The following is a 72,089-nucleotide window of genomic DNA, read 5'->3' as shown; positions in this document are numbered from 1 at the left end:
CTTAGTCACCCGGTAAACTTGACAGTGCAGTAACAGTTTATGGTTCAATATTTAAACCAGTTAGTTCAGAAGTTGTTTATGAGTTGGGATTAAGTTTGGTGAAATTTTATTTTGTTTTCTATCTATTGATTCACCTCCCCCCTCTCAGTAGCTGATCGGATCATTATTGATTCATCATATCATCAATTGGTATCAGAGCTTTTCAGGTCCTCTTGTGTTTAAGCCTAATAGCTTGAGGTAAAGATCTAGGAGAACATGATGAAGAAAGAAGGTCCAAAATTCAATAGGGAAAACTATAGAATCTGGAGTTGATAGGATGAAGATCTATATCAAGATCTTAGGAATTCAATATTGGGAACATGTTGTTACTAAATATAACTTGCCTTGTGGGATTTTGTGAGATGATCAAAAGAAGGAGCAACGGGAGAATAATCAAGCATTGGACGCCATTATCAACTACTTTTCTGATTAAAAGTATGTTGATGTCCATGGTTTGGAGACTTCTTTTGAAGTGTGGAAGAAACTTGAGGATATCTATAGCAGTGATGAGTATGTGAATATTGCCAAAGAGGAGAATCTGAGAGGTAAATTTGATGACATGTGAATGGCTAGAGGTGAGAATATTCAACAGTATGGTCAAAGGATCAAGGAGATAGTTAGTGAGATCAAAAGTGTTGGTGGTATAGTGGAGGATACCACAGTGGTTAGCAAGGTGTTGAGAACCCTTCTACCAGTCTATGTTATCCGAGTTGTAGCTGTTCAAGAAATCAGTCTATTGATAAATCAAAGGTAACACTTGACTCCATCATTGGTAAATTAACTGTGTTTGAATTAAATGGTTATGATGGAAGTATTCAGAAATTTGAATCTGCATTTAGAGCTTTGATTTCTAACCCACCGGTAAGGAAAAGCAGAGAGTCTAGTTACAGTCATGAGTCCAGATCTAGCGGAGAGGTTGATTTATGAAGACAGTCTGATTGAGCTTGAAGCATTGTTGGCCAAGCGGTTACCCAAAGGAACCGGTAAGTACAGAGGTAAATTACCATTGAAGTGTTTTACATGTAACCAGATTGGACATATTGCAACTAACTATCCTAATTGAGACAATGAGCAAAAACAAGAGAAGTATAAGAAGTACAAAGGCAAAGGTAAATAAGATTTCCTCATCGCAATGGATGGAGGAATCACAGATGAAGAGTCTAAAGAAGATGCAAATGAGGACATTGTCTTTGTTGCTACAAAAGAAGAGACATCAGATCATAAGGCATTAGTCTCTTGCATGGATAGTTCCAATGATTGGACTATAGATAGTGGTTGTTCACACCACATGACTGGTGACCGAAGTAAGTTTCTTACTTTGAAGGAATTTGATGGAGGTGTTGTGATATTTGGAAATGATTCACCATGTATGGTAAAAGGAAAGGGAACCATCTCTTTGAATGGAAAGAGCAGTGGAGATGATGTCTATTGGGTTGAAGGATTGAAACACAATCTTTTGCGTGTTGCTCTACTCAATGATAGAGGTTATCCACTGAATTTCAAGAATGGGATGTGCAAAATCTATGGAAGCAAATGTGAATTGATTGCAACCGACAAGCGGACAAAAGGTAACTTATTTCACCTAAATTCTAAAGTCAATAGTTTCTTAATTGCAAAAATAGATGATAGTTGGCTTTGGCATCGGAGATTTTGTCATGTAAATTTTGATAACATTGTTAAAGTCAGTAAGTCCAAATCGGTAAGAGGTTTGCCATAGTTGGACAAACCGGTGAATGCTCTATGTAAGGAATGTCAATTAGGAAAGATGAAATCCTCAACTTTCAAAATCAAATCTTTCCCACCGGAACATTTGCTAGATTTGGTTCATACAGACCTTTGTGGACCAATAAGGACCAAGAGCATTCAAGGTGATCAGTTTTTTTTTATCTTCACTGATGATTGATCAAGAATAATGTGGGTCACATTCTTGAAGGGAAAAACAGAAGCCTTTAGAAATTTTAAGGCATTCAGAGCCTTAGTTGAAAAAGAAAGTGGAAGAAAGCTTAAGTTCTTAAGAACTTATCAAAGTGGTGAATTTACTTCAAAGGAATTCACTAGATATTGTGAAGACAATGGAATTAAGAGGTGACTTTCTGCACCTAGGACACCACAATAGAATGGTATTGTAGAGAGGAACAACTAGACAGTTGTTGAAGATGATAGGACTATGCTAATACAAGGAGGTGTAGCTAAGACATTATGGAGAGAAGTTGTCAGTACAACTGTCTACACTATGAACCGGATACCAGTTAAAAGAGGTAAGGATAAAACTCCTTATGAATACTGGTATGGTAGATCACCTAATGTCTATTACTTTAAGATTTTTGGTAGTAGATGTTTTATCAAGAGAGGTGACTATGTTGGTAAGTTTGATGCTAAGAGTGATGAAGGCATATTTTTTGGTTACTCCACCAAGACCAAAGCCTACAAATGTTACAACAACCGGACAAATAAGATCATTGAAAGTGATAATGTCCAAGTGGATGAGTTTCCTGAAGATTTAGGAGAAATCAGTAAGGAGAAGGAGGAAGATGAACCTTACAAACTAATATTGGAACCAGAACCGATGAAACCGGAAGTCGGTGAAATGGATATTGCAGCACCAGTTCGACCAGAATAGGTAGATTTTGCAAAGGATGAAGAAAGTGGAAAAGAAGAAGAACCGGAAGAACATGATCATGCTATTCCAAGGTATGTTAGACTCAATCATAATCCTAATCAAATTATTGGAGATAAAGATGTTGGTGTGTTAACTAGAAGAAGAATAAGAGAGAATTCTTGTATGATCTCCACTATTGAGCCTAGAATAGCAAAGGAAGCTTTTGGAGATGATCACTGGATCAAAGCGATGGAAGAAGAAATTGACCAAATTGAGAAGAACAATACTTGGTCATTGGTACCCAGATCGGTGAACAAAAATGTGATAGGTACTAAATGGGTGTTCAAAAATAAACTGAATGAAGATGGAATAGTAATCAGAAATAAAGCCAGACTGGTATGCAAAGGTTATGCACAAGAAGAAGGTGAAGATTATGGTGATACATTTGCACCAGTTGCAAGATTGGAAGGTGTTAGGACTCTACTTGCATTTGCATCATATCGATTGAAAGTGTATCAGATGGATGTGAAGTAAGCATTTCTAAATGGAATTTTGGAAGAGGAAGTCTACATTGAACAGCCAAATGGTTATGCTTTGACTGAAGCAAAGGATATGGTGTGCAAACTACACAAGGCACTATATGGACTGAAGCAAGCACCAAGAGAATGGTATGAAAGGCTATATTCTCACTTGGTGAAGATAGGTTTTCAAAGAACTAGTGAAGACAACAATATATATCTCAAGAATGAAGGAGATAAGATACTGGTCAGTGAGGTATTTCTGGATGATATTATTTTTAAAGGCAATGATGACATGTGTGATGACTTTTCTAATGAGATGAAAAGTGAATTTGAGATGTCTCTAGTAGGAGAGATAAAATTCTTTATAGGTTTGCAATTTCAATGGATGAAGAATGGTATTTTTATCACACAGTCCAAATATGTGAAAGAGGTATTGAAGACTTTGGAATGAAAGACTGTAAACTAGTTGGGACACCAATGGTTATAGGTTGTAAACTATCAAAAGAGGATGATTATGCATCAGTTGATGAAAAGGAATGCAGGTCTATGATAGAGAAACTACATTTTGTTGTTCACAACAAACCGGATATTGCTTATGCAGTTGGTTTAGTTGCCAGATTTCAGAAGAGCTCGAAGGAGACACACATGGTAGCAACTAAAAGGATATTCAGATATTTGAAAGGCACAATTGATTATGGATTATGGTATCCATATGCAAGAGACTTTTATCTAAAAGTCTATACAGATGCAGGTTGGGCAGGAAATGTTGATGATAGGAAGACTACAACCGGAGGTGCATTCTTTCTTTGAGGAAGGCTAGTATCTTGGAGCAACAAGAAGTAGAGTTTCATATCACAATCAACCGTTGAAGCTGAATATGTTGCAGAATACATGAATTGCACTCAAGCAATCTGGATGAAACACATTCTGGAAGGTTTAAGTTGAAGATTACAGAACCGGTAAGGATTTTTTGTGATAACACGAGTGCAATAAAAAATTCAAAGAACCCTGTGTTGCATGCTATAACCAAGCATATTGAGTTAAAGTATAATTTCTTAAGAGAGAAAGTGAAGAGTAAAGATGTCTCATTGGAGCATGTTTCTTCTAAACAATAGCCTGCAGATATATTTACTAAACCTCTACCTAAGGCGACATTTGAGTATCTTAGAAGTAAGTAAGGGGTTGTACCCCTACATAAAGTTCATTGAGCGGATGTGGAAGACATCAGTCCCAGAGATTATCCCAGAGATTATTGGAAATCTTGAAGAAGGATTGGTGTTGGGTAGAGATACTCCACAGGGGGAGCAGCTAGTTGCAGATTAGTGAACTGTGACACTGTATGTTTTACTTTCACTTTGGCATTGTTGTCAAAGGGGGAGAAGAACTAAATGATTGAAAAAGAAGATGAAATGTAGCTAGTTACCAGCTGAAGACATGGAGATACAGTTGAAGGAGAGTACATGGAAAAATGTAAACCAGGATTCCTATACCTGTGTATGTGCATTACTCTCAGACATCACAATCAAGTGGTATTGATATTTGTATTTCCATCAATGCCAAAGGGGGAGATTGTTGTCATTGCAATAAGATTGCACTAATGAAGTATAGTTTTGTCATTGATGTCAATAGTAACCGGTAATGGAGTTGTATTACAACCAGTAGTGATGCAGTAATGCAACCGATAGTGAAGCAGTGTTGGAAACTGGTATTGGTATTTCAAGCAGAGTGATCAATCGACAACCCTAACCGATGGAGCTTGGAGAATCGGTTGTGATGATATATGATCAAATGGTAATCGGAGATGATTATGCCACGTATGCATGTTGTACGTGATGAGTTTCAAAGTGATTTTAGCACGTAAAGATAATTTTTTATCTCAAGAATGAGCAAGTGCTTAGCATGAAGTGGAAATTGTGTGATGTGTTATAGGATTCGATGAGCGATGATCTAGGAGTGGTCGAGGTTGTCTAGAACAATGTGAAGATGATTACTATGTAATTCAACGGTCATGTTTTAATCTATATGCTTTTAATCTCTATGAGATCTTAGGTTTTGTGATGTGTTACCGACCTATTGTATTTTCTTATAAAGTCGATGAGTTGTTTTGTAATAGCGTTGGCAATTTTTGTTATGTGTGGTAGTCTGATTGTTTCTGAACCAAAAGGAGTATTTGCAAAATGTTGTGAAGGCAGATAGGAGCTTAAAAGGATCTGATCAAGCAGAGAAGTTCTATTACCAAATCAGCAAGACCCTGTTGTTCTCTAACAATTACAACAATTAAATCCCCTAACCGAGTAAGCTTTAACAGGCTTGATGCTATCTAAATCCTCTAACCAGGTGATCCATTATCTTGGATATCAAATCCTCTACTGAGGTTACTCCTAACAGGGTATTGCTCTTAACAGGGTATTGTAGTCAATCCCTTAACCGGGTGATCCTTAACCGGATTTGTTTTTAATAGGACATTTTTGTAAAGCTTCTAACAAGGCTTGGCTCCTAACAGGGCAAACTTCAGAAGAGTTTTGAATACTTGTGGGCATTCATCCCTATCATGGTTTTTCCCATTTGGGTTTCCATGTCAAAAAACATTGTGTCAAATGGTGAATGATTTTGTGTATGTTTTTTACATGGTTAATATGTTTAACAGGTAAAACCACTAAGAAATGTTTAGATGACCGAAAGTGATCTGAAATGAGATATTACTAATGTTAGTAAAGTGTATTGATGTTTTGGATAAAAGGTATCTAAGTTACAGATCTGATTACACTATTATTTTGATATCTTAGTCAACCGCTAAACTTGACAGTGCAGTAACAGTTTATGGTTTAGTGTTTAAACCAGTTAGTTCAAAAGTTGTTTATGAGTTGGGATTAAGCTTGGTGAAGGTTTATTTTGTTTTCTATCTACTGATTCACCCCCCCCACTCTTAGTAGTTGAACAGATCATTATTGATTCATCATATCATCAGGCAGAAGGTCTGGAGTATTAATGACAAATCTTCCTAATGTCATCCCATTCAACTTGAGTAATGTCTCATCCTCCCATAAGGTCAAGTGCTTCAATATAGTCCTCATTTATTCCCCTTCGAAAAATTAATTTCATGGATTCTTGACTCAATCCTCTATACTTGGACTTCTTGACACTAAACTAAAACCTCTCAAGATAATCTTCCAAGCTTTCATCTTATTTTTGTGTCATTCGGAAGATATCATCACCGTGTCAATCAATTCCTCTACAATAGTCTTTATACTTATCCAAGAACTTTTCCTTCATTTCATCCCAATTAGATATTATATCTCTTCCTTAACTCATAAACCACTAAGAGCAACTTCTTTCAGGGTAGCGGGGAATAGCTTGAGTTCATGGGCATCATTAGTATAATCATAGCTTTTACGGACAATATCAAACTAAAAGAAAAAGGTGTATTGGTCTTATGTGACCCAGCCATGGAACTTTGGAAGAGAGGAGGCTGGTATATTTTTCAAATTTACATTATCATGTTGGGCAGGAATACAGAATTCAAAAGTGGGATTAGGAGGTGGAGGACCTCCTCCACCAGGAGCCACCATTTGTGGTTGATAAAGAACCAGGGGTAAAATATTCTCTTCAAGGGGTTCGTTTAAGAAATCAAGGTCTCCCTCTGATAAATCAAAAATACCTCGGTTTCTAGCTTCCACAAAAGCTTCAGCAAAAGGATTTATATCTGGAGCTTGATAAGGACTTAGTCTAATGCACAAATATAGGCCATGGCATCCTCTAGATCTCCTCAACAGACTAGCACATATTCTGAAATAATAACTGCATCAACTGTAACTAGGAGCTCTGTCAAATTCATCAACTGTCGGCTTGACTAGTTCAACAGTCCTATTTGAGTAGGATTGTAACTCTCTGAAACAACAACTGATGTTTTTGTGTTAACTTAGTCTCTCCTCTAGCTACATATATAGAATTTAACACGTACAACACATATTCGAACAATATTACTTCTAACCAACATTTAATCAAGCTTTTCCATAGCATTTCAATATAACTCTGATAGAACTCCCAATTACAGTTGATGCAGTTATTGTTTCAAAATACGTACCAATCTGTTGAGAAGATCTAGAGGATTTCATGGCCTATATTTGTGCATTAGACTAAGTCCAATAATATTGATTCACCCTTATATGCTTTTATTTCTAATAAAATTCATCCTCTAGTTTGTTGGGGTGGATCGACTGTGTAGTTAGTTAGTTGTCAAATCTCTTATAAATCCATGAGATAAGGATGGAGTATGTAATGTAAGTTTTATCTTTTCAAGTAGTCAATGTACTTTTCTTTTAGAGTCTAATAATACAAGAGATTATAGTTATACCATCTTTGTTGTTCAGAATTTCAATGTGTATGTGATGTTGTCATAATCTTTAGATTTGGTTAAAACTTTGGAGGCTCAACCAAGTGGGCCCACTTGAAGAGCATCCATGTTCATTTACTTCCATGTTTTTTTAAGTAAGTTTATTATTATCGATCTTATGTTTACTATTTAGAATCATTTTGTTGACTGTCTTGAAGCCACAAAAACTTCATTCTGTGATTGTTCCTGCAGCCAAAGGAAAAACAGAGTTTATAGTTACCAGTCAGTTAGTTTATTTCCTGCATAGAATTAAAAGCTTCATGTTAAGTAGGTTAAATTGATGTCAGTTAAACCAATGTTAGAATATAATTATTTCCATTAATTTCTTCTTTAGTTGCTCCAAGTTTGAGTTAGTATTCCTCATGAGTCTCTTGGTGCACATATAGTGCAGACCTGTTTCAAGTATACGTTCTTGGGTTGACAATTGAATGAATTCCTTATTAATGAATTAGTAGTCCAATGATAACAGAGAGTTGAACCCCTTTGGTCGAGGAAATGAGTCTTTATTACTAGGGCATTATAAGGAACCAACAACATAGATGTGTAAGAACAAAACTGTATACACAACAAAAATAACCATATACGTGCCAATAACTATCATATATGCAACATAAATAGAAAAATATAGAAATCAGAAAAAAGAAAAAGAAAAAACAAACAAACAAACCCTAATTTAACTAGATATGATGAGCTATGTCATGGAAGACAATCAACTATCATGTGCTTCGGGGTTTTTGATAGTAAATATTTAGGAAAGTTTGACTTTTGATATGATGAAGGAATCTTTCTTGGTTACTCAACTAGGATCAAAGCTTATAGGTGCTACAATAAAATACTAAGAAAGATAGTTGAACATGCAAATGTCATATTTGATGAAGAATTACATCAAAAACACATGTGAACTAGAAGCATATGGATCATATGAACCCCTCTGCACAGAAGAAAAAGTGGAAACTAAAGAAAAGGAAGAAACACTAGAAAGGATCCCTAAAACACTTGCCAAATATGTTTAGAAAAATCATTCAGAAGACCAAATAATTGGAGATAAAAATGGACTGTAGACTAGAAGATAACTTGCAAAGACAAATGAACAAGTGAATTTCTATTTGTTTTCAAAGATATAACCAATTATTATTGATGATGCTAGCAAGGATGAAAGTTGAATACAAGTAATAGAAGAAGAATTAAATCATATTGAGAAAAATCAGACTTGGAAATTAGTCCCAAGGTCTACAGATAAGAATGTGATAGGAACAAAATGGGTGTTTAGAAACAAACTAAATGAAGATGAAGTTATTAGAAACAAAGAAAGGTTGGCATATAAAATATATTCTCAAGTGGAAGGAATTGATTTTGAAAAGACTTTTTCTCTAGTGAAAAGAGTAGAAGGAATTAGAATGTTTCTTGATTTTGTTGTTCACAAGAACTTTAAAGTATATCAGATGGATGTTAAAACTACTTTCTTGAATGGTGACTTAGAAGAAGAAGTTTACATTGAGCGAGCTGATGAATTTTAGCTAATAGAAGACCCAAATATGGTATGTAAAGTTAAGAAGGCATTATATGGTCTCAACAAAGCTCCTAGGTCTTAGTATGCAAGACTAGACAAGTACTAACACCAACAAGGATTCAAGAAAGGTACCACAAATAGAAATATTTATATCAAAAGTGAGGATGAAATAATTCTAATTGTTGTTGTATGTATTGTGTTGGAATCAGGGATCACTGAGAGGGGGGGTGAATCAATGATCTACCGGTTAGCAAGTTTTCAAAATTAACTTTAAACCAACCAGAAGCATACACATGAAACTGAAATGCAGAAACATAAAATAATCAACCACAAAATCATAAAACTTGATTTTTATGTGGAACCCCAAATGGGAAAAATAGTGCAGGAGCACCAAGTGAAACAAGTGTACCTCCTAATTCCAATGACCTATATGGGGTCAAATATGAAAATTTTGAGTTCTATATGGTTTATTGTGTCAAATAAGGTCTAATTAGACCAATAGCATTATAATAAGGTCATTTGACCATTCATGTAATCAAGTTGTCTAGATGATCCTAAGAAGGTCTTGATTTGGCCAATATTGTGCAAATGAGTCAAAATGGGTCAAATTGATGTAATAATGTAAAATTTGGTTCCAATGGTCCATTCATGTCTACTTGGACCTATTTCAATGTGTTTAAGGTCATGGTTTAGCAAAATGTTGAAATTTATCATTTTTTACAAATATTGTCATGAGCAATGTTTCTTTGTAAAGGGTAGTTTTATGTCTCCAACAGTTAGTTCAGTTTGAAAAATGGTTGGAGGAGGTTGTTTTTGTTTGGGGTGGCACCTTTAAGGACCCCAAACCCAAAAATATGTAAGTGTGATTTGATTATTTTGAGAAGGAAATTCAAGCATCAAAACTATTGGAAACGCAGGAAAACGTCTAATTTTTGTTGATTGCATACTGAAGGTGGATTGGAAAAAATGATCATCACATAGATCCTGAAACCAGATTGGTTTACATTTTTTTTTCATTTGGTCTGAAAACTTGAAGTTATTGCTGCCCCATTCTATAAACAAATCTCTACTAGGTAGCCTAAAACCCACGCCTAGGGCTTGATTGTAATAATGGGTTTTGGCCTATCAATCCTTAACTGAACACTCTGTCATTATAGGATATGATAGGCCACTATATCATATGTCAATTCCAAGAGCCATTAAGAGGAAACAATAGGGCAAAGAGGATGGAGAACTAACCCTAGGTCTGGCATCTCTATGTGACAGACTGGTTTGATGAGTGCAGTGCAAGAGAATTGAGTGGTAGAGCACTGGAAAGGGGCTTGAATGTGATAGAGGAGTATTTTGGAGGTTGACACAACATTTCATGGTTAGGTATAGTCATCTTTTAGGAGAAACAATTAATTTTATGATAGGTGTTCAATCAAATAGGCCCAATAGCCCTATTAGGTTTGTTAGTGCAGTATTGGTTGGGATATCTACAAGTTGGTCTGGTACCTGAAACTGAGATATTATTGATAACTCACAAAAGGGTATCTGAAAATATAATTTTTTTGCATAGATCCTCAGGGTGTCGAAAGTTATCACCTAATTCCTTCAAATGGAGGCCTAATTACATCTGGTTCTATTTGTGGGCAAGTGAGTCAAAATAGATGTTTCGGTGGGTCTAAACCATGAAATCCTATTTCATTTTTCTTAAGGTGTTGTGAGAACACCCCTCCAATGGTTATTGTATTGAATTGGTCAAGTGGTCCATTCAAACCCCTAAATCCTGGTAGTAGCCCATTCATGTATGCAAGGGTGTGTGTAGTCACACAAGACTTGAGAGTGTTAGTTGTTTGTAAGTGGACATATTGGAGCCCTTAAGTATCCTAAGGAATTTTTTAGTGTCATTGAGCCATTGTTTGTCTTGGTGTTGTGTAAGGATCCATTGGTAGTAGGGTTTTGGTTGAGTTTGCGAGCCTTATAGGTTGGTTGGTTCAAGGTTATTATTCTAGTCTATTGCCTCCTAATAAAAAAAACATGGTGGGATTTGAACCCACAATATTATTCCACTATGGCCAATAGAAAAACAATATTACAATATGGGGAATGCACAAGCATTCAGGCACATTGCCCAGAGCTCATTGCTCAAATACAATAAGGGCAACAACCCCAGAAGGCTCACTACCTTATTGATTAGTTCCAATTATTAATTACAGAAAAATAAACTCTAAAATAACATCTACAATGCTTGGATGAGTTTTGGTTGAGTGCTAAATATCTCGACTGGATCACCTATGTTGTTCTACTATGTTCTACCAAGTTCATTGTCTCATTCAGCTACCAGATCAAGAATGTGCACATGAAACTATGCCAAAATTGATTCTCAATCACCACTCACTCACATACAATCATACCATACATAAAAAATATCATCTACACCAAACTTATATACCGACAATCATAAAATAGATTATTTTTCATGTTGGCCTGCTAGTGTAACGTGTAGTCACATGTTGGCTCGACCGGATCACCAAAGATAAATGTGGATCACCAAGACAATAGTAAAATGATGTTTCAATGTCATCCCAATCAATCCAAACATGGTACAATGCACTGCAATCACCGGAAAGCTTCCAGACCCAAAACTACTATGTTCATCCTGAAATACCTATTAATAGGCTACCAGTTGACATATGCTTCTGGTTAAGAAGAATTGTGGTTACCAGATTGAATCTCCAAGAATATTTTCCATCAATGACAACCCTAAACCAATAATGAGCCATCAGAAGCCACCAGATGAGTGTTAATTGCCAACAATCTCCCCCTTTGACATTGATGGCAACACTCATGAAAAATGGCTAAGTGTTTAGCACTATACAATGGATCAAAAGAATTAAAGAATTTCTAAGGCTCCCCCTTAGACAAATTATTCCACTCTTCTATACTGTACATTTTTCACCGTTTCTCTCCCCCTTTGACAATAATACCAAAGATGGGTGCTGCTCAAAACTTATATACAAAGATACTTGTCGGATATATTCTACAAATACTTGAAGATGTCAAAAAAATGGTCTTCAAGGATCCTAGGTGAGTATCCCACCCGCTCTTCAAGTTATTCAAAATAGTAATAAATGCACTAAATATAGTGGCATGAATCTCTACCTCCTTCAGATAATATGATACAAGTTGTGTCATAGCCTCATGCAATCTACCTTATTGCTTAGCATGGTGTCCAACCAAGGGGAAATTAAGTTCCAGAGTTCACCTACTTTCCTCAAAATTTTGTCCTTCTCTGTATTAAGCCTTTAGATTTGATCATTTAGAACCAAAATTTGTCCTTCCACATTACTGGTTGGAGCAACATTGGGATCAAACGACTGAGAGATACTAGAAAGTTTTCCCTAGCAAACACTTATTTGTTTGTCTATATCTACAGTGAATTTAGGCAAAATTAGATAGGACTTATACAATTTTCCACCTTTTGTCAATGCATCTAAGATAACCTACAGACCTTTATTTAATCTCACCCTGTCATCCTCAATCATCTTTCGGAATGTCTACATCCTAACATCTTTAAATCTATCCAAAACTCTCATAGTAGTAGACTTCTCTAAAGAATCAAAACTAGTATTTACACTATTAACCAATTGCAAATATTTACCGAACAGGCTAGCATTGGAATCTAATTGTACATTCGGAGCCACCTTCTGCAAAACATCAACCGACATCAAAATGAGCTTCTTATCTTCAAATTCAGACTTCACCAGATCCTGGCTAGCCTGAGCTTGAGCAGAAGTTGTGAGCATGAACTTTTCAACAGGAGACATTTATCCAAGGTTGACACGACCATCAAGATTAATAGGGATCTGAGGTGGGGTCATAGTAATCAGAGGACTGACAATTTCTGGATCAACTACTCCTTTATTATTGTCTAACTCAGTGACCTTATCCTCTACACCCTCAACTTCCTTTTTCTCTTCACCATCCCCTTTATCTTTTACATCGATGTTGCCACTTGGTGCAGTATCATCCTTTTCGATCATAGGGATTTTTGAACTGTGTGTCACTGGAGGATTATCGTCAGTCTCAGAATCAATTGTTGTGTTACCTTGGTATACCGGATGTCCCTCAGTCTGAGTTTCACCCTTCTGACCACTGGAAACACCTTTTTTTTTTCCGGCTGAGAGAACTTAAATACATCTTTATACAAAGGATCGTTCACAATTATCTTTCTTCAGATGTATTTTGTCTCCTTCCTCACCTCCTCCACCTTCTCAATCATTAGCTTTTTTAACCTATTCTTGCTTCTAAACTCTTTCTTGTTGGCCTCCTCAATGAGTCTTTTGATTTCATCATGGGTGATACAGGTGCAAACATTTATTAGTTCTCTTTCTTTCACCTCCTTATCAGCTATGCTGGCAGTTAGTCTCCTTGCATCAATAAGGTTGTATAGTTCCTTAGGGATGCTCTTTTCCAACTCAATCAATATTTTGCTAAAATTGTCCAAGTATAATACAACTGCTTCTTCCACTTTTTTCTAATCAACTTCATTCAGATTTGCATAACACACTCCAAGATTCTTCATATTACCTTCTACAATTATCTCATCAATTAACTAATTTGTTGATAATGAAGGAGAAGATGCAAATTTACCTTTCTTGACACTAAACTTGGGTTGCATTTTAACCTTCCTTTCTTTCTGAGGTCTTTCGATAGGGGCAAGATCAGAATTTGTTTTCTTGCTTTGTTGGGCTCCATTGGACTTCAGCTTCCTCACCACTCTACCAAATTCAACACTTTTCTTTGCCTTGCCTGCTTCTTCCTCAGATTCTGTCTCAGAGGCCACTGGAAACACAACAACATAACTCCTCTTAGGCTTCTCCTTTTGCTTCAACACACCTTTCTCAGATGGGCTAGGTTCTGAAGTTGATACCACCGGAGCAGGAGCAGACTTGGTCTCTTTTGATTTGACCTTGGAGGGAATCGGATCAACCTTGGGCTTCTTGGTTTCCTCTTTGGCCTCTTTCTAAGCATGTTTTTCTCTTGCCTACTTCACCTCCTCTCAGGTGAACCCCATCTACACTGCTACTTACTCAGCCATCTTTGTAACTTTTATTTTCCTAGCAGGTGTAGTGAATTGTTTATGCAATTCAAGGTCTTTCTCCTTGAATGTTCTGAATCTCCCTTCTTTAGGATCCACCAGTTGACTCAAAAGGTGTTGAGCATATGCCTCGAGCGTCATAAAGTCAACTTCATACCCCATGGGCATGATCCACACTATCCTAGGCTCCACCGCTTCCATTTCACATTGATCTTTGTCTACCATGAAGCAAATGGTTTTCTCATACTTCTCCACAATCTCCTTAGGGATCCTCTCTCTATTTTTCATTGCATCTTGGAAGGATTTGAAGTATCCCCAAAGAGTAGATATTATCATTGTAGCATCACCTATTCTCCATGATCCCTCTTTGATTTGCATATCCACCAGTCTATCATAGGCCCATTGGACCTTTCCTTTCACACTGGGTATCTCATTCAAGAAATATAAGGCCAAGTAAATAAGAAGAGTTCCATATTTGAAAGTGTGCTTGTCTTGCTTAAATTTCTTCAAATTACTTATCAACTCATTCAAGAAGAATGTACACAAATCATACCTTTTGTCATCTTTCAACATCTGATTGTAGAGTAAATGGCAATTCGGGAGATGGAGTTATGTCTGCTGGACTAGAAAACTTTGTATCCGACCACCATAGATGAAAACTTCACATCATGCTCTAGAATGTTGTTTATGGTCATTGCTCTGCTGTCAAATTTGGAACTAGTAGAATCTATCACTGTGTCATTTGATACTTTTCTTAAGATAGGTACTTCACTTGATTCACTGAGGCATGTCGCGGCTCAGATTACATGTTTGGTAATCTTGTGGGGCCTGTCAAGCCATATAAATTCATCATGAACTCAACTGAAAATGTACCAGATCCACTCTGCTTCGTCGAACAATAGAAACTGGACAAATTGTGAAAAACCCTTGTCTCGAAGAACTTTGTATTCAAGTTTGTGATTTCCCAAACTATCTACAAGTGTTTGTCATATAGGTTCAACATGTCTGTGTTACCAAGCTTCTCAAGATCACAATGGATGCATGCCCTAATATCTTTGTTGTGAAGCATGCCGTAGGGTACCGAAGAAAATGCACCCTCTGGGTCATCTTCAACCAACTTGAAAGGGTGTTTCTTGAATACGGGTTTGGTCCTATCCTTAACCTCCACAACCAATGGGGTAGAAAGACCAAAATCTAAAGCCATTTTGAACTTAGGGTTTGTGAAAACAAATAGTTTGAACAGATGAATACCTTGATTCGCACCCGGGCACTAAAATTAACTTTAGAATCGTTGAAATCATTGTTGAAGTTGCCAAATCACTTTTCTTTGCTTCTCTGCACTATTCACTTGACAAATGATGTTGTGAAATGCCTTTTTATTTTTTGAAAACCTAATTTTCCTTTGCAATAAATGTTGTAGCCAGTTACCATGATTTTTATAATCTCTTAACGGAGCACCAATTCTTCTTTGAAACTTTCAGATAACATCTGCACATGTGATTTAATCCTTCTACAATCTTCTGGAATCGATTGCAAATCACCGAAGAGGGGGTTCTTAGAATCTGCATGAAAAGTTCCCCCTAAGCCATAAAGCCCTAGTTACTAGATAAAGATCCTGCACCGAATTCAGGTGCAGATCCATTTTCTTCTTTGGATTCATCTTTTCTGACCCACATCGTCTCATGTTTGTCTTTGATCTATTCTACCTTTGCCTTTCCCTTCTTATCTGGTTTGTTCTTGTCTATTGGAGCACTATTCTTGCTTCCACAGTACTTTGCAATGTGATCGGTTTTATTGCATTCATGGTAAACAATATTTCTCTGCATAGGTTTGAAGTTCATCTGATTCGGTCTTATCCCACAATGATTAGAGATATGTTCAAACATTCCACAAGCATAGAACCTCTTGTTTTGAAATTTATTCATTACTGCTCTACACATATTTGACTTGTGACCAAAATTATTGCATATGAAGCACTGACCGGTAAAGGTAGGAACATTATTCATGTTGTTCATTCCATTATTCATCCTACATCTGCATTGATTCACCATATGACCGAATTTGTTTCAAGTAAAGCATCTACCATTGAATTTATGAGCATTAGGTTGTCTTATCAGAGGATTCTTGCTCTTCTTCTGATTGGGTTTTGCATTTCCTTGTCTAGATCTGGAAGGATTCACCTTTCTCAAATCCAATTCCTCACATGTCCTTTCCATGTCTCTGACTTTCCAACATCTCATCAAGCCTTGTTGAGTTATCTTTTAATTTTTCTTTGTAGTCATTAGCAATAGCGAGTTCATCCCTTAAGGCAGCAATTTATCTTTCAAGTTCTTGACCATTATTCCTTAACTGTGTCAACTCAAGCTTCTACTAATCATTCTCATAGGTAAGCCTGAAGCATTCATCAGCTCTTTCCTTCAATGATTGTGTTAAATTCTCTTCATTTTTATTCTGGTCCTCAATCTCCTTAGTCAACCTCATCACAATGGATTGCATCTTATTCTTCAATGCAACATTCTCTCTCTCAATCTTGTCACATTCATCAACTTTACCCTGATTTTCCATGATTTGATCTTCTTTCTCCTTCAGCTTGTCCATCAATTCCCTCCTCTTGTCTCTTGAAGTTCTCACTTGATCCTTCAAGTCATTAATGAAATCATCAGCAGCATACAGGTTTTTCTTCAAAGAACTGATCTCATTTCTTGGTGCATCAAGATCCTCAAGTGTCACATTGAGTTGTCTTTGAAAACCAGAATCCATTGATTCAATCTCTCAGACCTTTCTCAAGCAATTAAGGTTCCTCAGAGGAACTAGGCTCTGATACCAATTCTTGGAATCAAGGATCACTAAGAAGGGGGGTGAATCAGTGATCTACCGGTTAGCAGGTTTTCAAACTTAGCTTTAAACCACCAAAAGCATACACATGAAACTCAAATGCAGAAACATAAAATAATCAACCACAAAATCATAACACCTAATTTTTACGTGGAAACCCAAATGGGAAAACTCGCGATGGGATTTGAACCCACAATATTATTCCACTATGGCCAATAGAAAAACAATATTACAATAAGGGGAATGCACAAGCATTCAGGCACACTACCTAAAGCTCACTGCTCAAATACAATAAGGGCTACAACCCTAGAAGGTTCACTACCTTACTGATTAGTGACAATGATGAATTACAACAAAATGAACTCTGAAATATCATCTACAATGCTTGGATGAGTTATGGTTGAGTGCTAAATATATCGACTGGATCACCTATGCTATTTTTCTTTGTTCTGCCCTGTTCACTATCTCACTCAGCAATCGGGTCAAGAATGCGCACATCAAACTGTGCCAAAATTTATTCTTGATCACTACTCGCTCGCATATAATCATACCATAGATCAAAAAGATAATCTACACCAAACTTATATACCGGCAATCACAAAATAGATTATTTACCATGTCGGCCTGCTAGTGTAACATGTAGTTACATGTCGGCTTGACCGGATCACCAAAGATAAATGTGAATCACCAAGAAAATAGTAAAATTATGTTTCAATATCGGCCCAATCAATCCAAACATGATACAATGCACCGCAATCACTGGAAAGCTTCTAAACCCAAAACTGCTATGTTCATCCTGAAATACCGGTTAACGAGCTACCAATTCACATTTGCTTCCAGTTAAGAAGAATTGTGGTTACTAGATCAAATCTCCAAGAATATTTTCCATCAATGACAACCCTAAACCAATAATGAAGCATCAGAAGTCACCGGATGAGTGTCAATTGCCAACATGTTGATGATATAATATTTGGTGGATATGATGCAATGTGTAAGAATTTTTTTGAAGAAATGAAGAAGGAATTATAAATGTCTATGCTAGGTGAGTTATCATTCTTTCTTAGACTTAAAATTGTTCAGTTAGATGGTGGTATCTTAATCTCTTGAGATAAATATGTTAAGAAGATGCTAAAGAAGTTTGGTATGAAATATTGTAAACTGGTGAGCACTCCTATGGCAATAGGTTGTCATTTGAGAAAGGATACTGAGTCACTTCATGTTGATCAAACTCAATATAGATCTATTATTGGTGGCATATTGTACCTAATTGTACCCAATCTTGATAATGCATGTGGTATGTTTGGTTGTAAGGTTTCGAGATAGTCCAAAAGAAACTCATGTGAAGGTAGTCAAAATAATTTTCAAATATTTGAAAAACACTCTGGACTATGGATTATGGTACCAAAAATGTAATGATTTTGACTTAAGTACTTATACTGATGTTAATTGGGTTTTTAGTGTTTATGATAGAAGAAGTACCAACAATGGAGTCTTCTTTTAAGGAAAAAGATTAGTGTCATGGTTCAATAAGAAGCAGGATTCAATGTCCCTATTAACAACAAAAGCAAAATATATAGCAGCAACATTTTCTACACTCAAGTGTTGTGGATGAAGAAAACCTTGAAAGATATCAAGGTAATGCATGATGAGCCCATTCCTATTCTATGTGATGATACAAGTGTCATCAATATTTCAAAGAATCCAGTAATTCACTCTAGAACCAAGCACATCTCTATCTGATATCACTTTCAAAGAGAGAAATTTGCAGAGCAAGAGGTGAAATTGGAACATGTACCCACAAAGGATCAGGTTGTAGATATCTTTACAAAAAATCTATCAAAGAACACATTTGAGTACCTCAGACTACAGTCAGTGATCATTGCTCCTCCTTCTAACTAGATGCATAGATGGTGCATTTGTCCAAGGGGAGAAATTGAAGATATATCTTTTTTCTTGGACTGGTGATGACTTCCTCTTAGGGGGAGTGGATAGTGATGATGTTTAACAATTAGTATGTTTAAGTATAAGGGGATTTTTTTTTTTTTTTAAAGAAAGATCATTTTCCCTTTTCCCTTGATGTCAAAGGGGAGACAAAATGGTTAATATGTGTAGCGTAGTAAAATTGCGACACTTGCAATTTCGACTGCATTTGGGTCTTCACGATGGCGATGCAACACTGAACCTAAATGGAGACCCCGAAACTTGTTCACGACACCAAAAACTGCATTTTTCAAGCACCCTGGCCTGATCCTCCTTGCACCCTGCTGTCCCGGGAGGTGGGACCAGAGCGCCCAGCGCCCTGGTCCTTTAGGACTAGGGTGCCCAGCGCCCTGGTCCCTGGCCCTATTTTGGGCCCGGTCTCCTATGGGACTTCGGGTCTTTTTGTTTGCAATTTGGAAAATAGCATTTCCTGGTCGGCCCAAGGTCGGAAAAATCAGTCTTTTAACCCTAATTGACAAGTATATAAACTACATTTCCTCTCCCATTTTGAGGAGGAAGGACATATGTGTACAAGAGGCGAAAACGATATTCAAACATTCAAGCATTCAAGCATTCCTTCAAGCAATTGATCATTCTAAGTCTCCATTCAAGGCTAAGTGTTGCATTCAAGACAAGGATTCAACCATTGAAGAGGAGATCACATACTACAACATACAACATACAACATACAACAACATCTATACCTTCGCATATAAGGATACAAACATCCTTACAACAAGGTATTAGTACTTGTTTTACATTACATTTACAGCATTTCTCATTTCTTGGTTAATTCCAAAACTGGGGTTTGACCTAAAGGCAAACCCCTCATCCCTAACCCCCCAATCGTCCTCTCTTTTCTATGTGTAGGTTGCAGGTACGCGGCTGAAATTGAAGATCTGGAATCCTTGTGCAGAGACGAACAGATCCCCCTTCGTTTCGCGGATTTTTCGGAGGACCGTGTGCACGCCGAGCGCCATCGTCCCGTCAACTTTTGCTCAAATTTGCAGGACAACGCCGTCTCGACATTTTACTACTAATTCCAGGTCTGCAGCTTCATATCATATCCCTATCTCTATTTATAAGTGAATCTTTCTTGCTTCTACATGCATTCCTAGTTCAATCTTTCTATCTACATTCTTTACAAAAGAGGGTATCCTTGCTATCACAACCCTTGAAACTCATATAGAATCCAATCTTGCATTGCGTGGGATTGGATCTTGTGGGTTTCGACCCCTCTTTTGAATGTAAAGTCTCTCCTAAGTGAAAACCATCAACCCTAGTGACTCTCCCTTCTCTCTCCTCGGAGTTGGGAAGGGGAGAACGACTAGGGTTCGATTTTTCCGCTTTACATTTTGGTGAACCCGACGTGAACATCCTTTCTGATTATTCATAGTTAGATCTGAAAATTGGATTCCTTGATTACATTTCCATGTTTGATCTTTTGCAAAATTTTAGAGGCTAATGGCATAAAAAAACCCTAAAATTTTCTTTTTAGTAATTAAACTTGTGAAATGTTTAATTGTTAATGCTTGTTTCAGATCTACCCTTCTATTGCAAATTGTCAATTCATATTTGTGCTTTAATTCTGAAAATTAAGTGGTTAAGTGTCAAAACCCTAATTTTTGAAACCCTCTTGATTCAACCTTTGTCCGACAATTTCACTAATCAAAACATCTCCAAATCGGCTGTAACTTTGGATTCCGCAATAAAATCACAATATCTTTCATCCTTGAAAATTTGGAAAAAAGTTGCGAGGACTGTGTGCACCCCGAGCGCCATCGTCCTCGACATTTTTTTCAAAATTTCGGGAGCTAGATCTTACTGTATTTTTCTGCTAAAATCCAGAATTTTGGCTGATTTTATCAATTTTAACACCTTCAAAATTACAGTCAAAGTTGGTCTAGCGATTGCTTGGATTGAGGCTTCTAATCATTCAAAAATTGTTGAAATCGAAATTTGTGTCAAAATTGTGTTTCTTACAGTCCTAAATCTGAAAAGTGTGTTATCATTCATTCGAAATTTCAGTGATTTATCCAAATTTTTGCAATTTGTGACTTTTGAAATTAAGTGCTTAATTACAACAACTTTGATTTCTGCTTTCAAAATTGAATTTTGCGTGAAATTGAGTCAACTTTCAAATTTCAAAACTTGCATTGCTTTTGGTATTTCCTCTAAAATCATAAAATTCAAAATTTCAGGTTCCCTCTCTTTTTCAAAATTCAAATTTTGCATTTTTCGACAATCTTGGTAGGGTTCAATTTTGAGATTGCAACTTTAATTTGTCCTATCTACAGATCGTAAAATCACTCAATTTTTTCAAGTTAGCTGTAAAATCATCATAACTTTCATCCCTGCAAATTTCAAAAAAAGTTGCGAGGACCGTGTGCACCCCGAGCGCCACGGTCCCGAACATTTTTTCCGAAATTTCGGGAGATTGTCCTGATTGTATTTAACAGCTTAAATCTAGAAGATTGGCTGGTTTTACTGAAATTTGCTACCTCTAAAATTCAAAATCTTCTCTCTCTCTTTAGTGCATGAGTTTTACAACAATAAGCCCTACTTACACTATTCCCGTTAGGCGAAGCCTTAGAATTAAGTCCTTCCAAGGTTTAATTACTGAGGAGATGGAACCTAATTTGAATGGTCTTTTTAATGAGGACATGGGTAATTCCTCTAATCCTCTTAATGATGAAGAAGCTCTCCATGAGGTTTCTGTAGAACAACTTTCAAAATTGGATAACCAATTTGATGATTTTCGACAATGGATGTCTCAAGAATACCCTGATAGTCAAGCTCTTCCTTTAATTGAGGGTCTAAAACGTATGCTTCAAAGTGATAAGAATGGAATTGATATTTTGCGTGGTATTGCACACATTGTGGATTCAAATGTGATGCCTATGAAGAGTTGTGCTGAAACCTTAGGTTATACACAACCTCCTACTCAAGACAATCATTCTATTCCTTTGACGACTCCTGTTGCTAGTATACCTACTTTTACATCAAACATAATGACTACTTCAATACAAGACATTCCGCCTATGATCACCAGTCATGGGGGCAATCCCTCTTCTTCAATCAACTCTCTTCCTTCATTCAATCCAACTTCTTCATTCATTCCTTCAGTGAGTGTTCCTCTTATATCTCCACAAATGAACATGACGCAAGGGGGCAATTCATTTAACCATTCCATTCCTCCTTGTAGTGTTCCTCCTGTCCAATCATCTCCTATGACTAACTATCATAGTGTCCCACCACCTTACTCTCTACCTTCTTTCAATAACATAACACCTCCATCACAATCTAACACGTCTAATATGAACTCTTCGACTAAAGCGACCATTAACAATCTTGCACAAACTGTCTCTTCTTTACAGCAACAAATTGCCTCTATGAATCAATCTAAGTTTAGTGTGCCCACATTTGATGTTGCGAGCCCACTTTCTCTTGATATTGTTCGAGCTATTCCCCCTAAACATGTTGAAATCCCGCATTTGGAGCTTTATAATGGTAAGGGTGATCCTCTAACACATGTTAAGACTTTTCAAACAATATGTACTGATTTTGCTTATGACCAAAGGTTGCTTGCAAAACTGTTTACTAGAACATTAAGAGATAAAGCCCTACAATGGTATTGCTCGTTGCCTTCCTATTCTATTACTTCTTTCGAACAACTTGCAAATGCTTTCATTCAACAATTTCAAAACAATATAAGTCCTAAAGTGACTTTGATTGATTTAATGCATTGCAAACAAGGTGTTAAAGAAAAAGTGATTGATTTCATTGGTAGATATAAGCATTTGTATGCTCAAATTTCCTTTCCAGTGCCTGACAATGATATTCAAAGAATCTTTATTTCTAATTTACAAAAAGACATTAGAGAAAAACTTCTGTTTTCTGAGTTTACTTCTTTCCAACAGTTGTGCGCAACTCTTCACAATTATCAACTGACTGTGAGTCAAATGGAACAAGCAAATCCTATGACTCCGAGTGATAAGGGTGATAGTAGTCAACAACCATTTGGGAAGTTTAAACTGAACAGAGAGTCCATTAAATTCAATGAAAACATCATCAACAACCATGTGAATGCGGCATCAGGTGTGCCTCCTATTTCTAAGTTTTTCAAGAAAGAAAGAAAGTTTACTCCTTTGAATGAATCATTGCATAGTATTATGAATAAGTTATTGGAACAAAATGTGCTTACTCTTCCTCCTATAAGGCAAATTGATCCTGCAAAGATTACTTCACCTTATTTTGATAACAAATCTTTTTGTCAATTTCATCGTCAACCTAGGCATGATACTAAAAAATGTTTTGCTTTAAAGGGTAAAATCCAAGATTTGATTGATAATAATACTATCTCTGTTTCTGGAGTGAATGATAAAGGCAATACATCTGTAGCTCCTCCCAACCAAAATCTTCAGATTTTCACTGATCCATTGCCTTCTCATACCTCTAATGTGATTGATACCACTGATTCCTCTGTCTCACCTGATGATCTCGTGTCTATGACTCCGAATGTGATTAACTTTGTGGAGCAACAGAAAATCCCTAAAGAACCTTCCATCACATTTGATTCTAGTGAAACTATCAGGGCACCTGACGGTCCTTTATATATAGTTGCAAAAGTCAAGAATACACCTTGCCGTGGAGTGCTTATTGATCCTTCTTGTATGGTTAATATCATTACTGAAGAATTTCTTTTTACTTTGCAATTGAATCAAGTAATCTATGATGAAACAAATGTGGTTGTGAAACTATTTGATGCATTTTCTTCTCCTGCAATTGGTTCTATTACATTACCTATTGAGGTCCATAACAAATCCCTTGATGTGGACTTTGCTATTATTCCATCATCTGAACAATTTCGTGTGAAGCTAGGCTATCCTTGGCTATCTTCCATGAAAGCTATTGCTTCTCCTATCCACAAGTGTTTGAAATTTCCCCATAATGGTGAAGTTGTTACTGTCAATCATAGTCTCTTTAAACCAGTTGAAAGAACTTCTAGTGTTCCTATTGATTACTTTTGGCCTAAACAGTTCCAATCTCTTCCTCCATGAAGTGATCATCTTTTTAAATCTTATCAAAAGTGGAAAAAAGATATGATCCTTTCTCTAAGTGAACCTAGAACACCCAAACTTGACATTCCTATCATTCTTGAGAAGGAAGTTCTTCCTTTGAAAGATAAAACTAATGTCTTTCCTCAAGAAGATTCCCAACCCATTCCTATGGATGTGACTATGCCTATGTCTAATAAACTTTCTAAAGGTAGACCTATACCTCCTCGTCATGATGGGCTTGGTCTCCTTCCTAAACCAAATATTCCTCCCTTATATGGAGCAGTTCCTCCTCCTTCCTCTTATGGAGAGAAGAGACCTTCCTCTTCTCCTATTGTTCAACCTAAGAGACCACAACCTAAACACCTAAGTGATAAGGATGAGAACATTCCTCCTCCTCAATCTCCTCAACTTCCTGCTAAGACTAGACGAAATCGTTCTGCACGTGAACGCCGACGAAAGCGTCGTCTTAGAGCTCAGGCAGCTGCCTCTCAAACTTTGCAATCCCCAAAAACACCTTCAGCCAATATTATTCCATTTTCTCCTCAGCCGACAATTGAGCCGAAATCTCCTAAACATAAGATGCATGATGGGCTTGATCCTATGCGAGTTAAAGATCCTATTTTTATAAATCTTGATGATGATATAGATGAAAATGTTATTCATGATGAAAATGCTACTTCTCCTATTCATTCTGATAGTGAATATGACCTTGTTGATATTGATAACCATTTATCTAATGAATTTTCTAAAGCACTTATCCTAGCTCCTAGACAAGAACACCGTGGCTTGGGATATGAACATAGCCCTTGTTTGGATCTTGTGATAGTTCCATCTGTTGTGTTGGATGTTCCTCCTCTAGCATGTTCCCTACCTTCCCGAAACATTGATCAGCAAGATCGGGGGGTAGATGACGTGCTAGACTAGTTTCATTAGCATAGCAGATTCTCTCCTCCTCTATTTCTTTTGTTACTTCTTCTATATGTTATTCTCATTCTTCTATTTGTTGTCCTTAGTGTTGTCTACTTGAGGACGATGCAAAACATTGAGATCTCTTTTGGTCTCTCTCATGTTGACTCAAAAGACACATGTGTTCCCTTCTTCTAGGTGACCTTCCTTGATTGGGGAATGAAGAACAATTATGCATACATACATATGATATACATGAATTATCATACAGCATACTGACCCCGAGGAAAGCGAAGTCGCCTTGTGCTTTGTGTTTTGTGTCTATTATCCTTGGGCTTATCTCATACTTGGGGGTTAAATCCTTGCGATAACGTGCTCCTTTCTCATTTCTTATATGTATCACTACCTTAAAGCAATCACCCCCGGTGAGGCGTGTGCGATCGCTTTAACGTAGGGGGGCATACATCCCGTTCATATCTTTTCAAGATACTTGAAAATTTCTTGGCGAACTTAGCTTTGCCTTGAAAATTTTTGATATCTTTCCTGCATGACTCATAGTGAGGGAACCTTACTACTGACAGTCATGGTTCTCCCTCATGATCTTCCCTTTTACTTTGTCAATCGAAGTCGTAAGATCCTTAGTCCACTGGGGGCTTGGTGTATCTTGCCTTCTTGACGTGGTGAAAGTTTTTCAATATTGTTTCCTTGTACTTTACCGGAAGTATGAGCGTACGCTTATACTCCCGCTAAAGTGGGGGCTAAATGTAGCGTCCTAAAATTGCGACACTTGCAATTTCGACTGCATTTGGGTCTTCACGATGGCGATGCAACACTGAACCTGAATGGAGACCCCGAAACTTGTTCACGACACCAAAAACTGCATTTTTCAAGCACCCTGGCCTGATCCTCCTTGCACCCTGCTGTCCTGGGAGGTGGGACCAGAGCGCCCAGCGCCCTGGTCCTTCAGGACTAGGGCGCCCAGCGCCCTGGTCCCCCAGGACCATGGCGCCCAGCGCCCTGGTCCCTAGCCCTATTTTGGGCCTGGTCTCCTATGGGACTTCGGGTCTTTTTGTTTGCAATTTGGAAAATAGCATTTCCTGGTCGGCCCAAGGTTGGAAAAATCAGTCTTTTAACCCTAATTGACAAGTATATAAACTACATTTCCTCTCCCATTTTGAGGAGGAAGGACATATGTGTACAAGAGGCGAAAACGATATTCAAACATTCAAGCATTCAAGCATTCCTTCAAGCAATTGATCATTCTAAGTCTCCATTCAAGGCTAAGTGTTGCATTCAAGACAAGGATTCAACCATTGAAGAGGAGATCACATACTACAACATACAACATACAACATACAACAACATCTATACCTTCGCATATAAGGATACAAACATCCTTACAACAAGGTATTAGTACTTGTTTTACATTACATTTACAGCATTTCTCATTTCTTGGTTAATTCCAAAACTGGGGTTTGACCTAAAGGCAAACCCTTCATCCCTAACCCCCTAATCGTCCTCTCTTTTCTGTGTGTAGGTTGCAGGTATGCGGCTGAAATTGAAGATCTGGAATCCTTGTGCAAAGACGAACATATCCCCCTTCGTTTCGCGGATTTTTCGGAGGACCATGTGCACGCCGAGCGCCATCGTCCCGTCAACTTTTGCTCAAATTTGCAGGACAGCGCCGTCTCGACATTTTACTGCTAATTCTAGGTCCGCAGCTTCATATCATATCCCTATCTCTATTTATAAGTGAATCTTTCTTGCTTCTACATGCATTCCTAGTTCAATCTTTCTATCTACATTCTTTACAAAAGAGGGTATCCTTGCTATCACAACCCTTGAAACTCATATAGAATCCAATCTTGCATTGCGTGGGATTGGATCTTGTGGGTTTCAACCCCTCTTTTGAATGTAAAGTCCCTCCTAAGTGAAAACCATCAACCCTAGTGACTCTCCCTTCTCTCTCCTTGGAGTTGGGGAGGGGAGAACGACTAGGGTTCGATTTTTCCGCTTTACAATATGGTAAGTGTGAGGTAGGAAATCTGAAAAGAGAATCAAAAGAATTAACATTAAGCAACCACAAACCTAATTGCAAATAAAATAACTTCTATTACATTCAATGAAAGAATTGAAGATAAGATATAAGCAAGAAATGCAAACCAAACAAAATCTCCTTCAATTGACCTCCATTGTATCTCTTTCTCCATCAAATGTGTTAATGTTGTGGATCTCACCTACAAAGCACAATTGCAAGTGAAAGAAAGATTTTCAAGCGAAATGGACAGAGTAAGGATACTTGAGATGTGGTCTATTGAAAAGATTGAAGAAATGCATCTAATTTATAGGCAAATTGGAGAGATGAGCAAATTAGCATGAAAAGAGTTAAAGAGGCAATTTGATTCAAAATTTGGGAAAAAGGATTGAAAGAAGAAGGTTATGCCACCTTCTATGTCATAAATCATGACACATTTCCAATGAAAATTGCAAGGACTAAATGCCAAGTTAAGTGCTATGACATGCTGCTATGGCAAGCACTATGATGCATGATAAATTCATGCCTCCACTCTATGACAAGTGAAGCACGAAAATAGGGACAACTAGAGAGGGACAAATAAGTTGGAAATTAGAATTGGAAAATTAGGAAAATAGGTGGAAGAAAGGGAATTAGAAATTAGGAAATTAATAAATGAGGGAAAATTAGGAAATTAGGAAAAAAGGTGAAATTAATTAATAAATTATCATTCACTAATTAATTCACAAAGGGGAGAATAATTAGCCAATTAAATGAATATTTAATTGTTACAAGAGGAAACTTGGGATTAAATAAATAAATTTATTTAACCTAAAATGGAAATGATGAATAGGATTAGATGAATAAATCATAAAACCCTAGGAGAAAATTAGAGATGAAAGGATGTTGATTAGGTCATGACAAGATTGGAATGATTGATGCAATTGATATAAGGTCAATTCGATCATGGTTAAATGATGAGAACTGATAATTGATAGTGTCAACATTGGTTGACAAGGATCAATGACAAATTGATCAATAGTTAACCAAGGATAAAATTGTTATGTGCTAATTGACGAGGAACAATGACTGATCAGTCAAAATTGACGAGAAATGATGATTGATTGAGATCGATGACAAATCGATCAAAGATTGATAAAAGGGTCAACTTGATGAAGGCCGAATGGAAAAAGACAATGACGAACTGGTTGTAAATTGATAAGGAGTTGACAAATTGATGATTGACAAGGATGCAAAATGATCCAAAATGACCGATAATAGATCAACAATTGGTTGAAGATGACAAAGATCAAGGACAAAACCTCAATTCGATATCAATAAGGGCTGACGATGTCTAATCGACATGATAAAATGATTGACAATGATAAATATTGAGGAAAAAAACCCTAATTCGACATGGTGAAGTGTTGACAATGTCCAATTGATACGATAAAGATTGATAACGACCAAAGATTGAAAGTCATGATGATGTCGACAAGACCTAATTGAAAATGCGAGAAATGCAATCGAAAGAGGAAGAAATGTAGAGGAATAACAAGATGTTGACAAATGATGAAGATCAAGTGCACGACATAGAAGAAATATCAATAAGATGCGAAAACCCTAAAATAAGGTCACGCGGACATGTTAGAGTATGGTGCTGCAAGCATTGACCATTTTTAAACGCCTACATTTTGCCCCTCTTTGAGACAATGTGATTTTGAGCATTGTTTCAAAGAACAATCAAGAAATATGCCCCAGACAAAATTTAGGACATATGTATACCCCCTTGAGGAATTGGCCAAAAAAATCCAGAAAAGAGGCCAATTTGTTGAAAATAATGCCAGGACTAGACCAAGATGACTTCAAGGACTGACAGGAGAAATGTTAGTAAGCAGAAATTAGATGAAGAACAGTTAGTGGTGAAGAAAAATTGCTTTCACAAATGCACAAATGTATGTGAGAGCCTCTATTTAATATGGCAAAATGGATGTAGTGCACCATGTCAATAAAGGTCGGGGCGATAATGCAATCCCTTTGCGTAAAGCCGACATTTCACAGAAAAGGAATGAATTGAGATATTCTAAGACATTAAGTGTGTCAAAGGTCAAGGTATGTGTGGCGTTCACAAAGCGAACGTACTTATCACAGGCACCCAAGACATACTTTCCCTAGAATGTTACGAAACACTCCACAAACAGAATACAAAAACAAAAACATGACCATGAGCCATCTCGACCACTATGAATCACTCAGTGACATCATCGAGCAACATAGGAACATGGTCGAAGATAAATCAAAGAAAGATAAGACTCGCAAATTCAAACAACCATTTTGATCTTCGTTGCCAACGTGATAGTGTTGATAAGACGAAAGGACGATCATGTTGTCTAGTTTCAGGGAATGCAGTACCCCGTCTAAGACAGGACACAGTCTGGTTTTGAGTATATCACACCCTATATAATACCCATGACAATGTTGGCAAAAGGATTGATAATGTTGATGTTGTTTTATTGATTAATGTGACAATTAAACCAATTGGAAAGCTTGATTGCTTGAATAGCTCATCTGTTGATGCAAGATTTCGTTTAAGCGCAGTGTTTACTCCGTGTTTTTGTTTGTCGTGTGCTAAAATGTTTGTCTAATGTACAAAAGGGATAGTTTATTGGCAAAATGAAATGAAAATTGATTGATTTTGGGTTTTTTTATGTTTTCTAATTTTGGGGGTTTTTGAAAAAAGAAAAAAAAATTGTGATTTTTTTATGGATTTTTTTATGGATTTTTTTATGGATTTTTTATGATTTTGCCCCCAATGTCTAGAAAGGCAAGGAATATGACATATGGATAAATGAGCTTGTTGAAATGTTGATGAATAGAAGGAAGACAAAGCCCATTTATTATGGAGACAAATAAAATTCAATTTCCACGGGCTATCACACGATGGGATAAAGGACTGGATATGACAATGTAAAGCAATGGCATGCCATGAGGGACATGTCAAGAAGGTTTTGAAACCATGTTTTGCATTTTATGTCCTTATGTCAGATCGAGATTAAAGGATTAAAAAAAGTATGGACGGTGATAGGATATGGATAAGACAAGCAAGATCAAAAATGGATAAGGGATATGGACTGAAGGTTGTGATAGGCTAAGGGATAGTGAAAAAAAGGTTGCAATAGGCCAGGGAATATGGATGAAAGGTTGTAATAAGCTAGTGGATAAAGAAAAAAAGCTATGGTAGACTAAAAGCTTCGAATAGGATGCATGACATTCATGAAGATCCTTAGCCTTGTCAAGATCAAGGTGGAAAATGGAATATGGACATGAGGGACAATAGGATAATGGAGGGTATGACAGGGATAAGATAAGATAATGAAGGATGAAGGGAAATAGGATATGATAGGATAAAATAAATGAAACCTTCACCCAAGTATGGTAAGAAAGATGTTCAAGGATTACACATGATGCCTGTTTGCCAGGTTTTCATCATGGTACTTTCCCAAGGCGCTTGTTTGCCAAGCTTTCACTAGAGGACGAATGATTTTTCTTTTCTTTTTTTTCTTTTGCATTTTTTTTGGTTTTTTTTTTTTGACATTTTTGGCTTTTTGGAAGAAAATGGACACATGATAGGGGATGGAAGAAGGACTCAAACATCTTTTTGTTTGGATAAGATCATTGAAAGATGGATCATGACTATTAAAAGAATACTCAAATATGTTGGCAGGATAATGACATGGAAATGAGATGCGACTAAGACCAGGATTTATGCAAAAGATTGGATCAGAGGGACAGAAGGGTGAAAAATATGCATTGGATAATGGATAGGGCATTGGAGGAATTGTGCTTGAGGGGATGGAAATGTTGGCAAGATAAACATTGGCACACACCTTGAGGGGTGATGGACTAATGGATGAAAAGTGGATTTTGGATATTGAGATTTTGATGGAGTAATAGCTATGGATTTTGGGACATAAGGACCCAAAATGGATGAAGGATATTTTGGAGGAATAGGTTTTGAAGGTTTGGATGGAGGAATAACAATTTTGGATGCTTCTTTAGACTGTTGTGCTTCAAGGAGCTTCTTAGGGATCCACGTGGTTTTTGATTTTTAATTATTTTGTGGTTCCTTGGAATGCATTGCCTGCACAAGGGATTTAGGAATGCATATATATTTTGAATTTACTTTCTTTTTCTCAGTGGGCCGCTGTGGCCTTTTGGATTTTTCTTTTTCCTTTTGGATCATATTTTTCTTTGTTTTCACATGTCGATTAGATTAGACATGTTTATCCTTAAATATATGTCGATTGCTAGACTTATAACTTTTATACTTGGCATCCAAATTGCTTGGAGAGGGAAATGAATGTATGGCTAAATAAGAATGAAATGGAGGTATTTTGGATGGATAGGAGGTGCTCAAAGATGTGTGCCTTTTTTGACCTTGAATAGGGGATGAAGGGATATAGGGACCTAAAATGGATGGAAGAGATGAAGGGGAAGGCGTATGTTTGGATTTTGACTTTGCAGGGATACCAACATCTTGAGAAATGTCATTGACATCATGACCATTAATATTTTCTTTTATATGGAGGGGTTCTTGCTCATAAAGGTCTACCCCATTGTCTTTATAAATATTTTGACTCGTAAGATACTCTATGCTTTCAGAGGAAGACACAAGTCCATTATGAGGTGGATACGATATGGGATCATGAAGTGGATCAGACTGGACCAAAGTGGAGGAACCCATTATACATGTAGGGTTTTCATGAACATATAGCACCAACATATTAGAATCATTAGGGGTATCAGGATCATGATGAGGATTAGGATCAATGATAAACTCTTCATGAGATGGAGTGGGAGGAATAATGGGATCATCAAAAGAAATGAGATCTTTGGGTGTATATGGAGGATTAGGACATGAGTATGGAGCGACAAAGGAATGGTTGACATGAAGCTGAAAGGATAGTTTGATCTTGACAAGGAGGAAGATCATGGGATTCCTCTTTAAATGTGTTTTGCTCCTGACTTTCACTGGGATCATCAGGAATGACGGAAGGGATATCTTGATATTGATCAAGAAGTAGAGTGTCAATGGGACTTAAAAGGACATGTTCATCATGCAATGGAAGGGTATTATTTGGGATAGGAATAGGAGGATCATCAAAGGAAATTGGATCTTGGTCAAATGTAGTATGCAACGGAAAATTTTTAGGGTCTTGATCTTGATCCGCTTCAAGACTTATTTCTTCGTGGTCTGAATCATCCTCTTGACATATGGTTGGACTTTTTACATGCGTGGAGGATTTTGGCAAGGAATAAATGTTTTGACATGAGAGGGATGGACTTTCTATGGGACTCTCTAAAAGAGAAGCATCTGGTGGCATTGAATCTTGCATTTCCAAATAGTACAAGGTATTTGTATAAAGACATAGATTATCATGTATTTCTATTGCAGACAACCCTTGGGAGGATGCATTATTTGATATATAATTTGGAGGTGATGGTGGAAATTTCTCTTGTGAAGATTTAGGATATGATATGGGAGGTTCTTGCGAAGCTTCAAAACGTGTAGGAATAGATGCCACTAGAGAGTCAATTTGTTTATGTGTGAGTGAGCCATTGCTAGACATAAGTGCATGATTTTGATCTTTCTCAGAAAAGTCACTTAAGACTCTCTTTAAGATCTTTGTAATAGAGCTACCCTTCTTTGGAGAAGCATTTGAATCCTTGTGAGGTTTTGACATGATTAGGTTATGATTTTGGGCTTGATTTTTTTGAACTTATTGTGGGACACAATTTGCTTGCTCACATACCAAGGCCTGTGGGTGTGTGTCAGTTATGAAAGATCGATGCTCGGGACTTGAGGCCAGGTCTCTTATAATGCATGACAAGTATTTTTGAGGATTTCTTAAGATTACTTGATCCAAAATTTCCATAAAACTCGGGATTATTAATTGCCTCAATAACTTCATAATATGTGTATGATTCATCATTTGAATCTGTCACTTCTTGGAAGTCTGGTAATTGTTGAACTCCAATATAACCATAATCTGGATGAAAGATGCGTTCACCATCTACCAAGGGCCTTTGTAGGTAGGGACCTTGACCTAATTGATTTGAATCAAAAATCGGTGACACATTTGTTGGTGGCATTGGTGAAGCATTACCACATCCTGGTTGCATTGGCATAAAACTTAATTCAAAATGTGATGGTGGTCCTAATTGAATGATTCCATACTCTTGTGGCATGTTTGCGGGTGGACCAACGTTTGGATTAAATTTTGGTTGTATTCTATTGCCTTGTCATTGGGTTGGATATAACTGTGATTGTCTTGGATTAAAACTTGATTGCATTGTGTTATTCATTGGACCAATCATCGGTTAATATGCCAAACTTTGTTGCATCATAGGAGCTTGGAACCTTGTTTCAATAGACATGTCACAATGCAATTTTTTGGGAATTTTTGAATTTTAAGGATGATGTATGAAACTAATGCAACCTAGATGATTAACAATGCCACTTATGTTTTTTAACTTTTGAATTTTTGGAATGACAAGGGTATGCAACTTATGTTTTTTGTGGTTTTTGAGGTTTGGACAAACTCTTTGAATGCAAACCTAAAGATGTGGCCCTTAGGAAATTGAAATGAAGTCAATACCTTAATTGGACAAAGGACAAAACGACAATAGGACAAATTGGCAATGTCTCACCTATACGCTTGGATACTAAGCTAGGTTTGACAAAATAATGTTGACAAGACAACAAATGTTGGACAAGGTCAAGACTCCCTAACAACAACTTAGGGTGTGATCTAGAGATTTGAATCTTTGAAGTTTGACAAAACCTAATCTTGAAAGTATACGCAAAAGGACAATGATTGTGACAAAGACCTAGGGTATGAACCCAAGGTATGATATGATAATGACCTAAGTTATGAAGAGACCTTAAGGGTGTAATTGCAACCTTGTGTTATGATATGGACAAAAATTGTTTATGACCTAATGATATGACTTAGGGTTATATGATATGACCTAATTCTATGAAATGTAATGACTTTTGGGACAATGATATGATCTAATGTTATGAGACTAAATGACTAAGGACCAATGACCTAATGCGATGAGACTAAGGATATAAATGCAAATGTATGGTTTTGTTTAGTATGACCTAAGTGAAGACCTAATTTAGGTATTGACAATGATTGTGCAAAATATAACCTAAGTGAGGACCTAGTTTGGATATAATAATGATAATGTCACCTAAATGAGGACCTAGCTTTGGTATGCAAAATGACACTTAAGTGAGGACCTAATTTGGGTATGCAAAAAGACAATGCAAGACCTAGGGAAAATGATTTTAAACCTAAGTGCAAAATGAGGACACTACAAATAAAATGGACTAAAATGAAGAGTAATTATTATGTCCTAAGACCTAAGTTTGGACTATGCAAATTCTAACCCTAAGTGACATGTATTTTGAGACAAGGATTTCCAATGTTTTGACAAGCCATGTTTGAATGTTGGATGAATACTTGGACAAGATTTTGGACCTTCGTTTGAACCTTGTATTGAATTTGATTTGGAGAATGTTTGGACTTGTTTGAAAATGACTTTTTGTGACACTTGTGTTTTTTATTCAACTTTTGGTAAACATAGAAGACAAAATGTTTGTTGGACTTTGACCCAAAACAACCATTCACCTTCACAATATTTCCTAAGGCTGGCAAGGACAATATTTGTTGAATCCTCTTACCATAAAATATCACACTCAACTGGATAGTTAGAAGCTTGGTAGCACTGGCTCCCCTCCATGACACTCACTTCTACAGGCATACTAAGCTTCGAGTTCAAGGGGCATCACTTCCCAAGAATTTACTATCTCTAATTTAGAGGTAAATGAGAGGTTTCTTCGGCATACGCATATCACAACACCTGAGTCAACAAATAGAGGGATTTTGGTCTCTAAACACAACAGGTTTAGTCAGGCCATCCGTTCGGGTGGGCATAGATCTAGCAAATTTAATCGTCGCTATGTCATTCCAACACCCATTACTTATAACTTTCATTTCAAACACAGTTATTTAGATTGGTTTGGAAGAGCTTGGCCTTAGCCCATCATCACTTTGGGTTGTTCCCTCTCACCAATGTCTGTGCAAAGTGCCAGCCAAATCGGAAGGCAGGCCCACTTCTAAGGGTAAAAACACACAAGCAAAATGAAAGAAAACATAGAATACATGGTATTGATTAACCCTTAGAAAACGAAGTGTGCACTAAGCTGAAAATCACAAACACTTTGTTTTGAGTATAAATCTTTGACCGCATCCTGCACCAAATGTGTTAGTAGTTTGTAATTTATACTTTGACTTGTGTTTGCCACAAAACTATCAACAATGTTAGAGATTCAAGAATTATAAATCACCATAAAAATTAATCCACCAACATTGTGATTCTTTGACCTCTTAAATTAATATTTGTGAAACTTGTCCAATTTACCACCCTAGATTAATCTAGATGAAATTTGCATGAATGCAAGATTAATTTACCATCCTAAATTAATCTAGATGAGAGTTGCATGAATGCATGATTAATTCACCATCCTAAATTAGTCTATGCGAAAGTTGCATGAATGCAAGATTAATTCACCAACCTAAATTAATCTATGTGAAAGTTGCATGAATGCATGATTAATTCACCATCCTATATTAATCTATGTGAAAGTTGCATGAATGGTCAACTAATTCACCATCCTAGATTAATCTATGTGAAAGTTGCATGAAAGTTCTTGAAATTTTTGTCTTTTTAAAGCAACGGAATTAAAAACACCATAACTTTCTCAATTCTTATCCAAATTACAAACCATAAACTGATATGGAAAGGTAAGAACGAGATCTAATAAACTCAAAAATTGTTTAGTTTAATTCTACATGAAAATTATTACGTGATCAAATGATTATGACTTTTTTTAGAAGAAAAATTTGCAATTTCTCCACGAAAAAATCTGCAACTTCACAAAACATTCAAAAAATATTAGATCCAAGCATGTTCACGTCAGGTTCACCAAAAAATGTGAGGTAGGAAATCAAAAAAGAGAATCAAAATCATTAACATTAGGCAACCTAAAACCTAATTGCCAATGAAATAACTCCTATCACATTCAATGAAAGAATTGAAGATAAGATATAAGCAAGAAACACAAACCAAACAAAATTTCCTTCAATTGACCTCCATTGTTTCTCTTTCTCCTTCAAATGTGTTAATGTTGTGGATCTCGCCTACAAAGCACAATTGCAAGTGAAAGCAAGATTTGCAAGCGAAATGGACATGGTAAGGATACTTGAGATGTGGTTTATTGAAAAGATTGAAGAAATACATCCAATTTATAGGCAAATTGGAGAGATGAGAAAATTAGCATGAAAAGAGTTAGAGGCAGTTTGATTCGAAATTTGGGAAAAAGGATTGAAAGAAGAAGGTTATGACACCTTCTATGTCATAAATCATGACACATTTCCAATGCAAAGTGCAAGGACTAAATGCCAAGTTAAGTGTTATGACATGTTCCCATGTCAAGCACTATGACGCATGAGAAATTCATTCCTCCACTCTATTACAAGCGAAGCACAAAAATAGGGACAACTAGAGAGGGACAAATTAGTTGGAAATTAGAATTGGAAAATTAGGAAAATAGGTGGTGAAAAGCAAATTAGTAAATGAGGGAAAATTAGGAAATTGGGAAAAAAAAAAGGTGAAATTAATTAATAAATTGTCATTCACTAATTAATTCACAAAGGGGGGAATAATTAGCCAATTAAATGAATATTTAATTATTACAAGAGGAGACTTGGGATTAAATAAATAAATGTATTTAACCTAAAATGGAAATGATGAATAGGATTAGATGAATAAATCATAAAACCTGAGGAGAAAATTAGAGATGAAAGGATGTTGATTAGGTCATGACAAGATTGGAATGATTGATGCAATTGATATAAGGTCGATTCAATCATGGTTAAATGATGAGACCTGATAATTGATAAAGTGTCAACATTGGTTGACAAGGATCAATGACAAATTGATCAATAATTGACCAAGGATAAAATTGATAGTCCTCAATTGACGAGGACCAATGACTAATCGGTCCAAATTGACGATAAATGATGATTGATTGAGATCGATGACAAATCAATCAAAGATTGATAAAAGGGTCAACTTGATGAAGATCGAATGGAAAAAGACCAATGATGAATCCATCACAATTGATAAGGAATTGACAAATCTATGATTGACAAGGATGCAAAATGATCCAAAATGACTGATAATAGATCAAAGATTGGTTGAAGACGACAAATATCAAGGACAAAACCTCAATTCGACATCAAGAAGGGTTGACGATGTCCAATCGACATGATAAAATGATTGACAATGATAAAGATTGAGGACAAAAACCCTAATTCGATATGGGGAAGGGTCGACAATGTCCAATTGATACGATAAAGATTGATAACGACCAAAGATTGAAAGTCATGATGATGTTGACAAGACCTAATTGAAAATGCGAGAAACGCAATCGAAAGAGGAAGAAATGTAGAGGAATAACAAGATGTCGACAAATGATGAAGATCAAGTGAGTAATATAGAAGAAATGTCAATAAGATGCGAAAACCCTAAAATAAGGTCACACGGACATGTTAGACTATGCCGCCGCAAGCATTGACCATTTTTAAACGCCTACAGTCAGAATTGTTATCAATGACAAAGGGGGAGATTGTTGTAGTTGTGGTGATAGTGTGTTGTCATTGATGTCAACCTATGTGTGTATGTTGAGCTGAAGAAGTTCAAGGTTGGATATTGAATGTGCTTTCTATTATGAATTTCATGGTTGGATGTCAAATGTGCTTTATTAATATGTTGTTCTAAAGCTCACGGTTGGATGTCAAATATGCCTTAGTTGACATTGTCAAAGACTAGAAAGGAAGACTGTGAATTATTACCGTAGACACGTAAATTTGTCCACTCAATTAAATAAATATTTAATATTTGTTTAATACACTAATTTTCTTCGATTAATTAGATTCACACTTAATTAATTTATTTTAATCATATTCTTCTAATTTAATTAAATAAATTTTGTAAATTTATTTAAATTAAAATTACTAACTATAGTCCAACTATTATATAAATTTATAAATTTATTTAATTCCCCCTTTCCTCTCATTTAAATAAATTAACATTTATTTAAAATCCCTAGAACAAATCCCTTTTTAAATAAATCAATATTTATTTAAAAATCCTCCCATCCACTTGCATTTTCCTACAAATGCAAGTTGCACAACTATTTGAAATAAATGGATTTTATTTTAATTAAAAATCCTAAAATCGTCACCCACTTGCTCACTAACCCTTCTTCTAGAATCTTCTAAGCCCTTCTAAATTAGCCTAAACCCCCTTCTGATCACTTGCACAATCCTAAACCCAAATTAACCCCCAACCCATCATCTCACTCATTTAAGACTCTTATGCTTCCCTTCCTTATCACACTAACCCACATGGATCTTGTCCCTTTAGTCAAGGCTTAACCATGGGTAAACCTTGCACAAGAGTTCACCCATTGGATAATAACTTTATCCAGTAACCCAAGCACATAAAGTTACCCTCATGTCCTCTCAAGCATTTAATGCTTCTTTCCTCTCCTCTCAAGCCCTCTCATGATGCCACTTGTCACCCTTGCATTGGTGGAAGTTGCAAACATGGATTGAAGATCATGCAATCCTAGCCCTCCATAAGCCAAATCAACCTTGACCATTCAATCAGTCATTTTTCATATAAAAGGAACCCTCTCCTCAAGCAAAAAAGGAAGCATTTTAGCATTGTTATTATACTTGCATAGGCATTCACACTTAAGCTTTCTCATTGTAATTTTACTCTTTTCCATTAGCATAGCAATAGTAGTTCATCATATTCAACCATTTCAATCTTCCATTTGGCATCCATGGCTTCATGCTAAACTGAGAGCTACACTCAAACAAGGAGTTGGATCTTGGAGAGGAGAAGAACAAGGGAGAGCTATCGAAGAGAATCATTGGAGCATCTTAGGGAGTCTCTTCTCTCTTCTTTTCTTTTGTTATGCTTCAATTACATGCTTTTTAATCTCTTTTTGTATGGTTCCATTGGATTGTGTTTGTTTTGGTTGAAGCTAACATTCTAACATTTGAGCTCTTGGTTTTGATTGTCCCTTTTCATGTGCAAAAAATTACAATTTTCTCTCCCTCTGCACCTTATCTTCTGATGTTTATGTTTGCAAGTAATTTGAGGTTGACTAATTATGGCCAAGGTAGGAAAAGTTTCACACGGCTCCTAAAGAACGTACACCATTTCTCTACAATTGAAGATATGGCTTTGTGGTTTGGAAGTAAGATATGAAGTATGTATGTATCTCTCCTAAGATTACAAAAGTTTAGGGGGAAGTTTCAAGAGCTTGCAGTGTAAAGATGGCACTACTTTCTGACAGGATGGATCAGAAGGATGACCCACACTTCTCTACATTAGAATATTTTTTCTTGCAATTTGGGGGACTTGTTTCTATTATTTGTACACACTCTCATCTCAAGTTTCAAGTATTCAAATGTACCACAGGTATGAATATAGTTTTTATATCTCAAGAATGCACTATCTAGTTTGCAAGCGATGTTGGGTTTCATTATTTGTTTGTTTGCACCAGCTCAATTGAACATGATAATGTCAAAATAAGGTATAGGAATGTTTTTTAAATTCATATGATGCTTAAATGTGCTCTGCATAATGGTTCCTTATCTCTCTGGTATTATTTTTTACTAGAGTTTTTCAATGAAAGTTTAAGTGTTTTCTGGGCTGACCTGGGATATTTGGACCATTGCTTTAATGGTTGCACCCATGTGCAGATGTGTGTCAAAGTGTTTTTGGTCCTACTTATCTCTTTCCGCAGTCCACAATTATTTCCCTTCCACCATGGAATTTTTTGGAGCTAGTCTCCTTGAGGGATGCACAGTTCTTGCCTACATGTTTCATCTTGGCCGACCTAGAGAAAGTTTGTTGATGCCTACAAAGGATATAAATGGAAGATTAAATCACTATCAATGTGAGTGAGTGTGATATGTGGAGAATAAGTACTCAATGTATATCGGAGGTAGTGACTTGAAGGTTACTGCACTTGAATGATCTTAGGAGTGTGTTGGAGGCAATGAGCCAAAAGCAGCTAATATTATCAGATAGAGTTGGTTTGATGGAATTTTATTATCTATTCATGATATTCTAAGGTGGTAGCCCCCTTCTATAAGTGTTGTGATTCTTAAGGAGTAGTGAATTTCCTTTGGTTGTAGCCGTAAAGTTGTATTTTGGGGAGTTACAGCTTCCTTTGGGTTGTGGCCCATAAAACCTAATGTAATCTTGTTTTAATTTGTGTGGCTAGATTTGGATAGTAGCTCGAAGTAGCTTTCTCACTGTGATTTTTCTATTGTTCGGTTTTCCACATAAATTTAGTGTCCACGTGTGCTTTTGTGATATTCTACTTCATTGTTATTGATCTATTTTAAGTAAGGGTTCAAATTTGTGTTAAAGAGTTGAACTATACTTGAATACGTGGCAATTGGTACAAAGGATGTGGTGGTCGTGGAAGATGTTTTAAATGTGTTGGAAATGTAATGAATTAAATTTTCTCATACAAAGAGATCATTCAATAATTTCATGCAATGTGAGGCTGCAGCTTTAGATTGGCTACTTGTGAGAAGAAGGTGCTTGGTACACTATTATTTCCTACAAACAATGAATGGAAGTGTAGCTTGGGGTGAGGGGAGATTTAGTATGACAGCAAGAGAAATATGGATTCAACAATGTGCTTGGTTGCAAAAAAGAGAAATATAGATTTTAGAGGTGAAATTTTGGAGTTGAAGCTAAAGAAAGTACTTAAATTTAATTCCTTGATGGTTTTGCAGGCCATGAGAATGATGCTAGGTAAAACCTATATGTCCTCTATGAATTGAGACCAAGTAAACACAAACATGTAACCTTTGTGTTCATGATTGTTATGTTTGATTTGGGTGAGTTGAAATATTGTATAAGGCGTGTGATCAAGATTAATAAAATTGAAGTGGTGGGTTGGATTGAAGGTGGTGTTGAATCTATGGTGATTTAGTGGATTAATTTCTTTGAAGATAAGGGCATATGGTCCTTGGTTTATCCTCATTTCAACAACTCATGGGCACTATTTTTTATAATCGTTATGGGCAGGAAGAACGAGGAGTGTAAGTACACCACTCATTGTGGACTGGAATTCCTATAGGTGGTTATTGACACCTCAAATGCAAATGATGTGGAATGGTCTTCTTCTCTATAGATTAATACTTTTGAGATTTAATTTGAAGTTACTGAGGTGGAAAAGGAAACTATAATCAAGTAAGCATGATGTTTAAGATAAAATTAATGAGATAGTTTTAGAAATTTTATTTATGACATATATCTAAATGACCATTAATATATCCAATAAATTAAATGTTGGCCTTCCAATAGAACAACCATTTTGAAATGTAATATATTTTACATTTTCATATCATGAAGTACAACTCCTTCAAACCAATTCACCAATAAATAAAAATATATAAAAATTTACTCTTTTTTAACTTTAATTATGAATATCAAAAAATACATTTTACAATAACTTATCAAACAAAAAATTAATATAAAAAAATAATTTTTATTCTTTAAATTATCATTACAAATTCTTTATTTTTAAAATATATAAATTACTTTAAATTAGTTTAATATCTATCTTTATACACTACTTTTATATTAAATAAACTTAAAAATTATTGAATCACATCAAAATCCAATTAGAAGGATTTGCTTCGGAATTCAAGAGATTCGTTTTTATTATTCTCTAATATTATTTGGGTTGGCTACTCGCCCTTCCAAATCTATTCCATTATGTGCTCCACTAAAACAACATAATAATAGTAATAATTATTATTTTATTATTATTATTATTAACGAATTTCCTACACCGCAAAAAAATCCATACAAATATAGAAAGTGAAGAATTATGCAAATGAAAACACGTGAATAGCACTTCCTGCAGTTGTTATATACTAAACTTAGCAAAACCATATTCAAAATGAAAATGACTAGTTTTGTTAAGGGGGGGTGAACAAATGATATCATTAGTCAACAAAAAACGTGCATGGAATTGATGGAGGAAAGGAATCTCATTTCATTAGTTTTGAATAAACATGTAGCTTTGAAATTGTTGGTGGAGGTAGAGATATGCTCACACCAATAAAGAATTAAATGTATTAAAATATCAAGACTACTAAGGGTCCAGAGTTATTTTAGTGGGAGGTTCCACACTATCAAGTGAAGATCCAATTTGTTTCTTGTAATTTATTTTATTAATTTGATCAATATAAAAAAATATAAAAATTGAATGAAATGTATTAAAATTGTGGATCAATGTCACATCTTATACAATTGATCGTGATTATCACAAAGTTCATTTTATATGTAAACTCGATCTTAGACAAATGATAATTGTTTGATAGAAGATTTTCACTTGGAACTTGTTTTACTTCTCTTGATGGATATCTAATATGTCAAAGTGGTCCTTAAAAACACCATTTTGGAGCTTGGTAAGTTGATAGGTGAACAATTTGTCCTAGTTCAAACCCCTTAGTGAACCAAATTATTGACAATGAAAAAGATTGAGGAGAACATTGATATACATGTATATGACCTATATGATTATGTAGATTTGATTAGACTTTATTATGTAAGGCCCATGGATGTTTCTACCTTCAATTCTCACAACACAATTTTGTATAACTTATATCTAATTATCTTATATTTTCTTAGAGATATTTGACATATTTCTATTTGAGTTATATGTTATTATATTATAATTTAACCAATATGATTTATTCAAATTCACCCCCCTCCATTGATAATGACATGTTAGTTGATTTATTTCAGTAATTTATTATTAGTAATTAGATTAATGACTCAACATAATTAAATTTATGCATCTAGTATTCTCATTTTTATATTTGATGCCTACCATTTACTAAGACTTTATAATAGAAACAATCATATAATGCTACTTACCCACCCAACTAATAGCACCTCCAACCAAAATAAATGCATCCATATAGATCTTTTGTTGCCAACATCTCCTACCTAATCTAAATCAACAAATCCATGAATGCATGGTAAGTTTAAGTCTCATGTAAAATCGCAATAATAACAAATATTTTATTTAGAAGTTCCCCACAATGATTTGAAAATCATCTTAACTACATCCTAATAATCTCATCAACAATTAATGATAAAGCATCTCAAGACTCCCCACTACTTGCCTTGATGTATCATCTAGTGCAAACCACGGTAAACATCAAACTCCCAACTACATTTGTGTAACATGAGTAACATCCTCTTTGTGGATGTCCCAAGACAAAGCTCAATTGAAAACTTAGTTCCCAAAAAAATAGGAATTCTTAAGTATATATTAACTGCCATATTGAAATACTACAATGCATATATTATTAGCAAACTCCAAATCTTTCATCCCAATTTATACTAAAAGATGATACTTCAAATCACATACTTGTACCAAAAAACAACATATCTATGTACAATGTGATAATAAGAAATTGATCACCTTCTAGCATATAGTAAACACAATGGTCTAATTTGGATCTCAAACAATCCAATCCCTAAACAAAGGAATTGAATTTCAAGCACCAAAGGAGAATGTTTGAGAGCATATAGAGATTTTTTCAATATGCATACCTTTAAAAATAATGTTATGGTTGGCTCATCTCTCTTCTTCCAAGCTACCTTGCAAGAATGTTATATTCATATTCTAGTGTTCTATCTCTAAATTAGAAGATTTTTATACAAATAGCCATAACCTAATATATGTCAGGTTAGCAACCAAGGAAAATTTTCACTAAATTATGCCCCCTCGATCTAAGAATGTCTTTTCAAAACTAAATTTGTCTTGTGCATTTCAACATCATCAAAAAATTCCTTCATCTTTAATTTTACAGTCAACAAGCATTTATCCATAAAGGAAATGTTTCAAGTCCCATGTCTCCTTATTTTTCAATGCAATCATCTCCTCATATTTGACTACTCTTTAGGACTCCAAATCATCCATATACATCACCTCCATATACATCACCTCCATAATTATAGGCTCATCAAAATACATTCTAATCAATATAATTATACCATGATCATTGTTATACTTTTTGAAAAGCTAAGGTGGAGTTTTTATCGACTCTTTGCAACTATCAAAAATATCTAAGATCTCCTCTTTTGATCCTCTATGAGCTTCTAGTTCATCCTTCTAAGTCTTAGGTTGTAACTTGAATAAAAAAATTTAAAAATCCCATATCGACTTCCTATTATAACATTTAAAAGGCTTAATGTTTCTCAAATAACACTTCTATTGCACAAAACTCAGTTTTAGGTCCCAAAGCTTGCACCATTCCACATAGATGCTACATCCTATGAAGATACATTTCACTACCTTGTTCTCCAACTTTACTTGCTTCTCCCTAAGCACATGCATATGCCTCAAAACCAAAAACATCAATATGTTGTAATGAAATACTTTTGTGTGTCCATTCCTCCATAGGGCTCATGACAACAAGAGTTAATGTATGTAACTTATTAAGAAAGTAAAAATTCATAGCATCTTATACTCTAAGTCACCTCCACTAAGGATACTCCTAACCCTCTCCATTAGTGTCTTGTTCATTATTTTTACAACTATTCTATTGAGTGCATGGAATTACCTTATGTCTCTAAACTTGGTGCTCCTTACAAATCTATAAAACAAAAGTTACACCATTGTCAATAATAAAAACCTTAGTCTTCCTACAAGTCTAATTTCCCAAAAGATTTTTAAAATCATTAAACCAACTAAAGACTTCAAATATACTCCTTAGGAAATATATCCATGTCCTTCTAGAATGACACATGAAGACCAAAAATATAAATGATACAAGCCAAACACCTTACAACGTTCTTAAGAACTCTAGAATAAATTAAAAGTACAATTAGTCAACCCATCAACAAGGTTTTTACATTTTAGAGTCCCTAGCCCCTATTCACTTAGATGTCCCATTCTTGGTGTCATTGCATTGTTTTCTCCACTATTAACTTGGTCTCAACAACAAGAGCCCTCTTCCATAACTAAAAACAATGTCCATTAGAAATAAATGCAATACTATTATTTATTGTTGGTTCTCACAATGGTGTAAGTTCTATAGAATTTTTACTACAAAATTAGAGAAAAGAAATGCATTAAACAATGCATGTATCCGATTGGAACAAATTACCCACACAAACACCCTTAACAGAAACCATAGCTCATCACACATTTTTACACCCTCCACTAGAGAAGACAACTTGAACGCTTATATCATTATATTTTTTAAATGGTAACAAATTTCATTTCAAATCCAACAAATATAGTGCACTATTAATCCTCTTCACACATCCTACACTAAATCCAAATGGACTCCTTATTCATCTACCTATAATAACCTCTTAACTTTATCTTTATTTGATTCAATAGTATTTTTCATTGTTAAACACTCAAACTGTAGCACAACTACAATGATGTTACTGTTGAGACATGGACCAACTAGGACTCGAACTAGGACCTTCCATACATTGTTGGAGTGCTCTACCACTGAGCTACTGGCCCCTCTTGGACCCGTCCATCGTCGGTTTGGGTGTGGCTTATTTCCAATACCAACAACCCCCATTAAGCCACACCTCTCGTGTGCTTGGGGCTCCTACCCTGGACCGGCTAGGACTCGAACCTAGGACCTTCCATACGTTGTTGGAGTGCTCTACCATTAAACTATTGGCCCCTCTTGGACCAGTCCATCCTCAGTCCGAGTGTGGCTTATTTCCATCACCAACAGTTACCACCCCTAGATTCAGTATCACTCAAAATAATAGAACAATAAAAGATCAAAAAAGAGACACGATTAATTCAATTTATCTTAAATTGTTCAATAATCACAAATTAATGTTGCCCTTCCTAACATGATTTTCTATTAGTTCTTATGATGGCACCAAAATTCTAATCTATTCTCACCGTTCAAAATTTTAAGCTCTTTGAAAACAAAAAATTAAATATGTTTATGGCCGTTATTGTAGCATAAGTTTTCAAAGACAAATTTATTTCCCACACATTAAGCTCTCATATAGTTGCTTTCCAAAATTCTAATCCTCTCATGTTTGATACTAATTTTTCCTTACACCATAATCTCTCAAGAATCTACAACATTCTTTATTTTTAAAATTCCTTATGCAAAGGCATCCATGTGCTCCTAGTTTTTGATGCTATTATCGACAAGATCATTGAAGTTCTTTTGTTTGCAAGGAGCCTCCTCGTTGGTGAGAACTCGTCTTGTGTTTTCCTTGGTAAAACCCATTCCATAATTTATTTTGAATTTCTATTTTTTAGAAGCTAATCATTTGCAAAATCCCTTCCCCTTAATATTCTGGATTTTCAATATGCTTGACCCTCTAAAATATTAATTTTATTTAATTATATGAAATTCAATTCAAAAATATCTTCTTCTTCTAAGAGAAGGAAATGGTGTTGTAGCTCCTCCTTTGAGGTTCCCTATTCATCCCCTTTCTATCCTACCATTCTCAGCACTTACAAAATACATTAGAAGTCATCTCTTGATTCAAGCCAATCCTTTCATTTTTGTTCCTTATGTCATTCCTTCATGCATAGCATAAAAATATATTTAATTAACTCAAATATATTTGCATTTGTTCACATTTCTTTCACATTTGGCTATCAAGTGGATTTTTCCATTTTCATTTGTCTTTGTGTATATAAAACTTAGATTGTAGTTCTCTTAGATCTATTACTAAATTATACACTTTATATATAAACCATAATCACAATCCTAACTACATACCATCCAATCTTAACTATCCATTGAGTTGAAAAGATAAATCGGGAGTTTGAGTACCTTGGAAAACTCCAGAAATCGCATCTCGCGAATAAACAACACTCAACTCACGAGCTCTCTTCACTCAAAGTCATCTTACCCAATTTTTTAACCCAAGTAGACTGTGTCCAAACCATAATTTATACTTCAACAAGAATCTCCACTTGCCTATGATTGCATTCTCTTCCAACCTTTCCCTTTGTCATTTCAAGATAAAATTTTATTTCAAAATACGTTACATCTACATTTGTTACAATTTTGTCCATTTACTACTGTTTTTCATTTATCTATTTGGTACTTTTATAGTTTATTTTTCTACACAAAACAGACTAGGCTACAATCATGTTGAAATCCACACAAAAGCATGCTAGTCCTTTTAACACACATCTCATACAACAACCCAAATTTATTTTCTTTATTAGCTTTTTTCTGGTTATATCTTTTTAACTTTCCATTTGATGTCCTTGTTCATTTTTTTCCTTCCATTTCCCATTTGTCTTGCTTAATAAGCTGGGAATCTAGCCTAATTAAGACACCTTCAATATTCTAAGTAAATGAAATAAATAATTTAAACTTAATTGGTAACAATTTGATGGGAAAACTTTCTTCATTTTGGGGTTAATAAACTTTTCATCACTTCTCTTCTCTTATCTTAATTGCAATAAAATCTTCACTTTAATTAGGAGAATTTACCTTTTACATAGAGGATGGACCATAGCTCAATCGTATCAGAGTTTGCATTATTTTTCTACCTAAAGCTGTAATTATTTTTCCTTTTCTACCCAATTTTTGCTTCCTTTCTAGAGTCTTCTTCTTTTTTCTTTTTTTTGGTATCCCTATTCAATTTCAGTGAGAATTACCTTGAGTGCCTCTATTTTGTTGTCTCTTGTTGAAGCCCTCACCTACAACCAAGAGTGACTTTACCAACTTCATGAAACTTGATGACAAAAAACTTGTAAATGTGCAAAATACATTGCATAACACATAAGCAATGCATAGAGGGTATCATGTTCTTTAAAATATGTAGCCACCATTCCCAACCTGGGAAGGACCTGCCCATTTTAGTCAATAGCTCAGACTTAGACCCCACGTATATTCCATGGAACAAAACTTTGATGTATATGCCCTCATTCACTTTTATGCCAAAAATTGTACTTGCATGAAGAGATCCTCATCTATAAGAGGAACCACAAATTGCCATCTGTGGAAAGTGTTCACAACGTTATCTATACCAATTTTTAACACTGTGAAAGGTGTCAAAATGGTGTGCATGTTCACCAACTAGATTTCCAAGCAAAAACAACTCCCTAGTTACTGTTGTTGTCGCCGCCCCTACCTCTAACAGACCAAAACACGTCTTTCCCCATGTTGTTTTTATCCATCACCTAATGTGATGTTTATGAGCAAGGCATCCAGCACTTTGCATCTCATATCAAACTAATTTCAAGTACCATAGTAGCATTGCTTTGAATTGAGACTAACAAAGGCAAACCGAAAGTGAAAATAAAATCACCAAGTAAAGAAATGTTGCTTTTTCCAAGGTGAAAAATTCTTATTTGGCAAAAATTCTTTTGGCCCAAAAAAATTTAAAACTCGGAATTCAGCAAAAAATGGGAAAAAATAGCATTTGAAAATATATATAATTCTTAAAATATTCTTGAAAAACACACATACACCGAATTTGTAGAACATATTACTGATTTCCATCATATATAAATCAAAATTAGAGATAAATACACATACCATATACCAAAAAATAAGTGCAACCTCTAATTGAATTTGAGTTCAATACATATTATAGAGGATTTGCATTCCTTGAATCTCCTTTCTATCTTCCATAAAATAAATACTTTGTTTAATAGCTAGCATTGGCATGTGCATACAAAGCCTTTCAAATTTTCAGCTCATCTCATCCACATTCATGAACTTTGTCAACCTTCTCAACATACCTTCAACTTCAAGAACATGGTTCAAGAAGGATGAGACTTCCACATGAAACTACCATATCATGCAAAAACACCATACTGAAGTTTTCCTCGGACATACACCCAAAGGATTCACATTCTTCCCACACATATGTCACATCCCTTGAAGGCACCTATTTTTAACTTGTTGTGGATAGGTACACGGTTACACTAATTGATTCACAAATGGCGAAGTGCAAGGTTATGTAATTAATTGCATGATAGTATTCAATAAAAGAATACCCGACAAATCATTACTGCAAATTTATTTGGGTTTTTCTCCCCTTTTTTTTTGCAATTTTTTCTAATAAATTGCCTTGAAAAAATCACCCAAGAGATTTTTGCAAATTAAATCGTTGCCATAAATGACTCACGATAAATCGGAAGTTAAAAGAATTTTTGAAGAATTTTTCATCTACGACTTTTCCATTCAATGTAGCACACAAAACAATTGTTAACTTAACTATTAAAAACAATAGAGACCTTAACTAGAATAATAAAAAAACAAAATATATATGAAAAATTATTTTTTAAGTTATACTCTATCCCCTTAAATAACTAAATAAATGTATATTTTTACATTTGTCAAAGCTAACCATATTTGTCATGGCGTATCTTGAAAATTCACCATATTTGTATCCAGTACCATATTTATTTCCATACAACTCCACACACTATATAGTTTGAAAGCAGAACTGGCAAGTTAAAATAAGCTCAAAATGGGTAAGTGGGTCTTTTTAAGTGTTTGTTAGTGTCGTTTTAGGGTTGAGAATGATGTGACTTTGCAAAGGCATTTTATTAGTTAGTAACCATACAGAGTCCTCAAGTCTAGGCTCGAGTCCCAAAAGGCTAATCCACAAACTCACCAAGGGCACCCTAAACTCTAATCACAATTTAAGATGAGGCCTCATTTAGCCTCAACACCATGGTTGAGACTAAGTAAAGTTGTGCAACTAAAGCAATCAAATCAGATCCTAGGCTACATCCATAGGCCTCTTTGTCCCCTCCTTGTACTTAGACTTGCTGGTGTGAGATTAGACGTGAGTTTGAATACACCAAGACCAACTCCTCTACCAGTTTTGAAATATTCCCTCACAAATTTTCTTCAATTCCCACAATTATTTTCTTCTTTGTTTCTGCTTTTTAGTGCAAATCTCAAATGGATAAATATTAATGACGATTTACTTTCATTGGACAAACTTCTCAGAACATATTTCATAATTTAAATAAAAATCATTTTGACTTTGAATAATATTAAATAGTAATGGGTAAATAATAAAAACTTTTTTTTTTTGCAGACCTTTTGAGCTGCAGTGGCTTTCCCAAATTGGTCTAGTCCCTTCCAAGGTTGCATGGAGACGTGCCTCTGGCCCCCTGGGACCCAAGACGCACCCCCCATACCCAAGAGGTGGTCGGGGACGTCCATGTGTGCATGAAACACTCCACCACCGTCTCTAGGCATCTCCCGACGTCCTCTACAAAACGGAGAAAAAAAAACCCTAAAAAACACAAAAAGGTTAATAACAGCAGCACAAGGAAAACATAATTCACGCCAACGGATGGGAAAAAATGCACAGGAAGGATATAGCATGCCGCGGGAAGGCAGAGAAAGCCATGGCCAAGAAGCTCAGTGTCGTGTCCAAGAAGAACAACGTTGTGAAGTTTTTGATAATAGCACAATTGGCAATCCTTTCTAGGTAGTTTAGGTAGATTTTGTAAATGATGTTCAATTTACAATTCAATATGCAAGATGTATTCTTAATTGTATTATCTATATCTATGTAATTTTTTATCTCTATTATAAATCTGACTATCTTCTTTGTTTGACAGGTGAGAGGAGTATTTTTCGATTTCAATATCCTCTTTACAAATATCAAATGATATATATATATGCAAGAGGGGAGGATCAAGCAGTGCCTTGACCATAAGACATGACCGATCAAGACAATACTTGATCGCACCCTTTGATATATGTTATCAACCGGCGTTTAATTTATTACCAGCCCGATACTAATCGGGGTTCACGTAACATAGTGTATATGCCAATCAGTATTCACGATGGTCTTGGCATGGCATATTAACCGATGGGAATCGATTTCTAAGTTAATTGACACCGATCACTAACTAAAGGTTATATATCCCAAACGGTGCATACTTTGCCGCCCGAAAGCAACTCGATAATTATTTGTTTATTGCTGGGAGCACATCCGATGTGAATCGGAACACAACTCGATATACCATGCTATAACATGATTATCGATATTGATCAACTAAGTAGATTTGATATAAAAGAGGAATGATTATCAAATGAAAATAGCTTGAAGTTTTCTTGATGGTTTATCGATAGGATAAATGATTGAATGAAAGACTTCATTTATCTCTCATTCAATCATTTATCTTACCGGAGCTATCATGCATTAACAGTTTTTTGGAGTTTACATTTGCTGGCGGAATTTATTAGATTGGGATCAACCTGATTTATAGCAGCTGCACGGCTTGGGAATGATGATTAATTAGCACTTTTCTTTACCTTGTGGAGTTATTTGCATTTTAGGCGTTGAGTTTAGAGTGACAGAGAGGTTTTTTTTGGTTGCACAAGGATTGGAAAAGAAGTTGTTGCATACTGTGCAATTCTCAACTTGCAGATGATTGTAATCATACTTTGACATGGAGAAGAGGGTCCAATTTCTGCCCTATTCAATTAAGGTTGGTTAGGGGAAGAGCACCATGAGCATGTACCAATTGTTGTGAGGGTTTATTGATACCTTTTGTTCCACAAATTGAACAAACAAAACCTATTGTTTGAAACATAAAATATCATTTTTTGTTAGGAAATGTACCAATAGTTGTTAGGAAATGTATTAATATTGTAAAAAGTAACCAATCAGGTGATGCCATATCAGCTGCACAACTATTGGGGCCTCTTTTGCACGCCTATTGGTCTCACTTTTTTTTGGGTTGTTTTGGACACCTTGGCAAAAAGCATGTTGATGTGGCACCATACTTGATGATTATGTGTTGAAAGCTTAGTTATAAGCAAGGGACTTGCCAAGTAAGCTACTATAAAAAATTGAGAGTGATTTGGAATTTCCACGTAGGATTTTGAGAAGCACGAAGTTAGGGTGCTCAACTACCGGTGCTCTTCCCCTATGTTGATTTGTTTACTTTTTAGTTTTCCCTATAGATACCATATCAGTAACTTAGTTAGATGAAGATCCCTTATGTAGAGGTAGACCTAAGAAATTTGAAGCAATTTGATCCTATTTCATTCTAATTTTCTTGCCCAATGAGTTGCTTAAAAGTTCTTAGTTTTGCCTACATTCCAACTATTTTGAAAAAAAGGGCCTAATTTCATGTTCTAATATTTTTTCTATTTTTTCATGTAGAATGTAAGGTGCGCAAAACAAGCCCTGTATCCCTTCTGGAAGTATGATGATCGTGTTCTAGGGAAAAGGTTCAGGTGGAACAGCCACAATCAAATGTAAGCTTTGTCCATTTGCATGGCAAGGTACTTACACAAGGGTGAAGCCTCATTTCCTTCACATACTTGGAAAAGATGTTGATCCTTGTTCAAATGAGGGAGAGTGATATGATATTGTGAGGGAACAAGAAAAAGCTGATGGGAAATTTGTTAATCTGAGCTCTCACGCTTCAACAAGAAGGGCAACTACTGCAACTCAAAGACGAAATAGAGAGTCAGAGGTTGATATGTCTTATAAAGATGTACCAGCAGAATATGCTTGCAAGAAACCACACATTGGCAACTCAAAACCCCATTGGAAGATTGTTTGATGTGCAAAGTCGAGAAACAATTGATGCAACGATTGCACTATTCTTTTATGCAAATAGAATACCATTTAATGTTGCTCGCTCACCTTTCTACGGATAGATGGTCCAAACTATCAATAATGCACTAGTAGGGTACAAACGAATTGGGTATGAAAAGCTTCACACTACTCTAATTGATAAAGAAAAACTAGATTAAAGGAACAAACTGCACCAATGAAAAGAATGTTGGCTACAAAAGGTTGCAGTATTGTGGTGGACAAATGCTAGAAATCATCCACTACTTCATATCATGGTAACATGGAGCAAAGCGCCTTATTTTTTAAAGGCAATAGATTATTCAAGGCAAGAAAAAAATGTAGAATTTCTTCATAATCAACTGTGACAACATTGAGATGGAAGGATCACATGCAATCCAAGTTGTTATTGATGTTGCCCCTCCTTGTAAAGTAGCAAGCATGTTGGTGCAAAAAAGGCACAAGCACATATTTTGGAGACCATGTTGTATGCATTTGTTAAATAATGCACTCAAAGATATTGGCTAATTCCAATGAATTTCAGATCTCATGGAGAAGGGCAGAAAAATATAAATGTTCATATGTAACCATCACCACACAAGCCATTTTATCATTAATTTGCCAAGGTGGTTCTTCTCAAACATGTTGATACACGTTTTGCTTCTTTATTCTTCTTGACCACCTTTGTGAAGTCAAAGTTGTGTTCCACAATTGTTAGTGATGCATGGGCAGCTTAGAGACAATCTACACCCAATATTGCAGTTGAGGTGAGAGGTATGGTCCTTTATGGCCATTTTTTCGCAAATGTTAAATTTGATGTGGACTTTCTTAAGCCCCTATTTGAGGTGAAGTTTATGAAGCAATACATTCCATGTGGGAAAGAGAGAAGAAAATAACAAACACAAAAGACCTTTCTCTATATCCTTTGAAGGAGTTACATGGAAGATGGAACAAACTTAACGAACCTCTTTATTGTAATGCCTATGCCCTTAATCCCAAATGGTATGATATACAAGTGACCAATAAGAGGGCTCCACATCAAGATAGAGAGGTAATAAAGGGATTTTGGACAACAATAAAAAAGATTTATGAAGGAATCAATAAAATAAGTTTAGAGGTGGGCAAGGTGGTTTCGCTTTCGTGAAAGCTTTATATGATATGAAAATAAAGAAAGACCATATAGAGTCGTGGTGGAACCATGGAGGTGAAACCCCTAAATTGCAATCATTTGCAATAAGATTGTTTTCACAAATAGCCAACTCTTCATCTTGTGAGAGAAATTGCAGTACTTTTGGTTTCATTCATTCACTAAAGATGAACCAATTAGGGTCAACAAAAGCAAAGAACCTAGTGTACATTCATAGCTCACATCATCTTCTCACTCGTGTAGATCCTGAATACAATGAGGTTCCTTCAGCAAAATGACAACAAATTTCACCTAATGGAAAAGTTGCAGCCATTGCAGATGAAATGGTTGAACTATATGGCCTTACTGATTTACCCCCGTTATTCTACCAACAGAGGACCCTAAGTTTGATAGTGATGACTATTTGGAGAGTATCATAATTTTAGATGCTAAATCTAAGATTTCTAATTTTTGCTTTTTGTTTGCGTATCAGCAGCTTGCTACTTATCAAACTAATTTTAATATGTAATCAGTTTCAGCCATTGCAAATGAAGTGGTTGAACTATATGGTCTTTACTGATTTACCCCCGTTATTCTACCAACAGAGGACCCTGAGTTTAATAGTGATGACTATTTGGAGAGTATCATAGTTTTAGATGCTAGATCTAAGATTTCTAATTTTTGTTTTTTGTTTGTGTATCAGCAGCTTGCTACTTATCAAGCTAATTTTAATATGTAATCAGTTTGAAACTGACACAATGATTGTATGACAGTACTTACACTTCAAAGTTAATGTTAAACAGTAAACTTTATCAATTTTCTTGTTTTGAAAGTTCAATGTCGTTATATTTTCAGATTTTCTATAAATTGTTAAATTATAGTCTCCAAGTACCCATATCTCCATGCAACCTTGCTTCCAGGCCTTCCTATGAATTAAGTTTGTCTAATGTGCATAGCATTTTAAGTGGACAGTGGGTCCCACGGCATTCAAATAATATTAAAAAAAGCAATCCAAGCACCTGAAATTTGCTGAGCTGGAAATGACGCTGGAGGGAGTCGATGGACCTCTCCAAGGAAACACAAAGGAAAAAGTTTGACTTTCCAGCTGATCGCTGGACTGGTTATACCCAGATTTGTTTTGGATTTGAAAGTGCTGATCAACAAAAACCAAACAAAAATTTGCCGCAATCCTTAATGGGAGTTTGAAGTCTTGAAGGTAATCAATATGTAGCATGGGCTCCACTCACTTCTAAACCATATTTTCCCCATCCATGGTAATGTAAAAACAAAATGGAGTTGCTCTAAAAGTTTAGCGCTGATTTCCTTTATTTTCTTTAATTTCCTTTCAAACCTTTTCGAGGTATCTCAAAATGGCTATATTTGATGGGAAGGTCCTATGGCTAGCCAAATGAGCTCCAACAGCTGAAAACCTTTTCCCTAACAGCTGTGATTCTTTTTGACAATAATTTACAGTGATCAACCTCCACGTACTCTTTGGAATAGCACAATGAAGGCAAGCAAATTGACCAATTCCAACGTAAACCCTAAAATACTGTATAAAGAAATGAAGAAATGGCGATCAGGTACAAAGAGAATGAGCTATGCAGCTGGAAATCTGAACTTGCACCCGACAACCAATTCTTCAATTACAGATTTTCAGCATTATGACGATTTTGTTCAAACAAAATCTGAGGGTTTTCATTTGCAAATCTCAAATTTTCAGCACACGGTCGTCTTTATTAGAACCACACTGCCTTCCAAATTTTAATCCATCATTTGAGTTTTCGTCCCACAGGTAGAAATCCGATCACAATTACAAATCACAAATCTATCAACTAGGAATGAATTTTCTTTCTTCTCCTTAGCCTCCTTTTATAAGGAACTTTTCAGAATTTATATAATATAAATTTAGTTTATAAATATTAATTTATTTTTCCCTAAAATAACTTAAAATAATATATTAAACTCATAAACATTAATTGAATATAAATAGCCAAAAAAAATACTATTAGATATCATGAAAGCACATTACAAAAAGAAGTAACGAGAGTTCAGGGACTCATAAAAGACCTATACAGACCTGATTGTTCCACAGTACACTATCCCCTATCAACCATAACAGCAAAAAAAACCCTTACAAAATCCTGCAATACATCAGAAAGTCCCCGTATATACAAGAAGAACCCCTACCACTAACCAATTGTCATGCCAAATACAAAACATATCTATGATCATAAACTATTACAGTTAAACAAACTGGAAGACCCCATCGCTAGGGGTTAGAGTGCTACTGATCTCAACCCAAGCAGTCCAGCCTGCAGGGCCATCCATCCAGTTAAAAAAATATATTTAATTAATATTTAATTTCTTCTGGGAAAAGAAATGTGGATATTACAAATTTTCATTGCCAACCAGTTGCAAGCTCTTTGACCAATCAATCTTCAGCTAAAACCTATCTGAGTAATGAAAACCTTATGTGGATGCATATTTCTTATGTTGAAGTGTATTCCATTTATAAGACCTCAATTGCATTCTTCTATTTGATTACCTTTTTGGGGGAATGAATTTTTGTGTTTATTAACTTTTTCATTTCCATTTTTTTCTATTATCCTTTCCCATTTTCCTTTTTGCAAAGTTGCAAGATATGACACCTATCTTCCCCTGGTACAGCTACAACATCGATATGGCTTGGAAACTGTACCCTCACGTTTCTAAAATAATGACATTTCTTTTACCTGCATTGGATTCATATTGTTTTGAATGAATGAAAAAAAATTAATAATCTTTATGAGACCAGCAATCTAAGGGATCAAGAGTCGAAACCCCTAACAATTTTCAAGTTCTTTTTGATGTTGACTCTTCTGTTATCAATCTTAATCAAGTAGCCGACAATTTTGTTAAGTCTCACCTCCTCAAATAGTTCATTTAAACTACCAACCTCGACATCAATTTTATATTACATATGCATGTCTTTGTAAGTAGCACAATCCATGACAAAGTGCCATTCTGTTTCAACTACCCCTCTATTGCAGAAAATGCAGATTCTATCATCCAATTCTTCTTTTGGGACCATCCATCTACCTGTCTCATGTCTAAGACGGTGTGAACCAGTTCTCAACTGTGCAACTAAAAGTCTAGCTTTACCATTGAGTGCGACCCTCAAATAATCTTTCTCACCATGTTCCCACGTGGGGTGGAACCCTTCGATATAATGAGATTTTTTTGACCAATCTGATTTGACCACATGGTAGTCCCTTTTCTTATATGAATTTCTTATCTTCATTTGTATTGGGGCATTCGTGCAATTTAACATCCCATTTACCCATCCACTTGCTGTTTTGTTTCATCCAACACTTTTTTCTTCGGATTAATTCCTCTTCCACAGCCATTTTAGGCCAGAAGTGTCTGTCCATGTTTTCAACATTTTTTAAGTAACTTATTGAATGAATTATCACTGATGCTTCTATCCAAAACATTCCTGCTCCAGCCAAAAGAATCTCATATGGGATTTGGTTTCTAAAAATAAACAACCCAAATTTTCATTTTGGAGTTGTTTACTGTTCAACAATTCTTTGGACGTTTATTCTGTGCAATTTTTCATATTTATTCCAACTGAATTTTCCTTTCAACCTAGCAATTTTCCTTCGGCAATTATGAGTGATTCTTACTGCGCGTGGGTTCTCTACAATTTTTTGTGTTATATATTACAAGATTATATTTATGTTTCTTTATTATAATTATTTATTTATGTCGCATTTTGCTGTATCTATATTAGGGGTCTTGAAAAATGGTTGTATCCATATACGATACCATATCCGTATTGTATAATTATCCGCGTCCATGCAACTTTGCATTTTTGTTTTTAATGTTTTCTAGTCAAAAAAAATACTCCTAAAGGAATATCACTAATCTAATAATGATTTCTCCATCTGTTGGAACGTTTGCTGCTGCCTGTTGAGCAAGTCTGAATTTGTTTGCAGCTAAATATAACAGCAACAAATTTGTTTACCAACATATCTGAAGTGTTTATGGTGTATTTAGTAGTCACCTTTTAAAGTCAGATTAGAATTTTAGGTTTCACTTTTTTCTTTTTCTTTTTCAGTTAAACAAAACTGTTTTTATACCCATAGGTATAGCTTAGGTTCATCTAGGGCATGGCCCCAACCTACAGGTACGTCTCAAGGCCATATATTGAGCATACACAGGCCTAACCCTGATCAACATCCATATCCAAGATGAACCTAATAGAGGTATGGCCTGGTATATTAGCCAAAGCCAATAACACATCTTCCAAGTGTGAGCTTCACACGAGTCAAATGTCAAGTATTTCCTTGCATTATACACAACCCATTCATTTTAAAGAACAGTTCTTCTCTTAGAAACACAATCTTGAGATTGTTCAAAACCTGGAATACATTCTCTTCGTAATGTAAAACACGCCTGCTTGAACTCTAGATCTACAATTTAAATATTCTAATTGCAGAATGGAAGCCAAAGGAGCCATCTTAGTCAGTGGTGGTCTGAATCATTCTTTATATAATTAACAAACTGAACTGCATTAACAATCCCCTTCAGTTGAAGTTTGAACTGTTAACTTTCAATTTGCAAGTACTACAATATTGGTAATCCATAAGGGACCGTATCTTCCTTGTCCAGCAAATATTGCTTTATTGTTATCAGCCTGAGTGTACAGAAAACTCCCCGTCACTACTGTTAAGAGGGATAGTATATTACAGCTTCTGAAAATAGTTTTGAGTGATAAAATACTGGTAAGGATCACACCAAAGTGTATTATACTTTCCTTTCCCAGGGAATAGGCATCCATGGCATTGCAGATTGAACCAGTACATAACTCCTTGTCATTAGACGGAAAATTCATTACAGCTTCCAGAAATTGCTTTGAGTGATAACATACTGGTATTTCTGACATCAATAAGTCCCATTGCACATCTTGATGCTTGTGTTTCAATCCCAAACAAATGTTGAAGGTTAAGTAGAACTAATATTGATCCGCTGATAAATCCTCCTCTTTGATTGGTCAAAATCTTGCTGCTTACTGTTTGATTGAGGGCTGCAAATTTTCAAAGATAATGAGTAATATCTCTAACCTGTAGAACTTCTTTACCCAGGGGGAGCATTGCACTATTACTACTAGGGCTTTTAAAAGATAAACCAGAATGGACCTTGATACCTTCAAGACTCATTAAGGAGATGAAGATACATGAAAATCTGCTTCTTTAGCCAATGGAAATGAATCTATGGAATCTTAAGATGAACAAAATATAATATGAATTGTGAACAAAACATAATATGACAGAATATCACGATGGGTGTATAAAAAAGCTTAGAGGAAGGAAGATTCTAAGAGACCGGATGTAAAATGCAGGGTGAAAACCAACATGTTGCTTTTATTCCTAAGTTACCCCAAGTTTCGGGGGACGGGGACGAGTTTCCGGGATGGCAAATTTTTTTGCCAAATTTGGGGACGGGGGGGACGGCAAAGGGGACGGCTATATAAAATATAGGGAAAATTTAAAATATATAGGAAAATTCTAAATGTTCATATGAAAACATGGATAAAGCATGCATCTATACATTATATTCATATGAAAACATGGATAAAGCATGCATCTATACATTATATTCATATGAAAACATGGATATAGCATGTGTATGATACCATGAAAACATTCTAGAATGCAAACATCGAACATACAACATTATCAATATGCATTTCATAATAGATATTAAAGAAATAACATACAAAATGCCCAAAGGCTACACTGGTGCCATATTGTTTCATTGTCATTTGCGATACGGAAATCAAAATAGTACTAAGTAAATACTAAAAAGCAAAGTATAATATTTATTATTTAATTTATTTTCTATTTATAAATTTTAAAATTTATAATATTAATTAATTTAAAATTATAAATATTTGATATGAATTAATAAATTTAATGTTGCATTTTAATTTTAGTTTTAATGTTGGAAAAATTTAAAAAATTGAAAATACGACATTTTTTTATTTTTTTAATATTTTTCCCTATCCCTAGATGTGGGGGACGGCTGGGACATCCCCAATCCGTCCCCACCCGTCCCCCACAACTAGGGAAGCTGTCCCCCCCGTTTCGGGGACATCCCCTCAAAATTCTAACAATTTGGGGACGGGGGGGGGGGGCATCCCCTAGCCGTCCCCAAGTCCCCGAAACGTCCCCGGGACTGGGACGGGAGTTTTCAGGTAGGGGACGCGTCCCCGGGTTTCATAGTTTTATTCCAATCTTTTAATTAAAACATAAGTTAAGCAATGCTAGGGGAGTGACTTTCCCTAATTTGCAATGACCGCTTGTGATTGAAGTATAGAAGTTGACATGCAATGGGAACATTTATGATACAAGAAGAAAGCTCATTATGCTCTAATTTGAAATTGCTATACAGGGTTGTTCTAACTTATCCAACACATGACAATGGGTTGTAAGCTATTAGATAGAACATGTAGTTGCAAATAAGTTGGTTTGTTTGGATGCAAAAATTAGTCATCAGGTCTCTTTATGAAGCCAATCGAAGCAAAACTCAATTTGTATGGGTGAGATTCTCCGGTTTGAAATGGTGGGCCCAACTTTAGTAAGTTTTGTGCGGCTGGTTCACTAGGGAAAACCCTTACACCTAGTTTTAATCAGATTCCTGTCAACCAGACGAGGCAGATTCTATTTCCCTGTTGTTTGTCAAAGGTCATCATTTGTATTTGGTATTTGTGAGGCATGTCCTATGGCCAACCTACCAGTTTCTTATGTTGCCAGTAAAATTGAATCTCCATTGAACTTTAACATCAGAACATGTGAATGCAGTCATCCCTATGTTTCTTCTCTTCAATCTTCGCCTGCAAAGACATGAAAGGATTTTCTTGCCCCGTGGCTCCATTGTGATCATCTTTACTTTGGTGGAAGAGCATTTGGAGCCACTCAATTGGGCTTCCCAAAAGGTGGGTGTTAGTGTAATATTTATAATATATATTTTGCACCTATTGAATAGGTTTATTTAGGATATTAGATATAATTAATTTTCCTTATCTAATAGCTAATAAAGACGTGTTCACCTTGACTTGAAGTACACAAGTGTCGCCATTGCCTCATCAATCCTTGACTAATGAAAGGTGCCACCTCTCTTCAATCAAAGACACCTCTTAGTTAAATATGGTTAATTCATCTCCTGATTGGGAGTGACTGAGTCTTAAATTCGTGACTTCTTGTATGTGTCATCTCCATCATGCATGTACCCAAGAGGTCTATGTATCTGTACATCACTCTTTGTAATTTGCTCAATTATATTGAATATAGAATATATTTATTCACTTTCCTAGTTTTGTGATTAGTTCATTGGCATTAAGTCCTAAATAGATTTGTTTCATATAAGACAAATTCTAACCTGGTATTTGAGCTATGAAGTTGCAAGGTTAGTCCTTTAAGGTTTAGATGCAAAAATTAGTCATCGGCACTCTTTATGGAGCCAATCAAAGCAAAATTCAAATCTGTATGAGTCAGATTCTCTGATTTGAGATGGTGAACCCAACTTTAGCAAGATTTGTGAGGCTGGTTCACCAGGGAAAACCCTTAAACCTAAATTTAATCAGATTCCTGTCAACCAGATGAGGATAATTCTAATTCCCTGTTGCTTGTCAAAGGTCATCATTTGTATTTGGTGTTTGTGAGGCATGTCGTATGGGCAACCTAGCAATTTCTTGTGTTGCCAATAAAATTGAATCTCTATTGAACTTTGACATCAGAACATGTTAACGCGGTCATCCCTGTGTTTCTTCTCTTCAATCTTAGCCTGCAGAGTCACGAAAGGATTTTCTTGCCCCGTGGCTCCATTGTGATCATGTTTACTTTGGTGGAAGAGCATTTGGAGCCCACTTAATTGGGCTTCCCTAAAGATAGGAATTTTAGTGTAATATTTATAGTATATATTTTCACCTTGGATATGTTTCGATTTAAGTGTTGTTTTGCACCTATTGAATAGGTTTACTTAGGATATTAGATATAATTAATTTTCCTTATCTAATAGCCAATAAAGACATGTGTTCACTTGACTTGAAGGACACAAGTGTCACCATTGCCTCGTCAATCCTTGATTAATGATAGGTGCCACCTCTTAATTAAATTTTCACTCATCTCCTGATTGGAAGTGATTGACACTTAAACTTGTGACTTCTTGTGCATGTCATCTCCATCATTCCTGCACCCAAGAGACCTATGTATCTGTGCATCACTCTTTGTAATTTTCTCCATTATATTGAATATATAATATCTTTATTCACTTTCCTAGTTTTGCAATTAGCTCATTGGAATTAAGTCCTAAATAGATTGTTTCGTATAAGACAAATTCTAACCTGGTATTTGAGATATGATGTAACAAGGTCAGTCTTTTTCTAAGTCATGAAAATGTAATATCCCTTCTTGAGATATTCCTTATTTTAGGGCTGCAAACAATATTATTTTAAAAAAAGTTAAAAAACGATATTAGTATTGTTAGGTAACAAAAAAACGTGATAATATTCAAAACCATAAGATAACATTCTTTAGGTAATATTGACTTCAGAGTAATTGTTTGCAATATATTTCCTTCGGCTTGTCTCTAGGTTGTAGTTTTTTGTTTGGTATTGCTTTGTTCATGGTGCTTGTATTTTTGCACAATAGATATATGGGAGTTTTGTTTTTATCTGCTCCCCGATGCATGTAAGGGTGATAATGGGGTGTAAGTTGGATCTCTGCGGGTGGTAGGGTTATTCTCGGGAATGGCACATTTCCTTCCTGCAGCATTTAAGGGTGCGGGGGTTTTTTGTGAAGTTTTTTGTTGATGGGATTTTGGTATTGGTTTTTTGAGGCGATGACCAGTCCCCTTTTTGGTTCATACTTGTAATCTTTGTAAAATCTATATTTCTATTAATAAAATTTAAAACGATTATTACCAATCAAAAAAAAAAACAATAGCAATATTAATGTGGGTCATCCACAATATTGCCGAGAGTATGTAAAAGGGGCCATCCTTACAACTCCCAATCAACCTTGGAGGGGGGGCATGTTGAAATTATAGCTAAGTTCGGATTAAATGTAATTATAGCTTGCTATTTATATTGGGCAAGACCTATATAATGTAACTTGTGGATAGGGCGAGACCTATATAATGTAACTTGTGGATAGGACAAGACCTATTGAATATGACTTGTAATTAAGCAAGACCTATATGTAACTTGCAATTGTATTGGACAAGACCTATATGAATGTAACTTGTAATCTATAGGTTTGATCCTATTCTTGGCACCAAAACAATAAAGCTGACCTAGGTACATTGGGAGGCTATGTCACATATATATACAAAGCATCATTCATGCTTATTACACATTCATTCCACACAGTGATCTCCTTCAGCGACAATCAGAGAATACATTCATTCGGCAAGTAATCAGCGAATCCATGCAGTCATCAGCGAATACATTCTTATCAGCAGCGAATCATCTTCTATGCTCAGCGAACTGCTTTCTGGAAACAGTGAACTCCACCTAGAGGACAGCGAACCTTATTCAGAGGACAGCAAACTAGATAAAAAGGGCAGCGAACCTTCTTAAGGCAGTGAATTGATCTGCAAATGGTGTCTTGAATCAGCATTCAAGTGTACTGCAGATAAGTCATTTCATTACTGTGTATGACCTAGTTTTAAGTACTCCATACTATTGTTCACATTCTGCAGTTCTGATTGCTTCAAGTGTTGAAGCAGATTTGTAAAGACTCATACTGATTTGTCATAATAAGATTTGAGATTATAGCTGGGATTTTCACCTCCACGTGGGAGGTTTTCCCAGGGAATTCTGGTGCTCCTTATGTGCATTGATTTTTTGGTTTTCTGATTTTGCTATCTATATATTACAGCCTGATCCTAAAACTAACAGCCCATTCTCCTTGATCAATCCCAAGATCACAAAAGGTGGGCCATCCATTCCACCTCTTGGCCACAAGCATGGAAGGCTGGCCATCCATGCCATCCTGTCGGTGATGTATGTGATAAGAGCATGAGAGGGGGCCCATTGTGATGTCCCCTACTTGGAGGCAGGCTGTTTATCAACAATTAATCAATATTATTGAATGCATCATTAAATATTATAACATCTCAATTTAAATGTTTAGATTAGTAGGCATTTACTTCTTAATAATACAATTCCAAAACCCTATATATCAAGGTCTTATCCCTGTTACTTCTCTAACCCAAACTGAGGGAAAATTATTGTGCTAGGGCGATTAGAGACCATCTACAAGCCATTGGAAATACATGTCCATACCCACCTTGGAATTGCCTGACTTGTGAGGATTTAGACTGCCTTTCCCTACACAATCATTCAAATCCTTACGTAGGCATTAGCAGAAGACTAAGGACTAGACTATGAGTATACTAACTTCTCATATATATATATATATATATATATATATATATATTATGACTGTCATACATATTGCAGTCTATATTAATATTACTATTAAATTCTGCATAATCACATTATCAGGCTTCATATATTAAGCATACATATTAAACACATCCCCATGCATACCACCAAGAACAAAGATGCTACTGCCTGTAACTTAATAACAGTTCTGATCTGATTTGATCCATGGTGATTTCAATGGATGCTTTTGATTCCTTTCCTTTATATCTCTCAATGTGAGGGAGAGGTCACACCTCTTCATCATGTATGCCCTTTGGCAAGAGACACGCTCTTTCAGCATTAGCACCCTTTGAAAGAGTGCAACTCTTCATTATTTATGCCCTTTGAAGGGACACAACCTTTCACAATCAGATCTGGATTTCTGATTTAAATCAGATCTGCACTTCTGATTCTCAAACTTATCCCCTTCTTAAATGAGGTTCTCTTCTCCCTTTTATACCTCATATTTGGGGGAGTCACCACTTATCATTTCATGCCTTTTGACCATTCATTAACTTAATTAAATTTTAATTATAATTAATTATATTCTTTTATATTTTTAATTTAAATTTTATTTTCATTCTTTTGTATTTGAATTTTATTATTACTATTTATTATTAAATTCTATTTCAAAGTGGGGACATTACACCCATCCTCTCACCTCTCATGGACATGGAAGGGGGGCCCATCCTCCCTATTTGCAAAATACTTCCTTAAAATTCAAAATTGATCGATGAAGGCACTGATTAGATGATTACTATTTGAGAACCTCTTGATGGATTGACAAGTTATTTCCTAGAGGACTATAATAAATAATTTTCTGCTGTATGCCTTTAATTGCTGTAGTGTGTGTGTGTGTGTGTATTCTTTATATTTGATTTCTATATATATATATATATATATATAATAGAAGACTTGTGTTACAATTTTCTTTCCTGAATTCTGTAGTTTTTCAATCATCCCTTCCTCTATGAAATGTCCTCTCTTTATATCTTCCAATGTGCAGAAGTCGCAACTCTTCAATTTGTAAGGTATGCATCCCTTCACAAATGGGTTGCCCTTTTAATTATTATTTAGCCCTTAATACCATTGCTGCCCAATGATTAATCTCAGTCAGACTTTATAAGTAAATTGCTTCTATTAATATTAGTCAACCTAAGAATTAAATCTAAAGTCGGCCTCTAGTGAATTGCTATTATATTTAAACCTTGGTTGGCCTAATAAATAATCTCAGTCGGCCTCTATGATGAAATTATGCCTGCTCTTTTTATTTCAACACCTAGGTTTATTATTAATAATGGTTGCAATCAGTTTTTTTGTTAAGGGCTGCTAACCCTAGTTCGGCAGGGGCATGATAGAAGACAAGTATCTCTTATTTTGGAGGGGTTATTTCTTGGGTGAATTGATGTTTAGCGTGATCATCCTGTGTTGAGTTTGCAGATTTTGTATTTGCTGATTTTGCTCATCATTTAGATCAGATACGGATTCAAAAGCAAGATTTGCAAGGGTTTGAGAGAGTTTTTGGACATCCACGAATCACTCACATTCTGGAGATTTTTGGGGCAAACCCAACCCTGCCATTGCATCAAAGAAGGTCCAAACATTCTAGGTATGCTTGTCCAATAGTAAAAATAAGAGGACTTTGACCTGGGCACCTAACGAAAAAAACTTACCTGGCTTGTAAAATAATCCTTTGCATCTTCATTCGTATCTTGCTTGTGTAGGCATTGTGTGAGCTATAAAAAGGAGTAAGGTTTTTGCCGCAATTGAAACTAATGTGTTGTTTTCTCTAATCTATTAAAAATTTCAAAAAAAAAACTTTAAGAGGCCCACAACCTCCATTAGCCACAAGCCACAACCTTTTACACAGGCTATAGCCCTTAGGTGGAAGGCACAAGCTCCACCACTAGGACACAACCACTGAAGGTTCAGTCTCTTTATCTTTCAAAAACTTCAACCCCTCATCAATGTATCAACACAGCACTACATGTCTACTCTACCAAATTAGATGGTGACTTATGGCAATTCCTTCATTTTCCCAACTTCATGAAACTTGGTAGAACCTTAGCTATGATGCAACAGTCACCAAATCTAGCAGTTCCCCTAAATCTTGCAACCTTCTAATTAATCAGACAGACTATCAAATTGTGAAAATTGAAGAGTTTTGCCCCAGACCCTCAAAGGCTTTTTCTACCTCCGTACACTTGTGTCAACAAGCATCATTATTGGTACAATCGACAAAATCTTATGCAAGGAACCGACATCTTTGCAAGTATATTCCCTAGGGCCTATGCTAGTGCCAAGGTGCATCGCTTTTGTGTTTTCCTATGTGATGTCCCCAATTTTAAGCTGAGTCAGCCAGCCCAATATTCTTAATTAAATAAATTATTAAATAACTAATAAATTGAATTTATTAAAAATTGCAATTATTAAATAAATTGTTCCAAGACTACCATATTAAATATATTAATATTAAAGATTTTTTTGAAGGTCGACCTGTACAAATTAGTGTTGCATTTTCCTTGGGCCAACTTGATGGATTTCTTTTGCTACCACTATATATTTGTGCTATGGGAGTCTTTTCCAGCACCACAAATTTGGAAGAAATCCACTCTCAGCAGCACGTATGTCATTTGGGACAAAAACCCCAAAAGACACAAACCAGTAGGACAATACTGCTACCTGGCTAATTTGATTAATTCCTCTACAAGGTATGAGTATGAGCTGATCAGTCCATTCGCAGGTTCTGATAAGGAGGATAGAAGGGCATAGTTTTTGCACCTATAGCAGGTCAAAGAGCTTGAAATTCTAGCGCCTGATATAGGGGAACATGTTCACAGGGAGATAAATCAATATTGCAAGATTGAAGAGACCAAGGACCAATAATTGTGCCTGGACAAGGATACAATCTACAAAAGGATTGTGTGGGCAAATTCGATTAGTCACCAAGTAATTTAATTGTGCCACTTCCAAGACATCATTCACCTACATCAATCCATTGTCGCAAGGCACGGGCACCCAGGCAAGCCCCTCCATCATAAGACCATTAAGGAGTAACACACTAAGTTTCAGTATGAATCTCTTTAATTATGTTGCAAGGTCTATGTGGTTTTTATGATGATCAGAAACTAAGAACTGATATTCATAAATTTTGCCTCTGTAATTTGAACCATTTGATTAATACTATTCATGGAACCAAGGCGTCCAAAGTGTATTGTTTGATACATATTTATTTTGCACTGAGTTTCTTGGTTCATTATTGCTGAAATCTTGTTGTGAACAGTCATTTTGGATTTGCAAATTTTATTTTTGAGTTGCTATATTACATCCTGCACCAACATATGAACTCTATGACCTGCATCAAGTACAACATTTGGAATAAATTATTTTATTTTTATTTCATCAAGTTTAATAAAGTTTTTAGTGCTAAACACCTAAACCATCTATAGGTATTTATACCATGAGCTAAGTTGGGGGGCGCACCAATCACTACCTTGCCACCTAACCTTCATGGCCACCCCAGGCGACGCATTTTTTTCTGCCCAACAACCAACAAAGTCACATGGAGAACCACAAATCAAACCAGACACCAGGTCATTTTGCCAATATTTTGTTGCAAACGAATTTTATTGCCAATGAAAACAGATTTTCCCTTTCGAACGTCTGAGCTCATAACTTTTTGCCACAATCTCTAATTTCATGATTTTGCCGATGTTGGAAAGGTATTGAAGAGCTCTATCATTGTGCCCATTCACTTTTTCTAGATTTAGCCCCAAGTGTATTTTATTCATTTTTTGCACATTTGGCATAGTGGCAGATTACTTGGACATCCTAACACCTGGAGAGGTTCTATCTTTTTGGGAAGGCTTCATCATATGCAACATTGATCATATTTGGGAGTTTTTATGTGCTATTGAGGGTTTATGTGTTTGTAATTTTAAAGAATTTTCATAGTTGATAATGGGTTTTTTATTTCATCCTTCTCTGATCATTTTGAAAAGGGGAAACTATAAACAATGGAGAGTGGCATCATAAAGCATCTCAAGTGGTTTCATTTGTTGCCAAATTTGTATGATCTTGTTCCTCCTCTAGGTACACCATATAAAAAAATTGCTTGGAATTGCAAAAGAAATCATGTCTTAGGAGTTATTGCAATGCATGTTGATGACGATATCTTGAAGTCTATTCTTGATTTTGAGTGTCCTCATGCTTTTTGGACTAAAATTTGGGAGCTATATGAAGATCTTGATACTCAACCATTCCCAAATGATCTATTTCAAATTGTCTTGTGCCTCTTCATTTTTCAAAAAGGATACCTTATCATTGTGATACTATTTGAGAGGTTGATTCTCTAGAGTACTTTGAAACTTCAAAAGATGAGGACGAGATTGCTACTGAGGTTCCTTCTTTTTCTAAGACAGTTGTTCATATGTCACCTTCATTGATTCCTTGAGCAAAGTCATTGATTGCGACTTCCATCATTCTTGTTCAGTGCAACCATCATCATCTTTCAAATTTGAATGTGAAGTAACCCAATCAAACCTTCAAATTTATATATGCAGTCATAAAATGCTCAACACGAAAGTTTATTAGGATTATAAAATCAAGAACATAATTACAAGCATGAGAACATAATTTAGAACAATCAACAATCCAATAGTTTATTGCATTAAGTTGATATTGCCAGTACAAACGACTTCACAACTTGCACCATAAACTAAATATTCTGAAAGTATCATATCAAATGTAATTTGATTGAATCTCTAAAATTTCACATATCAATATTGTTCACATAGACACAAAATGCGCCTGCCCTTCAACACTAGCAGGATTGATCTGTCAGCCCCTAGCTGATCAAGCATGTCTCTAATTCGCTCCAGAAATAACTCGCTTTGCTGCTAACGCCAGACAAACCAAAAAGTAGGGTCTTGGAACCCACGGTACAAGGTAAAAAGAATTGTTGCATGTAGACTCTAAAATCCTTGATTTTTTTTTTGATTGATAATTTTGATTTTTATTATTTAAAAAAGGAAATTTATATGCTAGCTGTCCAAATTTCAGAAACAACCCAAAAACTCCAAAACACCCTTCAAAAAACATCTTGTTTCCCAACCTACTAACCATCTAAGAAAACCACCCTACAAAAACCACTTTGAGCGCACAAAAACAGCTCATTACAGTAACCACCTACAATATCCAGTTTATACAGACTATACAAAACTTTAAAAGTTCTAAAACTGATAAACAAGAATTAACCCTTGACTCAAAAAACAGTAAAACAACTATGAAGCGAGCTACCCGAAAGAAGGACTAGGGTCCGAGCGCCTCCTCTTCGTCGGTCTACTCTCTGTCTCTTTCGTCACTGCATCTTCCAACGCTTGAGCCTCTTTGACCACTCTCTGCAACTCTTCCTCCACCTCCATCAAATCGACAAATGTTTTCAGAGCCTCCCAACCCACTCGTGCCTCCTCCCTGTAACTTTCTCTCGGCTGATAATCCGGCCACCTTAAAAACATAATGTACTTGTGGCCTGCAGTTCTGTGAAAATTAACAATCCCTTCAAACATGTCGAAGCCCTTACCCGGAACCACCCACTCATACACTGTTTCCAGTCCCAGGCAATAGTCTTTAGGAATAATGGCTTCCACCACCTTCTTAATTGGCCCCAATGACTGTTTGAATTCCAAACCCCATGCCACTATGAGGGAGTACGTGTCCATGTTCATCTAGTACCGATGCTCCACCACACAATTCTCACACAACAGCCGCTGAATGCACTTGGTCAATAACTCATCTTGGTACAGGAACATACCATTTAATCTCCACTCCAAAAACGGCCCGAGGAAAGGGCAAAGATGCTTTTTCGTTTTCAAAGTAAAATTTGCTTCCATTGCTGGATTACTACACCAACTCGCCACAAGGTAAATTCACATACAAATGCATCGACAAAAGGGAAAAAAACCCATCATAAATGGTGCAAAATGTGCATTTAGAGCCATTAATACCATTTGCTCAAAGTATCGCCTTATTCTCTCAGGAGTCAAGTTCGCATGCTTCCCCAGGAAATAGTGGAAGCTTGCATTAAAAGCCTGTACTCATAAATTGAAAATCATGACAATGGACAGTTGTCCATTACTCCCATTACTACCCCTACCTTGGTATGTCCTTGTCCGCACAAACACTTGATTACACTTCCCGTACCTCTCCTTTCATGTTCGAGTAGTCTCAACCAATCGTTTTCAAACACCTAAGCACCCCATTGCACTTCTTCATCTGCACTACCCCCACCACTTGGTCACATACTGGTCCAATCCACACGCCACATTGGACAAAAAAATCTGCCATCCCATTTCCTGCTCTTTTGATATGTGATTCGAAAATCATGGAAAGTGTGCAGCTTTGAGCAGATGATAGAAATGAATTTGCTAATTTGCCAACATGGGGACGATCCCTTCACAATTGCATCTACAATTACTTGCGAGTCCCCTTCCAAATGTACCTTCGAGGCCTTCAAGTTATTAGCCATTTCTACCACAAGCAAAGCTGCTTGCACTTCTGCTTCATTATTCATCCCATTTTGCAACCGTTGAGCACCCTTAAGGAGGATTTTACCTTCCTCATTACACGCCACACATCCTGCACCTAAAATGTCTGGATTGCCCCTCAAAGCTCCATCAAAATTAATTTTAATCCACCCTTGTTCCGGTTTTGTCCAAACATCCACCGACTCCCTAACAGCACTAAGATCAACCTTAGGCAGCCCATGAACGGGTCACAATACTTGATTTTGATGCAAACTAATGTCTTCCTATGTGTAAGCCTCCTTCCAGCAGTCGTGATAACTTGCAGGTAAATTCCACTCAAAAAATGGTATCCTTCAATGCACAAGAATAAGGAATGAAGGTAGGGTTGACATCCTACCTGCAATGTTTCCTGCAATGTTTCCTGATGGTTTTGTCCAAGGGTACCTGAGCATTCGTTTAATACGTTTACAAACAAAGACCTTGATGATCCTCCAAAGCTCCCAAGCACACACTATTACAACGCACTAGTCATATAGGTCAGCCTGAGAGCCGAGCTATTACAAAATTTATTTAATTATTTATAAAGCCAACTTGCTCTTAGGTCAACCCAAAACGATTTAATAAAATATTCAAGAATTTCATTTATTAATATTTTATTTATTTATTTATTTATTTATTATAAAAAAGCAAATAGATGACCTAGCCGACCTAGGTCTAGCTAGGGTCATTACAGATTGTGGCATCATCATCTTTGTTGGACAAGGAGACACCTAAGCAATTTTCAAAGACATCGTCATACATCTACATGCTTCTTCATGTCAATTGCTATCTGAAATGGGAAGCATTTCTACATTTGTACTTAGTTTTGTTTCTTTTGAAAGATAGAAAAGTTGTTTGTCGAAATTGGATCATGTTTTGTCTTCGGGCACTTACCATTTTTGAACAAGATTACACATTGTAGGAGACCTACATAGTCTCTCTCTTTGACTCATAGGGGGTTATCGATTGTATCTTCGTGATGGATTAGTCCTTGGAGGATATTGGGAAGTCCTCCATTCATCACTCATTTCATCACTTGTACATGATTGTCTTTTGTATTCTATCTTTTCGAGAGGGGTTTTTGTTCCCATGTAGTTTTTCTCCTTGACTTCGTTTGTGATAGATCTTTTATACATGGGTACCTAAAATGCCCTCACAACCGAGACCCATCATGCATCCTTGCAAAATTTGCATTGGTTTGTTCCTC

This window comes from Cryptomeria japonica, chromosome 4 (assembly GCF_030272615.1).
Source record: "Cryptomeria japonica chromosome 4, Sugi_1.0, whole genome shotgun sequence".
Taxonomy (NCBI): domain Eukaryota; kingdom Viridiplantae; phylum Streptophyta; class Pinopsida; order Cupressales; family Cupressaceae; genus Cryptomeria; species Cryptomeria japonica.
The sequence above is the reverse complement of the archived record's forward strand: the minus strand, read 5'-3'. Positions refer to the sequence as shown.